At 35.4% G+C, this 60948-nt stretch overlaps 1 protein-coding gene across 1 annotated transcript; it reads left to right on the top strand.

Annotated features, from left to right (window-relative positions):
• Nucleotides 1–49512: 49512 nt before the first annotated feature.
• LOC117341457 (sorbitol dehydrogenase-like) lies at nucleotides 49513–60587 on the top strand. Its single transcript, XM_033903308.1, has 9 exons — nucleotides 49513–49626; nucleotides 51550–51583; nucleotides 52107–52271; nucleotides 52491–52650; nucleotides 56100–56218; nucleotides 57268–57333; nucleotides 59134–59309; nucleotides 59984–60105; nucleotides 60418–60587. Exons 1-9 carry the CDS (start codon nucleotides 49555–49557, stop codon nucleotides 60572–60574), a joined length of 1071 nt encoding a protein of 356 aa, XP_033759199.1. The 5' UTR covers nucleotides 49513–49554; the 3' UTR covers nucleotides 60575–60587.
• The last annotated feature ends 361 nt before the right edge of the window (nucleotides 60588–60948 follow it).

The following is a 60948-nucleotide window of genomic DNA, read 5'->3' on the forward strand; positions in this document are numbered from 1 at the left end:
TGTTACATATTTTAATGATGGTTATTTTCTTTGTATCCACACGTATCTATCCAAATACAATATCGTCGATCAGGATCACACTTCTTACAGGGCGATACTTAATACTGTGTGTACCTGTGTATCTATGGTATGCTTGCTCTACAGCATGATACAGTATCGTGTTGTTCCGTTCATGAGGAATGGCAAATCAGGCCTGATATTTGTATTGATTCTCTTCATATTACTTTCTCAGACATGCTTCATGACAGTGCCTCATATTAGTTTTATAAACCAGTTTTGTGAATGGTTCGCTGTGATACATCACTTTGCATGGGTTGGTTCCTTTGTTTTCATGTTTCTTTGCTCATTTCGCTTCTACAGGCAACTCAAAAATGTAAAAACTGATAGTAAGCTGGAGAACATATTGGGTACAGTTAAATATACTGGTGTAGGTTTAGGTATCATTGTCTTAACTGTTTTATTCACAAAGATAATTAATTTGTACATATCACCGAGCGACAAATGGTATGGTGGAAGGATGTGTCTCATTTCGAATGCTTTCGCGTTATTATTTGCTTTCATTATACCGATATCGCTGGTTTTGTGTGGAAATGTCGTTGTATTTCTCTGTATAATACATTATATATCTACTACTTCAATACAAAGCGCATCAAATACAGGTAAACCAAAATTGATTGTCTTCGTGAAAATCTCAACACTCATGGGATTTACTTGGATTGTAGGAATTGTTGCTATGTTAATTGAATCTGAAGTGCTTCTAGTTTTATTTGAAAATATAGCAAGTCTCCAAGGAATGTTTATAACATTAAGTTTCACTTGTAATCATCGAGTTCTGACATATTACTGGAATTTAGTATCATGTAAATATTCAAACGCGTAACACTGATTGATACTAACTTGAATACAGATGTACATTCAGAATTAACCAGCGTGAAATATGATGAGCAACACAGTTAAAGTTATATATTATGTCCATGATACACTGTAAATACTGATTGACCACGGTAGTTTTACAATATTTGATCATACATATACTGTCACAGTCTCAACCATATTTTGTTATATCTAATTTATTTCCAGGAAGTGGTTATTTTCTATGTGGCTTGTGCATTATATTACAATAGACTTACGATATATTTTGATGTGTATTTAATATTTCAATTTTGGCATGCATTTATTATTTGCCATAAATATGGCTGCCCTGCAGGTAGGGCGTAAGAATTGTACCTGCTGCCATCATTGTATGATCGCAAGAGGCGACTAAACTTTGGATCTTATATTTTCTCTTATTTCTTAACAACTTTCTTCTTCCTAATGTCTCCTTGACAATGTCTCACTTTTGGCCTTTAGTTGAGCGTTCGCCGCTGTGAGAAAGGTTTTGGGTTCTGTCCCCTAGCCGACACATACAAGAGTCTTTAAAAATGGTAGTTGTTACTCCTGCTTAGCGCTCTGCATATTTGGAGTGGGACGACTGGTTCGCCCGTTGTCAGTATAATGTGACCGGTTGCGGTGTGCTGCTGAGCGGCAGTATACTTCAGTGAGATAGCACTATAAATCGGCAAAAGTTCCGCCTATCACAAGGAGACTTAACACGAACATACCGCAGCCTCCCAAAACACACATACGCACTCACCACACGCATACATGTCGCACGCACGGGAGGCCGTCCTTAAATGACCTTAGCTGTTAATAGGACGTTAAACAAAATAAACCCAATCAAAGTTTCAAATTGGATGGCGGTAACAAGTGGAATCCCCTATGGAAGCGTCATAGGGCCATGTGTTTTTGTCAGTCGTTCCACTCAAAATATGCTGAGCGCTAAGCAGGAGTAGCAACTACCATTTTTAGCCCACCATCATCAGATGGTGGGCTATTCAAATCGCCCTGCGTCCGTGGTCCGTGGTCCGTGGTCCGTCCCTCCGTCCGTCCCTCCGTCCGTAAACAATTCTTGTTATCGCTAATCCTCAGAAAGTACTGAAGGGATCTTTCTCAAATTTCATATGTAGGTTCCCCTTGGTGCCTAGTTATGCATATTGCATTTTGAGACCAATCGGAAAACAAGATGGCCGACAGGCAGCCATCTTGGATTTTGACAATTGAAGTTTGTTATCGCTATTTCTCAGAAAGTACTGAAGGGATCTTTCTCAAATTTCATATGTAGGTTCCTCTTGGTGCCTAGTTATGCATATTGCATTTTGAGACCGATCGGAAAACAAGATGGCCGACAGACAGCCATCTTGGATTTTGACAATTGAAGTTTGTTATCGCTATTTCTCAGAAAGCAATGAAGGGATCTTTCTCAAATTTCATATGCAGGTTCCCCTCGGTGCTTAGTTATGCATATTACATTTTGAGACTAAACAGAAAGCAACATGGCCGACAGGCAGCCATCTTGGATTTTGACAATTGAAGTTTGTTATCGCTATTTCTCAGAAAGCACTGAAGGGATCTTTCTGAAATTTCATTTGCAGGTTCCCCTCGGTGCCTAGTTATGCATATTGCATTTTGTGACTAATCAGAAAACAACATGGCCGACAGGCAGCCATCTGGGATTTTGACAATTGAAGTTTGTTATCGCTATTTCTCAGAAAGCACTAAAGGGATCTTTCTGAAATTTCATTTGCAGGTTCCCCTCGGTGCCTAGTTATGCATATTGCATTTTGTGACTAATCAGAAAACAACATGGCCGACAGGCAGCCATCTTGGATTTTGACAATTGAAGTTTGTTATCGCTATTTCTGAGAAAGTACTGAAGGGATCTTTCTCAAATTTCATATGTAGGTTCCCCTCAGTGCCTAGTTTTTCATATTGGGACCAATCCGAAAACAACATGGCCGACAGACAGCCATTATCGCTAAATCTGAAATTTTATATATATAGGTTCCCCTTGTTTGAAAAGTACTAGAGGGCTGTTTCTGAATTTACACAGATTAGTAAGACTTAGAGGAAGGGAAAAGTAGAGAAAAGATCAATCTGACATAGAACCTATAAAGATCATTCAATGGTGGGCGCCAAGATCCCTCTGGGATCTCTTGTTAAAAACTCTGGTATGTCTCGGCTAGGGGACAGAACACAAAGCCTTCCTCACAGGGGCGAACGCTCTACTAAAGAAACTTTGAATCCATGTGATTATTTTATAGACTGTATGCCTTTAATTTGCTTATAAGTTGTACATGTGGGATAGTGTCGAATGCTTTCATGAAGTATAGGTAAACTTTTTGGATTGATCATCTCTTATCGATAACCTCTGCCCAATCATCTGTAAAATAATTGACCTTCCGCTAACGAATCCATATTGCTTTTTACTTGTGAGATTATTATTTTCGAGATTGGTCATTATTTTTCCCTAACAATTTTCTCTTAAAGTTTTCCATACTACACTTGTCAAACTAACAGGCCTATAATGCTTTGGCGTTTTCTTGTCCCTATTTTATGTTTTGATGTTGGTTACAGACCACCTGATTCCGAGCTGATCGTGTATGAATGTTCTTGTAAGTAGTGAGAAAGTTGTATATTGGAAATTTGCATCATTATATACGACTCTGAAATATGTGCATTAGTGTAATAAACGTTATAGTGTATATCGGGTGTTTGTTCCATTTTTTTTTACATCAGCGCTGCAAGGCGTACTCGTCAAATTGTTTTACCGTGAACCCACTTCTTGGATTAATGGCAAGGGGAGCTATAAAAGACCATGAGACATCTTGTATGTCACGACCAGGAGAAAGAAAACAAAGCTGACAGGGCGAACGCTCATCTACAGACTAGAAATGAGGCAGTGTCAAGCGAGGCATCCGAAAGAAAAAAGGTGTTGAGAAAAGAAAGACATGATTCCAAATTTAGTCAATTCATACCATCTTGTAACGGGGGCAGAAGGTACAGTTCTATCACCCTGTCAGCTAAGCGCTTAATGCCATGAATAACTGTTCTAAAGTGTGAATGTCGGCAAGCGTTAGGAGGAATGTGAAATAAATATATATATTTATTGCATTTTTGCCAGTGGAAAAAATTATCAAACTAATAAATCGTATATGATCATTGTAGCGATGAGCAGTGAAAATATTGGGAATTGCGAACATTTTAATCATCTCATTGAAACTTTGCTGATTTTTTCAATCGAAGTGAAGATAGGTAAAGTGGTTATTTTGCTGTATTTCTGAAATATTCAGACTAGTTTTTGACAAGTTACTCACTTGACGTTAGCTATTCATGCACAAAGTATCCGATAGCATCACATAATTTTTCCATGTTTTTAAATTTATAAAATGCAATAAAAAGAAATTTGAATGGTTTCCCGTTTAATGTAACATATTTCACTCGTATGACAGAATATTTCGATATTTTTCACTATCGTGAAAATATCGATATTCTGTCATACTCGTTAAATATATGTTATATTAAACTGGGAAGGATTCAATATCCTATATATATATATGTTTGAAAGGTTAATACAAATAAAACAAAAGATATTGTGGTCCAGTATTGAAGCAAAATGAGTTTCAAATGGTCCCAAAATAACAGTGACTACATTGATTTGTTTTTGTAATTTGGAGTATCCATGAAGCCCGAATAATAGCGAGATTAAAGTCACTACTGACAAAACGTTATTATGATTACTCCCCTTCGACAGTTGATGAAAATTTGGTTTGGTTTTATTTGTTTAACGTCCTATTAACAGCTAGGGTCAAATTGATGAAAAAAGTCAATATTTCTCAACTGTTGCTATGGTACCTGATACAACAAGGAGTTATAATTGAAAAAAAATGTCAAACATGACAAAGTTAAGATAGTCCTTATTTATTTCTCTAAGCTTGCACATCGCTGTTAATGTTGTCCTACATTATATAATCACCTTAAATACGACTTGTTTTTTAATTTAGATCATGTCACAGGTAAATGCAAAAAAACTCAACACCGTTAGAGATCGTCGCAAAATGCAACCTCTTAATCAACGAGGTATATGAATTCAATGGAAAGAGCATGTCAAGTTTCACCTGCAAATGCTTTGCATCTGATAGATTTTAACGATTCCCTTCACAGACGTTGATTTATTGTCTGGGAAAGGCCCAACCACGGCGTTTTTGGCGTTAAAATCGAACTTTTCTCCAATTTGTCGCGGGCATCATTCACAACACAGCAAAATCTACATTTATTAGTTAATTTCCTATCCAAAAAATTATCATTTCATATTTTTTTTAGTTGGATACAAGGTTGTATTTGTGTAGCGCTATAAATCGGCAAAAGTTCCGACCTATCACAAGGAGACATAACACAAACATACCGCAGCCTCCAAAAACACGCATACGCACTCAACACACGCATGCGTATCGCACACAAGGGAGGCCGTCCTTAAATGACCTTAGCTGTTAAAAGGACGTTAAAAAATAAAACCAAACCATACCAAATTGGAAAAAAATCTTATGTTAATGTTCGTGTCTCGATATTTGATCACTACACAAATGCAACGAATCCTTATTAATTACATATTTTGTTAATAATGTCCAAAGACATGATGTTTTCAGTTATACGTGCATGTTGATATATGTAATACTGTGTTATAACCACGGCCGCCATCGTTGTCATAATGGACGATCCCGGCTTCGATCAGGAATGCGGTGACAAAGTGAAAGTATAATTCTTTGGCGTAACTTACCATTTTTCGTACAACTCTATTCATATCTGGTTTTATTTGATGTTGCTGTACTATATCATATTTGTTCAATTATCGAAAAGTAACAAATGACGTCGACGAAATGTTGAAGTTACAACAAAGTATATGTTTCTTGAATACACAAAAGAGCAACAGAGCGAAGGACAACATTAACAGTGATGCGTTAGTTAGTTAAAAACAAAATGGCCTTAGAACAAAGACGCAATTAACAATGCATATTTACATAAATGAATCTGTTAATACACATTTTAAATGTTTTCCTTAAAAGGAAATAATAATTTGACAACTTATTGATACATTGATGAAATTTAAACTATATCGTATTCATTTACATTTTGTTTGCCAGAACAATTTATTAGGCTAAAATACCCTGCCACCGACAAATATCTGATTAGCCAGTGTGTTATGAAGCTACAAAATAGATATGTAGCCTGGTAGGTAACTATCCATAAGAAATGTTTATATTAATTTCGTAAGTCCAATTGATATTGTTTTCAAAAGTTCAGGTCATAATAATTTACAGGTAAACATTTCAGATTTTTGAGAATTTTTACTGCCAAATTCACCCATTTTCAAAATGGTTACCCGGGAAAAATTTGAGCTGAAGGACCCAACTTTTTTAGTAAGTGTTATATGACACCCTAAACTTTGTTATAAACCGTAATTGCCATATTGAATTCAAGAATTATGATGACATACTCCAAAACGTTAATAATAAAAGTCTATGGACAAATCAATTGGTTGGTTTGGTCCCTATAGCGAGCTTCCTAATATGACTTTTTGTGCCATCCAGCGTTCCTGGACACCAGATGATGGGATCCACCTGTACATTTTCGGCTGGGATTTTCATCTTGGAGGCATTGCGGCAGAATTAAAAGAGGAATTTAGATTCAGGGGGGATTTATAATGAAAATAGGACCCATGTAAAGTTTTAAGGAGGACCATAGACCAAGGGAGATACGGACATATTTTGTATTTCAATGGTAGCGGTATATAACGTGGCTCGGTGCCCGGTGGTACATGTTTGTCTGGGTGTTCTGTTGTCACTACCCCGGTTCGGTATTCGGTGATGTGATTGGTTGTTCTGTTGTCACTACCCCGGTTTGGTATTCTGTGTTGTGTCTGTGATGTGTCTGTGTCGACTATTTTATTTAAATAGTTGCTGTAGTTCTAACCCCCACCCCCTATTTTTAAAAGTGTGGAAGTAGGGGTTGAAGTAGAAAACATTGAGTTGTCTCCCCCTTATCTTAAGTCGATATATTTTTTGTTTTTATTTCTTAGTAGCACGATATATATACTTGGTTATAACCAAAAGCCAACAGTTTAAGTTCAAAAATTAGGAACATATTTAAATTAACATTTGAAAATTGATTCAATTTCATTGTCTTTTTCTCTAAGGACTTCATCTCCGGTACCAATAGAAGAATTAACCTACCAACCTCAGACTTGCAGTCACGCACTGCATATTTTAATAGCATATCCTATGGTTTTATCCTGTTCCACATGTTCCAATGTGAAAGATGCTATACAGTAAATACTTCTTACACTCAATGAGAACGACTCTCACTGTTGAAAATTATCATTGAACACTATCTCAAATTACAAATTATCTTTAGAATAAATCAACCTTACATACAGTTGAGTGTAGACTAAAGGTTACACCCAAGTGCACTCCGAGTGCACTCCATTTGGACTTGGAGTGCACTCCGTTTGGATTCCAGGTAAACTTGGAGTGCACTCCAAGTGGACTCCGAGTCTACCTGGAGTCCTATAAGACAACATGCCTACCCCAGTTCTATAATCAGACTATATCATATATATATATTAAGACTTTGATGCTTTTAATATAATTTACATATAATTAAAAAGATATTTACAAATTACTTTTGTTCTGTTAGTATTACTATTAACATTTATTTAGTTTACTAGGAATATTTCTTTTATTTTTAATACATGGTAATAATGCCTACATGTTAAATTTATATTTATTAAGATCCATAAAAGACAGTTATACAATTTATGCTATAATCAGGTTTCTATGATGTTAATTGATTATTATTTCATATTTCATTAAGATGTAGGTAAATTGTATTTCATTTTATTAAGAAATTGAAAATTATTTCAACTAGAATATTTATTACTGTACATATATCATGACTGTAAAGGAAGTTCAGATAATATATCTATATTAAGTTATTGATTATTCAAAATATTGAAAGTTTACAGTATTTAATGAATTATGTGTTTTTTTTATATAAGACATTCTCTACATATATGTACTCAATTCAGGCAAGTAATTATAAAATAAACAATCGTTTTAGTTTATATAGGTTATATATTTAAATGTATCATTAGAAAAATATACATTTACAACTGTAAATATTTACGAGCATTACCTAGTTAAATTAATGTTCTGACATAACGTACACACAAGTATGTAGTTCTGGACTACCCATAATAAATGACAGTATCTGTTTAATTGCTATTATTATTGGTCATGCATGACTGACTCTGGCCTGACACCCCTGATACTGTGCCAGGTGAGTTTTAGGAGCCAGCTACAGGTACTGTCCTGAGTTCACAGAAATACCTGTGTCAATACTGTCACTGTATGGCTTCAAATGATGAAGCTGTGCAAAGCAGGGTCACAGTGTTATAACCTCAGGCCAATTAACAGAACAGTAAGATTATCTCCTGACTTGAAGGAAAGGATTGTAGCTCTCCATTTGAGAGGCCTTAATCAGACCAAAGTTACATGTATAAACGAAATACCAGTGTAATTAAGGTGGAAATGTCAAGATAAGTTGTAAAACCATTAAAATATTGGTTAACAGGTTTAAGAAGACAAACTCTATTGAAATGAAGTCATTCTTTACTGAAATTAGAAAGTAAAAATCAGCTGTTTCTTATTACATTGTAACCTGTCTAAACCGTAAGACATTGAGACCAAACGTATTGGCTGGTGTATGCAGGTGTCTGGTATGTAGAGGTACAATGTTGAATGATATAAGTTCAAAAAAAATTAATGCAAATCAAATTAAGAAATGATGTAGTTCTTATCTTGTTATATTCAAAAATATAAAGACATTGCTTTAACAAATTAATTGTAAAGAAAAAAAAATTTCAGTGTAATTCAAAATGGTATAATGAATGTAAATTCACCATTTCCCAAAACCAACCTATAGCCTTATACCCATAATTAGTACACATTGTTCTCATCCAGGAAATAAGATTATAGAGCCGGAGGTAAAATTTGCCTCAGGGCAGTGGGACACGGCAACCTATGTACCATTTACCTGTAAAACTGACCTGTTGGAACTACATCGTTTTCTATTCCCATTCAGTCAATATCTGTCATGATATGTGTCACTCATACATTGTTTGTAACAGATACAGGTCATGAATGTACAATGGTTGTTCAAGCCAATTATAAAATCATAATGTTAAATGTTCAAACTGTAAAAGAAATTGTATATCAAGGCCCGCTGCAATTGGTGTATGGAATGTTTGATAAGTATTTACTTAACTCAAACATGAAAATTATATTAATCTATGTTGATTTACATATTGACCTCTAATACTCTATACATACTTCCATTATAACATCAAAGACATAAAGTAATAGTACCAGTTTGAAATAAAAAAAAATTCAAATATTCTTTTTTATATTAATGACTTATAACTGTTTTAATATTATGATACTGTAATAGGAATGGACAATCATATAATTTCAAAAGTGTCCGATATCGACCGTCACAAGTCTGTACCTATATTCTATATGACCTTGGTATAGGTCAGCCTGAGTTTCCTCCAGCCTTGACACCATACCAGACATGGTGTCAATGCCAGAGGAAACTCGGGCTAGGTAAAGGTAAGGTGTGATGCCCAGTTTCCATCTAACAATTAAGGGAGTCTTTATCTAGTTAGATGACTGTGTGTACACCTGTCCAGATCTTCACACCTTATAAGGTAAACTTGGAGGAAGGGGTCATTATTGGGGTCAGTGTAAGTCTGTCTTTTCTCCACACACCAGTAATTACGCTTGATATACAGGTAAATATTGACATGGAAGTTGGGGGGGGGGGGGGGGGGGGGGGGGGGGGGGGGGGGAGGATGTATCTAATATAACTGTTAAAAGAACTCCATGTACAGTTTATGACCTGGATTTAATGAGGCAGGCATAACAACAAAAAAGTTGCTTTACCAAATAGAAATGTAAGTCTGATGTTAAACTGTAAATCAAAATTAGACATTAGATCCGGAATATGCTATCAGGGTGATAAAAAAAAACCTTTCTTTTTTGTTGTTTGTTAAGATATAAACTGCTGGAAGAAAAGTATTTGAAAAATAAAATATATTAAAAACAGTACTTAGTACTTCGAGTACAAGTTATGTCCAGTACACAATCAAACTCTACATTTTGAGAGACCACAAACAACTTGCCAAATACATTTTTGTTTATTGCCAATTTTCTACTGATTGACGTGGCTTGTTAAAACTCTTCAAATCAAAGGAATGCTATAATACATTTTTCAACGAAGTGCCAGATCTATTCATTTTATATAGGGTTAACTACAGTAATAGAAAAAAATCTATTATATTAGATGCTGTTAGTTAACCAACGAAAAATGAACCAACAAAATAATTTGATATATGCAAAGATAAAACAGTAACACATATCTTATTGTTACATGTTTAAGGAGTCAAAATGTATAAGAGTATACATCTATCTATAAACATTATATATATATGTACTTGGTTACAGGTACATGTGTACCCAGGTAGGATTGGGGCCTAATAGGACTCCAGGTAAACTTGGAGTGCACTCCGAGTGCACTCCGAGTGCACTCCAAGTTTACCTGGAGTCCAAATGGAGTGCACTCCGAGTCCAAACGGAGTGCACTCGGAGTGCACTTTGTGTAACCTTTAGTCTACACTCAACTGTATCTTAACAACAGAAAGGATGAAATGTTAATTTTATAATAATAATTTTAAACAATGATGCGACCAAGATTCTTTCCTTAGATATATGGATTCCATATACATTGATCATTTACACTATAAATTTACAATTGTCAACAGAAAGCACCGAGAACAAACTCGTCCTACATATTATGCAACGGTATATAATTACAGGTTCATAACGGACTTCCATCACCAACATTTTCACTAAATACTCCTAAAAGAACAAAACACAATATTTCTGAATACATGACATATATTGATTAAAACATCTGGCGACTCTGTTGATATACAGAAGTTACATTGAAATCTATTATCAATATGTAAATTCACATTGGAAAAATAACATTACTTGAACCTAGTCAGAATTATGTATTAATACAATGTGGTAATCTTATAGTAATGTATTATGTCTTATACTATAAAAACATTATTTAGTAAATTACACGTACTTACAATTACCAACAAATAAAAATATACTAACAAGAATATGAACATCTCCAAAAGACAGCGATGTCACCATCAGCCAACATTTCATTTGTTTTCAAAATAAATAATTGAGGTAATTTGATAGATTTATACCACAAAAGTCTGCATCCTAGATATTATTGAAAAGGAGAACGACATTGTCAAATGCTAATATTGTTTTTATTGATGTTACACAATATATATATATAGGGTAGGAAACAATCTTGAACTGACCCTTGTTTCTTCAATTCCATCCTGAAGTTAAAGGGCACCTATTAAGGTATACTATTTGGCTGAATTAATGATTCATTTCGTGCAAACAATTACGTTAAAGAGATGGAATTTAATTTTAATTTGTGTTTGATCCCATTATTCATCATTAAATCTTGCTGTGCATGTGCTTCTTAACCGACCTAATGAACGGAAATTAATTATGATGTCCATATCAAATTAAAACTTGTGCCTTGCACACAAAAAGTTATCATACAAAACACTAAACCCCATAAGTTGATCTTGTCCGTATCATCGCACACACTTTTCTCGGAACATTACATACACATGTTTTGTTTTTACACGTTTATGTACTCTTGTCCATATGCCTGTCTTACCACTAAGTAAGACTGATCAACAGGACCACAATATGTATGGATCAAATTATAAAAGGAATTTAAAGAATTTCGTATTTTCCCTGCATTGAATATCAAAGCCGTGGATGACTTTCATTTTTTGTTATGGATTGTATCGTTCACCATTAATTCATATACTTTATTTTTATATGATGTCGCCGTTCCTACCAAAAAGATTTATTTCATCAACCTATCAACCAATATAAATTTCAAGTATTATCACAACCTAATGGATAAGGAATTAAATGTAAATTGATATATTATGATAATGTCAAATGGCATAATATATCCACCTGTGATCACGTTTTCATGTCTTTTGTTTCCAGCCATCTTTAGAATATGATATTTCATAGCTGTCGAAAGTAGATTTTATTGACAGATCGATTCTTTGTTTCTTTTCCAATTTTATATTACTGTAATAGTTAATTTGGGTTTAATGGTAATGCGGAAAATGAAATGAGTATAAAAGTCTCCATACAGAAACATTCGTTTCAAACAAAATGATGATGATCAGTATGTTACGACATCAATTAAATTGACGTTTTGTCCAAATGATTGATTTATGGTTTACAAACAAAACATTTAGCCTTCTGATCGATACACTGGTTTATTAATATGATATATAACGAAATACAACGAAGAGGATGATATTTTTTAAGTTAATGTAACCACGTATTGACCGTAATCAAACTGTTAAAAAAATAAAGTTTTATTGTAAAATGGCTACTTTAATTTGAATGCAAATATCGAATGCAAACAACATATGTTTAAAGTAAATGCTTTGTTATGTATTTAGTCATACTGTACAGAACAAGCAGTAAACTTAAGCATTTCAATCAATTCAATAAAATCATGCATGAATTATTTAATAACTTTTAAACTGATCAATTGTCTATGTTTCAATAGCATGTAAAATATTTGACATAGATGGACATTCCTAAAGGAAATTAATTTTAGCACACCTAGAACGAAGGTCCGGTGCGCTCATGTCATGGTGCGGCGTCCGTCCGTTGTCCGTCAACATTTGCTTCAAATCGCTACTTGTCAAAAAGTTCTGATTGGATTTCAGAGACGTCATTGCCGGGATAAGATTTTACATAAATGGTGACTCTGATTCCCAAAGGGGCGGAGGGGTAGGACCCAATAGGGAAAATTGAGGCAATTCCTTTAAATCGCTACTAGTCATCAAGCTGGATTTGAACTGAATCTGGTCAGAGCCATTCTTCGGGAAGGGGAACAGATTTTGCATAAATAGTGACGCTGACCCCCAGGGGCCCGATGGGCGATGTTCAATAGGGGAAATTGAGGCAACTCCTTTAAATCGCTACTAGTCATGAACTTTTTATTGGATTTTGACCAAATTTGGTCAGAAACATTACTGGGGGAAGGGCAACAGACTTTGCATTAAACGGTGACGCTGATCACCCAGGGCAAGAGGGCGGGGCCCAATAGGGGAAATAGAGGTAATGCCTTTAAATCTCTACTTGTCATAAAGTTGTGAATGGATTTGAACCCAATTTGTTCAGAAGCATCCTTGGGGAAAGGGGAACAAATTTTGCATAAATGGTTGCTGTGACCCTCTATCCAATGAACATGTATAGCATCGCTGGACATGAAGGGATAAACAATTCTGATGTAAAAATAGGCCCAAGGGTCTTTCCAACACTAATTTGGTTTGGTTTTGTTTATTTTGTTTAACGTCCTATTAACAGCTAAGGTCATTTAAGGACGGCCTCCCGTGCGTGCGACATGCATGCGTGTGGCGAGTGCGTATGTGTGTTTTGGGAGGCTGCGGTATGTTCGTGTTAAGTCTCCTTGTGATAGGCCGGAACTTTTGCCGATTTATAGTGCTACCTCACTGAAGCATACTGCCGAAGACACCCAGCAGCACACCTCACCCGGTCACATTATACTGACAACGGGCGAACCAGTCGTCCCACTCCTAATTTGCTGAGCGCTAAGCAAGGAGCAGCAACTATCATTTTTAAAGACTCTGGTATGTCTCGGCTAGGGGACAGAACCCAAAACCTTCCTCACAGCGGGGAACGCTCAACTAATGGCCAAAAGTGAGGCATTGTCAAGGGAGACATTAGGAAGAAGAAAGTTGTTCAGAAAGAAGAGAAAAGATAAGATCCCAAATTTAGTCGCCTCTTACGATCATGCAATGGGGGCAGCAGGTACAATTCTTACGCCCTACCTGCAGGGCAGTCCAACACTAAGGGACTTAGTTTCCCTAAAATAATCATGTTGTAAAAATAATCTCCGAGTTCTTTTCACACCCTGAGAGAGTCTGGACTTTGTTATTTCTGTAAAGCAGTTGGGATCGCCAAACTAGAACAATATATAGCATTGTTCGAGATTAACAAAATTTATACAGCTTTGTATTAACGAATTGAACATAAACATTATTTTTAAGTTTGGTCAAATCCAACCTGGTGAGCGATACGGGCCCCATGCAGCTTCATTTATTTTGGCTCCAAAATATCAAAACCTATTTAAGTGTTGCTATATTACTAACACGCTGGACGCCGGTATCGATTTAAGTCTCAGCAGTATTCCGTATGGGTGTCAACTTACAATGGTAAAAAATATTCATACTTCTACATAAACTAGTAAGACGCAATTATTCTTCAATAATAATGATATCAATAGTTCGGACAATGAAATGAGACTGATTGCTTTCATGTTTATATAGTATACGATCGCCCATGAATATTTAGTTGATACAGTATACACGATAATATTGAGGACACTTTTATGCCAAGATTGTAAATTGATCATCCTTTGTTTACAAAGTAAGATGATCAAGGTATAGCTATCAACGATGAATTAAAAACGGCGAAACGCAATACATAGAAATACAATTATATACATGAAAATTATGAACATACTTAAGATTCAGCTTTATTGATGATACGAAGGACCGTATGTTAAAACGTCAAACAACTTAAACTGGAATATTTCACAACGCCGTACATAGTAGACGTGATACGTTGATTGGACACACTGGTTGTACTTTTAATGTTGTAGTTGAACATTCTTCATCAACATGGTATCTGTACAACATTCTATAATTTTGAGTTTACTTCTTATCTGTACGTTATCAAAGGTCAGTAGAAGACTCGCCATTTTTATTCCTGTTCTAATGGCCCGAAAAAATATATATTGCCGCTGTGACTCCTTGTGTGGATACTACTACGATTGTTGTTTTGATGCAGCAAAACAAAAAAATCCGAAGACAGATTTAGAGTATACCCATAGAAAGTGTCTTAATAAGACAACTTGCGAAATTGTCGATAATGGGAAAATGACAAGTATGATCTCCAGATGCCGAGATGTAATATTCAAATCAAAAGGTAGACTACTGGACCTTCTATTTGAAATTAACGCGGAATTTGGGGCCACCGGATCCTTTGAGAAGATCTTCAACAATGTTCTTGAAACCATGGCAGAGAAATTAAGTATCTGTAAGATTGATCTTATTCCGAACAAACTGGGAGCGAGAATATTTGCTAAAACTTCGATTACTGGTAAATATTGGACAACTGGTGTAATGTGTTCAATGATGATAATGCGATATGCAATTGATACGAGGATGGGAAGCAATTGCAGCTTAAAACAAGAAAGAGATTTGGTAATTAGTGTGATTTCCCAATACATTGAAACGTTTCCCAATAACATCACAATTCAACATGTTAATGACGTGTCCAATTCATCATGTCGGACCAACCTCTCTCTTAGTAACCCTTTGTATGTTATGGGACAGTATTGGAGTGGAAATCAGTTCCCCTGTCCTGCTGTAAAAGTCAATATCTCGGGAACAATTCGGCTTTGCATGGTATTGATAGAACTGTGCTAAATACGACGTATGAATGGGATGTGTACTTTGATTTAAACGGAACAGTTATTGATGCATCAGATGTTACATATTTTAATGATGGTTATTTCTTTGTATCCACACGAATCTATCCAAATACAAAATCGTCGATCAGGATCACACTTCTTACAGGGCGATACTTAATACTGTGTGTACCTGTGTATCTATGGTATGCTTGCTCTACAGCATGATACAGTATCTTGTTGTTCCGTTCATGAGGAATGGCAAATCAGGCCTGATATTTGTATTGATTCTCTTCATATTACTTTCTCAGACATGCTTCTTGATAGTGCCTCATATTAGTTTTATAAACCAGTTTTGTGAATGGTTCGCTATGATACATCACTTTGCATGGGTTGGTTCCTTTGTTTTCATGTTTCTTTGCTCATTTCGCTTCTACAGGCAACTCAAAAATGTAAAGACTGATAGTAAGCTGGAGAACATATTGGGTACAGTTAAATATACTGGTGTAGGTTTAGGTATCATTGCCTTAACTGTTTTATTCACAAAGATAAGTAATTTGTACATATCACCGAGCGACAAATGGTATGGTGGAAGGATGTGTTTCATTTTGAATGCTTTCGCGTTATTATTTGCTTTCATTATACCGATATCGCTGGTTTTGTGTGGAAATGTCGTATTTCTCTGTATAATACATTATATATCTACAACTTCAATACAAAGCGCATCAAATACAGGTAAACCAAAATTGATTGTCTTTGTGAAGATCTCAACACTCATGGGATTTACTTGGAGTGTAGGAATTGTTGCTATGTTGGTTGAATCTGAAGTGCTTCTAGTTTTATTAGCTCACCTGCCCGAAGGGCAAGTGAGCTTAGGCCGTGGCGCGGCGTCCGTCGTCCGTCCGTCGTTCGTCCGGCCGTCCGTCCGGCGTCAACTTTTCCATTCAAGCAACTTCTTCTCAATAACCAAAAGGTCCAGGGACCTAATATTGGGCCTGTAGCATGCTGGGGTGAAGGGCTACCAAGTTTGTTCAAATGAATAACGTTGACCTTCATTCAAGGTCACAGGGGTCAAAAAGGCTAAAATCTTTAAACGACTTCTTCTCAATAACCAAGAGTCCCAGGGAGTTGATATTAGGTCTGTAGCATGCTGGGGTGAAGGGCTACCAAGTTTGTTCAAATGTATGACCTTGACTTTCATTCAAGGTCACAGGCGTCAAATATGCTAAAAAAAAAAATAAACGACTTCTTCTAAATAGCCAAAAGACCCAGGGACTTGATATTGGGTCTGAAGCATGCTGGGGTGAAGGGCTACCAAGTTTGTTCAAATGAATGACCTTGACCTTCATTCAAGGTCACAGGAGCCAAAAAGGCTAAAATCTTTAAACGACTTGTTCTCAATAACCAACAGATCCAGGGAGTTGGTATTGGGTCTGTAGCATGCTGTAGTAAAGGGCTACCAAGTTTGTTGAAATGAATGACCTTGACCTTCATTCAAGGTCACAGGAGTCAAAAAGGCTAAAATCTTTAAACAACTTCTTCTCAATAACCAAGAATCCCAGAGACCTACTATTTGGCCTGTGGCATGCTGGGGTAAGGGCTCCCAAGTTTGTTCAAATGAATGACCTTGATCTTCATTCAAGTTCACAGGAGTCAAAAAGGCTGAAATCTTTAAACGACTTCTTCTCAATAACCAAGAGGCCCAGGGAGTTGATATTGGGTCTGTAGCATGCTGGGGTAAAGGGCTACCAAGTTTGTTCAAATGAATTACCTTGACCTTCATTCAAGGTCACAGGAGCCAAAAAGGCTAAAATCTTTAAACGACTTGTTCTCAATAACCAACAGATCCAGGGAGTTGATATTGGGTCTGTAGCATGCTGTAGTAAAGAGCTACCAAGTTTGTTGAAATGAATGACCTTGACCTTCATTCAAGGTCACAGGAGTCAAAAAGGCTAAAATCTTTAAACAACTTCTTCTCAATAACCAAGAGTCCCAGAGACCTACTATTTGGCCTGTGGCATGCTGGGGTAAGGGCTCCCAAGTTTGTTCAAATGAATGACCTTGATCTTCATTCAAGTTCACAGGAGTCAAAAAGGCTGAAATCTTTAAACGACTTCTTCTCAATAACCAAGAGGCCCAGGGAGTTGATATTGGGTCTGTAGCATGCTGGGGTAAAGGGCTACCAAGTTTGTTCAAATGAATTACCTTGATCTTTATTCAAGGTCACAGGAGTCAAAAAGGCTAAAATCTTTAAACGACTTCTTCTCAATAACCAACAGTCCCAGGGAGTTGATATTGGGTCTGTAGCATGCTGGGGTGAAGGGCTACCTAGTTTGTTCAAATGAATGACCTTGACCTTCATTCAATGTCACAGGGACCAAACAGGCTAAAATCTTTAAACGACTTCTTCTCAATAACCAAGAGTCCCAGGGAGTTGATATTGGGTTTGTAGCATGCTGTAGTAAAGGGCTACCAAGTTTGTTGAAATGAATGACCTTGACCTTCATTCAAGGTCACAGGAGTCAAAAAGGCTAAAATCTTTAAACAACTTCTTCTCAATAACCAAGAGTCCCAGAGACCTACTATTTGGCCTGTGGCATGCTGGGGTGAAGGGCTCCCAAGTTTGTTCAAATGAATGACCTTGATCTTCATTCAAGGTCACAGGAGTCAAAAAGGCTGAAATCTTTAAACGACTTCTTCTCAATAACCAAGAGTCCCAGGGAGTTGATATTGGGTTTGTAGCATGCTGTAGTAAAGGGCTACCAAGTTTGTTGAAATGAATGACCTTGACCTTCATTCAAGGTCACAGGAGTCAAAAAGGCTAAAATCTTTAAACAACTTCTTCTCAATAACCAAGAGTCCCAGATACCTACTATTTGGCCTGTGGCATGCTGGGGTAAAGGGCTCCCAAGTTTGTTCAAATGAATGACCTTGATCTTCATTCAAGGTCACAGGAGTCAAAAAGGCTGAAATCTTTAAACGACTTCTTCTCAATAACCAAGAGGCCCAGGGAGTTGATATTGGGTCTGTAGCATGCTGGGGTAAAGGGCTACCAAGTTTGTTCAAATGAATTACCTTGATCTTTATTCAAGGTCACAGGAGTCAAAAAGGCTAAAATCTTTAAACGACTTCTTCTCAATAACCAACAGTCCCAGGGAGTTGATATTGGGTCTGTAGCATGCTGGGGTGAAGGGCTACCTAGTTTCTTCAAATGAATGACCTTGACCTTCATTCAATGTCACAGGGACCAAACAGGCTAAAATCTTTAAACGACTTCTTCTCAATAACCAAGAGTCCCAGGGAGTTGATATTGGGTTTGTAGCATGCTGCGGTAAAGGGCTACCAAATTTGTTCAAATGAATGACCTTGACCTTCATTCAAGGTCACAGGGGTCAAAAAGGCTAAAATATTTAAACGACTTCTCAATAACCAACAGTCCCAGAGACCTAATATTTGGCCTGTAGCATGCTGGGGTAAAGGGCTACCAAGTTTGTTCAAATGAATGACCTTGACCTTCATTCAAGGTCACTGGAGTCAAAAAGGCTAACATTTTAAACGACTTCTTCTCAATAACCAAGAGTCCCAGGGAGTTTATATTGGGTCTGTAGCATGCTGCGGTAAAGGGCTACCAAGTTTGTTCAAATGAATGACCTTGACCTTCATTCAAGGTCACTGGAGTCAAAAAGGCTAACATTTTAAAACGACTTCTTCTCAATTACCAACATTCCCAGAGACCTAATATTTGGCCTGTAGCATGCTGGGGTGAAGGGCTCGCAAGTTTGTTCAAATGAATGACCTTGATCTTCATTCAAGGTCACAGGAGTCAAAAAGGCTAAAATCTTTAAACGACTTCTTCTCAATAACCAAGAGTCCCATGGAGTTAATATTGGGTCTGTAGCATGCTGGGGTAAAGGGCTACCACGTTTGTTCAAATGAATGACCCTGACTCGCATTCAAGGTCACGTCGATCAAGTATGCTTAAATCTTGAAACGACTTCTTCTCAATAACCAAGAGTCCCATGGAGTTAATATTGGGTCTGTAGCATGCTGGGGTAAAGGGCTACCACGTTTGTTCAAATGAATGACCCTGACTCGCATTCAAGGTCACGTCGATCAAGTATGCTTAAATCTTTGAATGACTTTTAGTGAAAAGCCAAAGTGCAGAGAGACATTATTATATTGGTCCTGTAGCATGCTTTCAAATAACTGCAGGATCCATATATGAAAAGATCACTGCATTGCAGGTGAGCGATTTGGGCCCATTGGGCCCTTGTTTGAAAATATAGCAAGTCTCCAAGGAATGTTTATAACATTAAGTTTCACTTGTAATCATCGAGTTCTGACATATTACTGGAATTTAGTATCATGTAAAGATTCAAACGCGTAACACTGATTGACACTAACTTGGATACAGATGTACATTCAGAATTAACCAGCGTAGAATATGATGAGCAACACAGTTAAAGTTATATATTATGTCCATGATACACTGTAGATACTGATTGACCACGGTAGTTTTACAATATTTGATCATAAATATACTGTCACAGTCTCAACCATATTTTGTTATATCTAATTTATTTCCAGGAAGTGGTTATTTTCTATGTGGCTTGTGCATTATAATACAATAGACTTGCGATATATTTTTTGATGTGTATTTAATATTTCAAGTTTGGCATGCATTTATTATTTGCCATAAATATGGCTGCCCTGCAGGTAGGGCGTAAGAATTGTACCTTCTGCCCCCATTGTATGATCGTAAGAGGCGACTAAACTTTGGATCTTATATTTTCTCTTCTTTCTTAACAACTTTCTTCTTCCTAATGTCTCCTTGACAATGCCTCACTTTTGACCTTTAGTTGAGCGTTCGCCGCTCTGAGGAAGGTTTTGGGTTCTGTCCCCTAGCCGACACATACCAGAGTCTTTAAAAATGGTAGTTGCTACTTCTGCTTAGCGCTCAGCATATTTGGAGTGGGACGACTGGTTCGCCCGTTGTCAGTATAATGTGACCGGGTGGGATGTGCTGCTGAGTGTCTTCGGCAGTATACTTCAGTGAGATAGCACTATAAATCGGCAAAAGTTCCGCCTATCACAAGGAGACTTAACACAAACATACCGCAGCCTCCCAAAACACACATACGCACTCACCACACGCATACATGTCGCACGCACGGGAGGCCGTCCTTAAATGACCTTAGCTGTTAATAGGACGTTAAACAAAATAAATCAAACCAAACCATAAATATGGATACTCTAGATTATGATGCAAAATAAGTCAAATAGTAGTGGGAGAAGAGAGATATTCGCATGGGTAAACGAGCGGACCGTTTGTTACCTTGAATGTGTAAATAGGTAGTCAGTAACATAATGTGTCCTATACCCAAATACGTTGGTTAATAAACCCGTCATTCCGAGCGTTAATATGTGACAGTAACTGAACTATGATGCTTTATTGATGCTTACAATTGTTGTATTTTGTATATGTAGAATTAACAAGTCTGATTGATATCGTATTAGGTCCTAAATAATATGTCTAATGATATATATATATATATATATATAGCTTAAATATACTACTTTACTTTCTTGATTGTGAGCAGCGATATGCAGAAGTCCTTGGTAGGCAGCTTTTGATGAGACATCCCTTGTTGGCATCCCTATTCCCACATGTTCTGTGTGGCAGCTTTATCTGTATGTAGACCTGTGTGAACAGTTATGTTACCAAGAGGATCGCACTCGTGAAAATACTTGTGAAATATATGTTATATTAAACGGAAAACAATTCAATATCCTCTATATACTCTGCTCTATCTGTTAATAATAATAATAACTACACCTGACGTAGGCATTATTAGCCTATATATCCAGATCGAAGTTTCAATGAGTTTTTTTTCCGAAATATGGACCAGTTCGTTATTGTCTATCTCGTGATTATAAAATCATTCAGTTTTCCCCCAACGCTTATCCAATCGGGATTAAAACGTTTTGATCGTTGGTAACGTAACGAAAGTTTGGTTTGGTTTGGATTACGTAACGTCAGCATTAGGAAGAAAGTTAAAATGGTTAACAATCCGCTCACTGGAAGAATATTTTCTCAAATTTAATCTTCTTTTTAGTAGTGGCAGATTATGTCTTCTTTTTATCTTATTATTATTTGGATTTAACAACCCCTCGGTGACAGCTTCATCGAATCCTCCATTTGTTAGTTTGTCAACCTGGATCATATCTCCTCTCAGTCTTCTATGCCCTAGTGTTGGTAGATTAAGAATCCTCAATCTGTTTTCATAACTTAGATCTTTCATTCCCGGTATCTGCTTCGTTGATCTCCTTGCACGTTTTCCATCTGATTTATATCTTTTTCGAGATAGGAATTCCATACACAAGCCCCGTATTCAAGATGTGGTCGTACAAGCGCTATAAAAGACCGAATGTGGCGTTATCTAAGTACGTGTACGTTCTTCGGATTGTTCCAATTATTATATTAGCTTTATTGACCGCATCGTAATATGATCATTGAAATTGGGATTGTTGTCTGCTATCATTTCCAGGTCTTTTTCTTTTGTCGCGTGGTCTAATGTGACCTCGACGCTTCCATTTTCCTCATCTTAATATCAATGTTACGCCGCATTATTAGTTTTCTTCCCCACGTGTATAACTTTGCATTTGTCAGGATGAACATTAAGGAGCCATGTATCTGACCATTTTTGGAGCTTGTCTAGATCTGCTTGTAAATAGAGTTATCATTATTATAGTAAATATTTATGTCATCCGCGAATATGTGTGTTTGTGCGTTAAGAGTTGCCGGAAGGTCGTTGATGTAAAGAACAAAAACACATGGCCCTATGACGCTTCCATAGGGGATTCCACTTGTTACCGCCATCCAATTTGACATTCCCCGTTAATTCTTACACGCTGTTTTTCAGTTGGTTAAGAAACTTTGAATCCATGTGATTATTTCCGTGATAGACTGTATGCCTTTAATTTGCTGATAAGCTGTACATGTGGGATAGTGTTAAATGCTTTCATGAAGTATAGGGAAACTTTTTGGATTGATCATCTCTTATCGATAACCTCTGCCCAATCATCTGTAAAATAATTGACCTTCCGCTAACGAATCCATATTGCTTTTTACTTGTGAGATTATTATTTTCGAGATTGGTCAGTATTCTTTCCCTAACAATTTTCTCTTAAAGTTTTGCATACTACACTTGTCAAACTAACAGGCCTATAATTCATTGGCGTTTTCTTGTCCCTTTTTTGTGTTTTGATGTTGGTCACAGACCACCTGATTCAGAGCTGATCGTGTATGAATGTTCTTGTAAGTAGTGAGAAAGTTGTATATTGGAAATTTGCATTATTGTATACGACTCTGAAATATGTGCATTAGTGTAATAAACTTTATAGTGTATATCGGGTGTTTGTTCCATTGTTTTTTACATCAGCGCTGCAAGGCGTACTCGTCAAATTGTTTTACCGTGAACCAACTTCTTGGATTAATGGCAAGGGGATCTATAAAAGACCATGAGAAATCTTGTATGTCACCACCAGGAGAAAGAAAACAAAGCTGACAGGGCGAACGCTCATCTACAGGCTAGAAATGAGGCAGTGTCAAGCGAGGCATCCGGAAGAAAAAAGGTGTTGAGAAAAGAAAGACATGATTCCAAATTTAGTCACTTCATACCATCTTGTAACGGGGGCAGAAGGTGCAGTTCTATCACCCTGTCAGCTAAGCGCTTAATGCCATGAATGACTGTTCTAAAGAGTGAATGTCGGCAAGCGTTAGGAGGAATGTGAAATAAAAAACGCTTAAATTGCGTTGATCAGTCATATTTTAATGATCTTGGCTGTTAATAGAACGTTAAACAAAATAAACCAAACCAAACCTTTCAAAATGGCGCCGTCAAGTTGAGTAACGTCACAAAGAGATGACGTCATGAAATGTGTTACTGATTCCCGCACTTTGTGACACATAATTTTTCCATGTTTTTGAATTGATAAAATGCAATAAAAAGAAATTTGAATGGTTTCCCGTTTAATGTAACATATTTCACTCGTATGACAGAATATTTCGATATTTTTCACTATCGTGAAAATATCGATATTCTGTCATACTCGTGAAATATATGTTATATTAAACTGGAAAGGATTCAATATCCTCTATATATATATGTTTGAAAGGTTAATACAAATAAAACAAAAGATAATGTGGTCCAGTATTGAAGCAAAATGAGTTTCTTAGATGATACCGTCCCAAAATAACACTGACTACATTGATTTGTTTTTGTAATTTGGAGTATCCATGAAGCCCGAATAATAGCGAGATTAAAGTCATTACTGACAAAACGTTATTATGATTACTCCCCTTCGACAGTTGATGAAAATTTGGTTTGGTTTTATTTGTTTAACGTCCTATTAACAGCTAGGGTCAAATTGATGAAAAAAGTCAATATTTCTCAACTGTTGCTATGGTACCTGATACAACAAGGAGTTATAATTGAAAAAATGTCAAACATGACAAAGTTAAGATAGTCCTTATTTATTTCTCTAAGCTTGCACATCGCTGTTAATGTTGTCCTACATTATATAATCACCTTAAATACGACTTGTTTTTTAATTTAGATCATGTCACCTGTAAATGCAAAAAAAATCAACACCGTTAGAGATCTTCGCAAAATGCAACCTCTTAATCAACGAGGTATCTGAATTCAATGGAAAGAGCATGTCAAGTTTCACCTGCAAATGCTTTGCATCTGATTGATTTTAACGATTTCCTTCACAGACGTTGATTTATTGTCTGGGAAAGGCCCAACCACGGCGTTTTTGGCGTTAAAATCGAACTTTTCTCCAATTTGTCGCGGGCATTAATTAGTTAATTTCCTATCCAAAAAATTATCATTTCATATTTTTTTTTAGTTGGATACAAGATTGTATTTGTGTAGCACTATAAATCGGCAAAAGTTCCGACCTATCACAAGGATACATAACACAAACATACCGCAGCCTCCCAAAACACGCATACGCACTCACCACACGCATGCGTTTCGCACACAAGGGAGGCCGTCCTTAAATGACCTTAGCTGTTAAAAGGACGTTAAAAGAATCAAACCAAACCATACCAAATTAGAAAAAAATCTTATGTTAATGTTCGTGTCTCGATATTTGATCACTACACAAATGTAACGAATCCTTATTAATTACATCTTTTGTTAATAATGTTCGAAGACATGATGTTTTCAGTTATACGTACATGTTGATATATGTAATACTGTGTTATAACCACGGCCGCCATCGTTGTCATAATGGACGATCCCGGCTTCGATCAGGAATGCGGTGACAAAGTGAAAGTATAATTCTTTGGCGTAACTTGCCATTTTTCGTACAACACTATTCATAGCTGGTTTTATTTGATGTTGCTGTACTATATCATAGTATATAACATATAACAAAGTATATGTTTCTTGAATACACAAAAGAGCAACAGAGCGTAGAACAACATTAACAGTGATGCGTTAGGTTAGTTGAAAACAAAATGGCCTTAGAACAAAGACGCAATTAACAATGCATATTTACATAAATGAATCTGTTAATACACATTTTAAATGATTTCCTTAAAAGGAAATAATAATTTGACAACTTATTGATACATTGATTATGAAATTTAAACTATATCTTATTCATTTACATTTTGTTTGCCAGAACAATTTATTAGGCTAAAAATACCCTGCCACCGACAAATATCTGATTAGCCAGTGTGTTATTAAGTTACAAAATAGATATGTAGCCTGGTAGGTAACTATCCATAAGAAATGCTTATACTAATTTCGTAAGTCCAATTGATTTTGTTTTCAAAAGTTCAGGTCATAATAATTTACAAGTAAACATTTCAGATTTTTGAGAATTTTTACTGCCAAATTCACCCATTTTCAAAACGGTTACCCGGGAAAAAATTTGAGCTGAAGGACCCAACTTTTTTAGTAAGTGTTATATGACACCCTAAACTTTTGTTATAAACCATAATTGCCATATTGAATTCAAGAATTATGATGACATACTCCAAAACGTTAATAATAAAAGTCTATGGACAAATCAATTGGTTGGTTTGGTCCCTATAGCGAGCTTCCTAATATGACTTTTTGTGCCATCCAGCGTTCCTGGACACCAGATGATGGGATCCACCTGTACATTTTCGGCTGGGATTTTCACCTTGGATTCATTGCGGCAGAATTAAGAGAGGAATTTAGATTCAGGGGGGATTTATAATGAAAATAGGACCCATGTAAAGTTTTAACACTCTTAAAAATATTTTACTTGTTATTTCTTAAAATAAGTAATGCATTACTTAAAACAAGTATAATTTCAAGTAGAAAAAGTTGTCAGAAACACAAGTAATCATAATAATTTTCAGTATTACTTAGTAATGGTTTACTTAGTAATTGCTTACTTAGTAATGCTTACTTAAAGTAAATTAATTACTTGAAATTTTCACTAATTTAATTTATAGAAACAAGTAATAAAGTTTATTACTATTTAAGTAAGACAATTACTTAAAGGAATATTTTTTTCTTAATTCAAGTAACAATTTCACTTAATTGAAGTATGAAATTTACTAAATTTAAGTAACAGTTTTACTTGTTATAAGTAAAAAACATACTTAAACTTAAGTAATAATTTTACCAATCCAAAGTAAGAAAATTACTTAAATTTAAGAAATAATTATACCACTTACAAGTAAAAAATATACTTAAATTTAAGAAATAATTTAACCAATTACAAGTAAAAACATTACTTAAATTCAAGTAATAATTTTACCAGTTCAAAGTAAAAACACTTCTTAATTTTAAGTAACAATTTTACTGGTCCAAAGTAAAAAAAACTACTTACATTTAAGTAATTATTTTACCAGTTCAAAGTAAGAAACAACAAAGCAGGAAAATATATTTTACATTTATTGCCAAGTTTATCTATCAACATATAAATTCTGACACAATAACAATGTATATTAAGAATGGGCAATATTACTTTCTCAATATGATTCCATATACCTCAATAATTTTCATTTCGTTTCATTATGCTTGAACCCCTAAAAAACAATAAAAAAAAACTAGCTACAAAGTACCTACAATCAAACTCTTCTATAACAATCAAAACTAGCTACAAACGCTTCTAACAACCAAAAACTAGCTACAAACTGCTTACAATCAAACTCTTCTATAACAATCAAAACTAGCTACAAACGCTTCTAACAACCAAAAACTAGTTACAAACTACTTACAATCAAATTTTTCTAACAATCAAAAACTATAGCTACAAATGATAACAAAAAAAACCCCAGTAAAACTCCTACATTGGCAAATGGCTACTGTTACCAAAACTGCAATTGATAACTAAAAAGATTGTCAGTAGTAAAATGAAAAAAAATTACTTCTGCATAGAAAAATATATAAACTTCACCAACAACAAAATAATAGCTGCAAAACGTTTGTCCAAGTTAAACTAACAAACTCTGAACAATTAAAACAAGTTATTGCCAAAAACAAAATAATAAAAAACATAATCTTTTCCAACTAAACAATGGAATAGTAAAACAATAGTAAAACAGAGTTTGAGATCTTAAAAGTAACAAATTTGTTTAACAACAAAAAATTACCTACAACAAAATTGTTTTACAACCATAAAATAATTAAGAAATCGCTAATACTCATAAAATGTACAAGCTCTTTCAAATAACAACTGAAAAAATAACCACAACAAAAATAATTTAAGTAACAAATTTGTTACCACAAACATATATACTATCTACAAAATGTTTGTCCATGTAATTTAGATAGGTTTGTAATATTAAAACATAAGTTTTTACTTTACAGGTTATATACCGGGAATTCCTTAACTTTACTAGTCCTTTGTTGAAAATATATATATATATATATAAACGCTTTAGGGTAGGCACAAAGTCAATAAAAACTGCAATCTAAAACAAATATGATTTAAATTACTAGTCTACATTTTCAACCTAAAATAATCTGTGATGAGGACAGTATTAACAACAAAAAAAGCACAGACAACACAGGATGTCTTACTTTGGTTGGACAATTACATTCAACCCACATATTTTCATGTCATTCCTATACTATCTAGAAACTCCCATATCAATAATATTGCAAACATTTTTTGAAGGTTTTCAATATCAAACATTTAATATAAACAGATTAGATTTTCATCAACATATTCAGAAAAAACAATCTCTGTCTTATGGTATCAAAATGGAGTATTGTCATGGAATAACCTTCCACAAGATCTTAAAATTTTTACATCTTTTACAACTTTTTAAACAACAAATACACAATCATTTTCTCTCAAACTTAGTCATAAATTTCAGTTATTCCGATTCAAATGAAACTTCATTATGAAGAAAGCATGTGTATTGTGATCTATTGATTTTAAATGTTTCCCTATAATGTATATTCTTTCGAATGATACATGTAACTGTATACGATTATTCCACGAGAACTAGCATATTCATTACTATTACTTGTATCTAATTATAGCACATGCTAAATAATTATTATTATCATTATTAAACTAAATTAAAGTGTTGAAAATTCATGCCTAAACTGTATCAGCTATCAAAATACACAAAACCTAAGATGAACATAAATCAAAACCTGTGCATGGATGGTGGTGTCAAAACTGAACCTTTAAAGAAAATTTGAGATTTCATTGATAAATAATATATAACTTGTTATGTTTGCCTAAAAGTCCAAATTTGCCGAAGATAGCTATTCCGTTTGATACTTATCAAAGACTTTTCTCGCCTTTTTAAGGGTATTCTTATCCCCTTCGTGGATTTCGTCCTGAAGAACCTGGTCTTGCAAAAATAGAAGAGCTCCATTTGTACTAGTCGGGTAGGGCATAACGGCTGTATAGTAAGCTGCCATAACAGAAAGTACCGCCTCTGAAGCTGACGAGCATTTCATTATTACTGAGTCGCTGCTCATCAATAGGAGGGCCCGTTCATCCCCTACCCGGTGACACATGACCCAGTAATGCGCAGAGCCAGTCTTGTGGCGCTGGCTAGCGTCCTTCCAGGTCTCGTCTTTCTGTAATGGCAAAAGAATTAATAGTTTAATAGCTGATAATTTTACTAAAATTACATTTGAATTAATGAATTGACATCTGAAAGAAAAGAAACAAAATGTAATCAAAACTCAAAATTCATTTAACACGATGTAGATTTGTATGAAGTCCTGATAGAAAAAGTCAAGAATAGAACCTGGTGAGAAAGATAAGCATTCTCTGCTTAAGGCATTATGTATATATATACAGTATATATAATTAATCAAAACACAGATTAATTGAATACCTTACCTTGACGATATGGACAAGTAGATTATTAAGTTTCAATCTACCGGTGCAGGTTTTTGTCTGGGCACCCGTTATCTGGGGCAGGTGACACATAGCCACAAGAATCTTGTCATCTGTAACAAGAATTTCTCAAAATTGTAAGTCCCATTAATGATTGTTTGATAAGAAATTGATCATATTTATTCAACAATTCATATCAAGTTATTAAACTTAAATTTCTCTTGTCTGTACAAAAGGAAGATTTTTTTTAACATTTTAATGAATATTTTAATGCATGAATATTGATGGTGGTAAATGATAACATTATGATACAATTGCCAATATTTTTGTCATGTCTTTTCTCTCTCCTTTTTTTTACCTATACCTACCATCTGATTTTAAAGCAGATCTGGGCAGTCCCAGCAGTCCTTTGTCTGTGATATAGTCGATGATGTTATTGGCAAACTCTAGGACATTTTCATGCAGTTTGTCGACCCTTTTCTCTTTCAACTGCAGACTCATGTTGTTAATAAGCTGAAAGACAAAACAAGTATGGAATTGTTTTGCGCACGGCTTAGAGCACATGTGTAATTTTTTTTAAAACAATTTTATAAGTAGATGCAAAGCTATAAAATTGTATTATGACATATGCAGTCTTTAAGCACTACTGTTAAGAACTTAAGAGTAAGGGCAGAGTTAATAAAACATGAATATCATACACTTACATTCGTGGGTTTTTTCAAACAGGGATATCTTTTTAGAATGTTCTCCATTCTGCTTGAACATGGCATTGCCTCAATGATGTTTTGCCGAAAATCATGAGTAATTCTCAGCATTTGCTCTACTGATATGACATTAGAGCCTACATGGCATTTTTGCAATGCAAGGTCTATGGCCTCACTGCCTCTATCCGTAATACTCGTAACTGAAAATAGATTTTTAACACAAACTTTTAAGACTTTCCAAGCTGATACAAAAAACAATTTACACCATGTGCCCTCATCAGCGGCTGTGTGGTTCCGGCGGCTTTAACAGGCGGCTGTGTGGTAACTGCTTTCAACTGCGGCTGGATCTGCTGTGTTGACTTTGCTGCTTTCACTGGAAGCTGTTTCACCTCATTTTCAACTGCCAGGGACCTAATTGAATAAAAAAAAATTATTCCATTTGGTGATCTCATAAAAAAGGAATTTTCTTCTTAATTGATATTAAAAAGCATCCCAAAATCTTAGTCTGTGTGACGTCAAATCCAAACGGCAAGTGATCAAAGTTGAATGAATATATATTACTGTTATTTCAATACTAAGGAAAGATGTAATATTTGAATTTCAAAACTATAAATAATTTCAGGGTTCATATTACCTTTTTGCTTTCTTCTTCCTGATTGAAGGAGTGACATTATACATCCTTCTTCTTAAAAAACCTATGAGTGAGCTCTGAGAAAATAAAAGTGGAAATGATGGAGCAAATGACATTTCTAAATAATGTGACGTGCGGTTAAATAAAAACATGACCAGGTATGTTAAACATGTTTTTTTTTTTTATCAAAATCATGCCAGAAAGATTTAAGCATACATTGAATGTAATATCAAATATGAATAAAGCTCATAAAATTCCTAACTACAGGATCTGGACTATCCAAGCCTAAATGTGTCAATCCATGGTATTGAGATACCTGGAAATTTTTGGAAGGAAAAGAAGTAATTTGTTTTTTGTAAATCTATAGCTTATTGTTTGAACAGTTTTAAACAAACTAGTAGATGACTTTTTTGTTTCTTAACTTGATTTTATATTTTTTTTTTTTGACTTGATTTTATAAATTAAGCACCACTTTCAGTCATTCATCACATGAATTATAATTACTAACCTTTATTTATTTGAGGCATTTGTCGATAATGATCTTTATGCTCCATAATAAGTGGTATACACATGCAATTCCTTGTTTAAATTCACATGCAATAATACAGGAAGAATTGTTACGTAATTATCCCGCAGTCCTAAGGTAGAAACATCCCTGAGGATTGGAAACAGGGTTGCCATCTGTTTTGCCAGCATGATAATTTCCGATTCTGAGGGCCGGCCCTGACATTTTCCTATCAAGGTGTCCATGCATAGCCTGACCATCCTTTTCCTCTCCCCATCAACAACAGATGCTGAATGTGACGACGAGTCACTAATGATCTGTTTTTGATGATGGAACACAAATTGCGACCTCCTCCTTTTAGGCAATTGTAACCTCCTCAGTTGGATATATCATAGGCTTAATTGTGAAGTTACCCTTTTTGCAAGGGGTAGATTGTTCCTCATCACAGTTGTTCTGTAAATATATTAAATTTTTTCCGTGTATTCATTTCAAAATACCACTTTAGTTTAATATATCATATTGATATAATTTAATAATCACATAGAAGTTGTCATTATATATATATATGATTGTTATTCATTTTATTGTGAATGATGTACAAAAATACTCAACATTCATTACTTTCATTCAAAATATAGAAAACATTATTTATCAATTTCTCGGATCTTGAAATAGTAAACTAAATGCACAGACTTGCAAAGATATATGTACCATGTATATGTATACATTTATGTTAAATATATATTGTATGTATACTCACAAGCTCTTTCAAAATATCTCTAACCACTTTCCTGGCCATAAATCTTGGAAATAAATCCTGAATGTCCTCAGTACTTAGGTCAAGGAAAGTCCGACCCGTTATTCCTTCATCTGAAATACGAAAATAAATGTAAAGATTGATTGATATGACGGCCGATTTTACGGTTATAACTTTATTGCAATGGCCTTAGGTCGTTTTCGTTTTTGCGGTCCAAACGGTTGGACCGATGTTGTTTGTTGATGAAATAAGACGGACCTGGTGCATTTATATTGTTTTCAGACGAGCCCTGACAAAGACTTCCACGGCATGTATTGACATTAGCAGGTCCGTCAAGATATGTGTTTGAAATGTTACATTTAAAAACTGACGAACCGGTTTGTCCGCTTATAATTAACGAACATGCAGGCAGGCGCATGGTCTAACAGCGGACCCGTCTAACAGTTCCAATATTTATTCTATGTCAGTAACGTGGCATGATCAATGGATTACCTAATATTGGTTGGATTACATCTTCGTTGAATCCTTTGTGGCTCCTCGGCCAATCCCCCAGTTCTGTTGGAGTGAAATCTTCAAATTCGAGTGGTGCGTCCATCACAGATATTTCTCAGGTTATAGTAACCGCCGATATTTAAGCGCCAACCGGAAGTATATTAAAAACAAAAGAGTTCTCAAACGCTTAGGTGATTATGATTCTGTACTTTCATTTTGTGCACGTTGTGATAATGGCCTGGAAATGTATGTTGTGCGGGATATTTTTCGCTTGACTCTTCGGCTGCTGATGCGACATTTATATCAGGAACATGCTAGCGATCCAGGATTTTCTATTCGATGCAATTTAAGTGATTGTCCGCAAACATATACTAAATTCAACTCGTACTACAGACACGTTTTCCGGAATCATTCTTCGATGATGACACAATCTGGTCCACATATGCCTAGGGAAATAACTGAACAGCTGTCATCAGACATAGAAGAGACTCAGGAAGAGAATGAAACTACTCACGAAGAAATGGAAACTGAGGAAGTACCAATGGAAGAAGTAAGTACGGGTACAAGGTATTATAGCCTAGCTACTGATCTGGGAGGATCTTAATTATTCTTTATCTATGTGTAAATGAAGATATAGATAAAAGTTAATTAGAACATATAAAGTAACTGGCATAAAGGTACTCCAATAATATTAGAGGTTAACGTGACAGGAAACTTTTGACAGGCTGTCACTTCATATATGTAGGAGTAGCATAAAGCTGATATAAAATATATGTTGAAGAGAACTGGTGAAATAAATTCCATTGCACAGTATTTTGACAGGTGATGAATTAATGTCTTTACAGCAAAGCGATGATTTAGACAGTGCTGAAGAGAATTTGGATACTGACTCGAACAAAAAGCCTGCAGTCTCATATATCATGAATTTAAAGGAGATGCATAAAATAAGAGAGGTACAAATGTTGTTTTGTTACATGGATGTATCAGCAATTCAATTAATGACGGACATTTTTCATTGTATTAGACTATCCACGTGATAAAATATCCTTATGATATGAATTAAAGCGATCATTTCCAAATTTCAATTCATTATCTATGTTCTGTTGGTTTCACTCCTTGACTATTTGCAAGGATAAGATGAATAGTTCAGTAGCATAATCGAACATTTGTAACTTAAATATTTTAAAAATTAGAAATCAAGATACTAAATAATAATATTATGCAAGAAGTTACACATTATATATATATATATATATTGATGTTATAACTTATATTAAACAGACTACAGCAGAAGCAGTTGCTGTTGACACAAATGCAATGGTCCAGCGGTATGTAGACATTTTACAAAGAAAAGTCTACAGAACACTTCGTGCTGCTGAAATAGACCCTGCTGATATACCTGACTTTGAACAACAATTTGAAGTAGAATTGCCCTTTGATTGTATTACTTCAGCTTATGAAAGAAACAAACACATAAAAGACAACTATTTTTATGTGGTAAGTACAAAATTCTGTTGTAAGTGTTATAAATAATTTGAAACCTTCAACTGTTATTTATATATTAGAATAATATTTTTTTAAATATATATATGTAAAATTTGTATAAAAAATAAGGTGAACATTGAAGAATGCTATACACTCTTGGTTTTGGAGGAGTGTTAATTAAATTATGGTAATAACAGGTAAACTTAATTAAATTCTTGTCTAAAGATCTCAAAAATATCCTTTATTAATTGCAAAATATTTAGTAACATTAGCCCAGGGTTGAAATTAATTAAGGTACTGAAAATGCTTATTTTCATTTGAAGGAACCAGAAAGTGTAATCCTAGGGTCAAGTTTAGAAGACAAACGTCAACAAGGTGCCAGGCAGTTGGAAGTCCTTGATGATACTTTCATGTACTTTCCTATGAACAGAAGCATTGAACAATTTCTGCAAAATAGAGAAATCTTTGATTTGGTAATGGAGGATCCAATTACATTACCAGCTGGTTTTTACAGTGACATTTCAAGTGGGAATATTTTCAGCAACCATCCTATTTTCAGATATAACCGTAAGGCACTCCAAATAATACTGTATTTTGATGATTTGGAAATTTGTAACCCAATGAGCAAAGAGGCAGGAACTCACAAAATTGGTCTTTTTTACTACACAATAGGAAATCTTCCACCTATTTAAAGGTCAAAACCTCCAGCCATTCGTTTACTGGCTATAATTAAAAGGAAGTTCATCAATAAATATACCATGGATGTTGTTCTGAAAAGAATAAATTATGATTTAAACTTACTATCTAATGGTATTTCCATCACATTATTTGGGCAATGCTATCAAATATATGGATCATGTATTTGTTTCGTTGGTGATACTCTAGCTGCACATGAGTTTGGAGGATTTAAAATGGGTGTTGGTTTTTCTTTTCAAAAATGTAGAGAATGTGAATGTACTTTTGAAGATATGCAAAACAAATTTTATGAGAGAGATTTTTTACAACGATCACTTCAACGCTATGATGATCAATGTTCTGATATATCTGCAGCGACAACACAGATCATGAGAGATCTTTTGGCAACTTCATATGGTATTGTGAGATGCAGTGAAGCGCGAAACTTTCTTCATTTTGATTTAACAAAAATGATTCCTCAAGATATCATGCATGTAATATTTGAAGGTGTTGCTGTTTATGAAGTAAAAGCAGTACTTAAACATATGATAGAAAAAAAGGTTTTTACTCTTACACAGTTGAATAACTTGATTGAAACATTCCATTATGGTTATAGGGATAGGGCAAGTAGACCCGTTCCAATTCCTGTAAAGGTGTTCAACAGCGACGAGAATGCATTACGTCAGTCAGCATCAAGTATGATAGTTTTACTGAGGTTGTTACCTTTTTTCCTGATAGAGAAGCTGAACTGTGACCCTAATGACAGATACATATGCTTTTTAAATGAGTTATGTACAATAACATTAATTGCACTCTCCCCTATTGTATCTTCGGAAACAATTGATTTATTAAGGTTCATGATAGTAGACCATATGAAAAAATTCAAGGAATTATTTCCAGGAAAGAATATTTTTCCAAAGCAGCATTATCTTCAATATCTGCCATCAACAATAAAACGGTTTGGTTCATTAACAAATGTATGGAGTATGCGATTTGAAGGCAAACATCAATTTATTAAGCAACGTATGTATGGGTGCCAAAACTACAGAAATATTGTCAAGTCTATTGCTGACTGATGTGCAATGTATGAGTGTACACTCAATACTTGTTTAAAACATCCTCTACTTAAAGATGAATTAAAGTTTGGCAAGTTGACAAAATTAACAGATATTGATAGTTGTAAACAATCAATATACAATTTCTTTGGAACCCCGGTTGATGCAATAAATAATCTTTGTGAAGTCTCATGGATTCTCTACAATGGCAACAAATTTGTAAAAAATCAATGTGAAGTAGCATTTGGAGAACAAGATGGTTTACCAGAATTTGGTAGAGTTGTATCAATATGGGTTTCAGTTTTAGAGGAGGTTGAAGTACATCAAACTGAAGTTCAAACTGTATATTTTCAAGTTAAAATGTATGAAACCATTCAATTTGATGATAGCACTCAAGCTTCCGAGGTGTCTGATCTTAACATTGCTCAAGGATTAGAGCTCATTTATGTGGAAAGTTTATTCATTCCCCATCCTCTCCACATATATGAAGGTAGAAACTCCAGAATGTGCATTCCTATTCCACATGACATGACAGATGTTGTACGCTTTAAACAAAATGCAAGGTGCTCCCTTTAATTTTCATTTATTACAGGCCCATTTTGACATGATGTACATATTGTGGTATTGCATCCATCTGTTCATATATATATATACCTCCGTCCATCATAAACTTTTGTTTGTCCAGATCTCTATAGTTTTCAACTAATTTCTTTCAAACTTGTATATGCTTAGTCACCATAATAAGAAGTTGTTTTCTTGATCGGTCATTTGATCTGACAATATATATTTAACAGAGTTATGGCCCTTTTAGTGATGTTTTGGGACTTGCCATGGGACTTTTGGGACTTCGAAAAATGGACTTATTTTTAACATAACATTTATGTTAAATATACAGTTTCATCTGCAGTTCGTTGTACTTGAACATATAGCTTTGGTTTTGTTGTCATTGTTCAAATTTTTTTTTCGTAACAGTATTGCATATTTGCCAATATGATAGGTCATAGTGCACCCAAATGTATTTGGTTTGTCCAGAGATCTTCTACAGCATTCTACAAAATAATTTCAAACTTTGTAGGCTTAATAACCATAATGACATATATATATATATGTTGTGTTTTCCTGAACGACAGTTTAATTCGACAGTATTTACCAGAGTTATGGCCCTTTGTTGGACTTGGTTTGATTAATATATTAAAATCAACATGAGCATTAATGTATGATCAAATTTATGTGGTTTGTCTGAGATATAGATTATAATCAATTGTTTTTTTCAATTTACTAGAATTAATCTAGTTTTTTAGAATGGTCTGTAGAATATAATATAATGGACATGGCTGTAAACATAGGACAAATGAATTGTTATACAAGTGATATATCTGCTTTATATCTATATGGTACTTTTTTATTTTCTTAATTCACATGCATGCAAAGTGAATATTTTTGTATCTTAATTTGTGTTTGATGTCATATTTGGTCAATAAATCAAATATACATACATTTTTGTTTGCTGTTTTTTCCCCCTACGATCTACGTTCTAAATGTACATGTATTGTCTGACTTTTAAATGAAGTAGTGTTGTTGTTTTTTGTTATAATGATTCTTGTATACCATTTAAGGACTGCTTAGTAATTGATACTGAATTTTATTAGTAATTACTTTGTTTAAATCAAGTATTTCAAAAATAAGTAAGTACTGATATTATAAACTAGAATTTTATAAGTAATTATTTTGTTTAAATCAAGTATATCAGAAACAAGTAAGCACTGTTTACTTATTTTTAAGTAAAAGAAATACTTAAAATAAGTAGATGATGTTTACATTGTGACCAATCTAAAATTTAAGTAATTATAATATTTTTAAGTAACTCTTAGTAATTTGCTAGTAGAAAAAATTCTTATTTTAAGTAAGAAACTATTACTAAGTAATAGATTTTTAAGAGTGAAGGAGGACCATAGACCAAGGAAGATACGGACATATTTTGTATTTCAATGGTAGCGGTATATAACATGGCTCGGTGCCCGGTGGTACATGTTTGTCTGGGTGTTCTGTTGTCACTATCCCGGTTCGGTATTCGGTGATGTGGTTGGTTGTTCTGTTGTCACTACCCCGGTTAGGTATTCGGTGATGTGTCTGTGATGTGTCTGTGTCGACTATTTTATTTAAATAGTTGCTGTAGTTCTAACCCCCACCCCCTATTTTTAAAAGTGTGGAGGTAGGGGTTGAAGTAGAAAACATTGAGTTGTCTCCCCCTTATCTGAAGTATATTCATATATATTTATTGTTTTTATTTCTTAGTAGCACGATATATATACTTGGTTATAACCAAAAGCCAACAGTTTAAGTTCAAAACTTAGGAACATATTTAAATTAACATTTGAAAATTGATTCAATTTCAATGTCTTTTTCTCTTAGGATTTCATCTCCGGTACCAATAGAAGAATTAACCTACCAACCTCAGACTTGCAGTCCCGCACTGCATATTTAAATAGCATATCCTATGGTTTTATCCTGTTCCAGATGTTCCAATGTGTAAGATGCTATACAGTAAAGACTTCTTACACTCAATGAGAACGACTCTCACTGTTGAAAATTAATCATTGAACACTATCTCAAATTACAAATTATCTTTAGAATAAATCAACCTTACATATCCTAACAATAGAAAGGATGAACTGTTAATTTTATAATAATAAGTATAAACATAATGATGCGTCCAAGATTCTTTCCTTAGATATATGGAGTCCATATACATTGATCATTTACACTATAAATTCACAATTGTCAACAGAAAGCATCGAGAACAAACTCGTCCTACATATCATGCAACGGTATATAATTACAGGTTAATAACGGACTTCCATCGCCAACATTTTCACTAAATACTCCTAAAAGAACAAAACACAATATTTCTGAATACATGACATATATTGATTAAAACATCTGGCGACTCTGTTGATATACAGAAGTTACACTGAAGTCTATTATCAATATGTAAATTCACATTGGAAAATAACATTACTTGAACCTAGTCAGAATTATGTATTAATACAATGTGGTAATCTTATAGTAATGTATTATGTCTTATACTATAAAAACATTATTTAGTAAATTACACGTACTTACAATTACCAACAAATAAAAATATACTTACAAGAATAAGAACATCTCCAAAAGACAGCGATGTCACCATCAGGCAACATTTCATTTGTTTTCAAAATAAATAATTATAATTGAGGTAATTTGATAGATTTATACCACAAAAGTCTGCATTCATAGATATTATTGAAAAGGAGAACGACATTGTCAAATGCTAATATTGTTTTTATTGATGTTACACAATATATATATATATAGGGTAGGAAACAATCTTGAACAGCCCCTTGTTTCTTAAATTCCATCCTGAAGTTAAAGGGCACTTATTCAGGTATAATGTTTGGCTGAATTAACGATTCATTCCGTGCAAAAACAATACGTTAAAGAGATGAAATTTAATGTAAATTTGTGTTTGATCCCATAATTCATCATTAAATCTTGCTGTGCATGTGCTTTTTAACCGACCTAATGAACGGAAATTAATTATGATGTCCATATCAAATTAAAAATTGTGCCTTGCACACAAAAAGTTCTCATACAAAACACTAAACCCCATAAGTCGATCTTGTCCGTATCACCGCACACACTTTTCTCGGAACATTACATACACATGTTTTGTTTTTACACGTTTCTGTACTCTTGTCCATATGCCTGTTTTACCACTAAGTAAGACTGATCAACAGGACTACAATATGAATGGATCAAATTATAAAAGGAATTTAAAGAATTTCGTATTTTCCCTGCATTGAATATCAAAGCCGTGGATGACTTTCATTTTTAGCTCACCTGGACCGAAGGTCCGGGTGAGCTTATGCCATGGTGCAGCGTCCGTCGTCCGTCGTCCGTCCGTCAACATTTGCTTCAAATCGCTACTAGTCATCAAGTTCTTATTGGATTTTGACCAAATTCGGTCAGAAACATCCTTGGCAGAAGGGGATCAGATTTTGCATAAATGGTGACTCTGACCCCCAAGGGGCCTGAGGGGCGGGGCCCAATAGGGGAAATTGAGGCAATTCCTTTAAATCGCTACTAGTCATAAAGTTATGAATGGATTTGAACCCAATTTGGTCAGAAACATCCTTTGGGGAAGGGGAACAGATTTTGCATAAATGGTGACTCTGACCCCCAAGGGGCCAAAGGGGCGGGGCCTAATGGGGAAATAGAGGTAATTCCTTCAAATCCCTACTAGTCATAAAGTTATGAATGGATTTGAACCCGATTTGGTCAGAAACATTCTTTGGGGAAGGGGAACAGATTTTGCATAAATGGTTACTCTGACCCCCAAGGGGCCAAAGGGGCGGGGCCTAATGGGGAAATAGAGGTAATTCCTTCAAATCGCTACTAGTCCTAAAGTTATGAATGGATTTGAACCCAATTTGGTCAGAAACATCCTTCGGGGAAGGGGATCAGATTTTGCATAAATGGTGACTCTGACCCCCAAGGGGCCTGAGGGGCAGGGCCCAATAGGGGAAATAGAGGCAATTCCTTTAAATCGCTACTAGTCATAAAGTTATGAATGGATTTGAACCCAATTTGGTCAGAAACATCCTTTGGGGAAGGGGAACAGATTTTGCATAAATGGTGACTCTGACCCCCAAGGGGCCAAAGGGGCGGGGCCTAATGGGGAAATAGAGGTAATTCCTTCAAATCGCTACTAGTCATAAAGTTATGAATGGATTTGAACCCAATTTGGTCAGAAACATCCTTTGGGGAAGGGGAACAGATTTTGCATAAATGGTGACTCTGACCCCCAAGGGGCCAAAGGGGCGGGGCCTAATGGGGAAATAGAGGTAATTCCTTCAAATCGCTACTAGTCATAAAGTTATGAATGGATTTGAATCCAATTTGGTCAGAAACATCCTTTGGGGAAGGGGAACAGATTTTGCATAAATGGTGACTCTGACCCCCAAGGGGCCAAAGGGGCGGGCCTAATGGGGAAATAGAGGTAATTCCTTCAAATCGCTACTTGTCATAAAGTTATGAATGGATTTGAACCCAATTTGGTCAGAAACATCCTTTGGGGAAGGGGAACAGATTTTGCATAAATGGTGACTCTGACCCCCAAGGGGCCTGAGGGGCAGGGCCCAATAGGGGAAATTAAGGCAATTCCTTCAAATCGCTACTAGTCCTAAAGTTATGAATGGATTTGAACCCAATTTGGTCAGAAACATCCTTCAGGGAAGGGGAACAGATTTTGCATAAATGGTGACTCTGACCCCCAAGGGGCGGGGCCTAATGGGGAAATAGAGGTAATTCCTTCAAATCGCTACTAGTCATAAAGTTATGAATGGATTTGAACCCAATTTGGTCAGAAACATCCTTTGGGGAAGGGGAACAGATTTTGCATAAATGGTGACTCTGACCCCCAAGGGGCCAAAGGGGCGGGGCCTAATGGGGAAATAGAGGTAATTCCTTCAAATCGCTACTAGTCATAAAGTTATGAATGGATTTGAACCCAATTTGGTCAGAAACATCCTTTGGGGAAGGGGAACAGATTTTGCATAAATGGTGACTCTGACCCCCAAGGGGCCAAAGGGGCGGGGCCTAATGGGGAAATAGAGGTAATTCCTTCAAATCGCTACTAGTCATAAAGTTATGAATGGATTTGAACCCAATTTGGTCAGAAACATCCTTTGGGGATGGGGAATAGATTTTGCATAAATGGTGACTCTGACCCCCAAGGGGCCAAAGGGGCGGGGCCTAATGGGGAAATAGAGGTAATTCCTTCAAATCGCTACTTGTCATTAAGTTATGAATGGATTTGAACCCAATTTAGTCAGAAGCATTCTTGGGGGAAGGGGAACAGATTTTGCATAAATGGTGACTTTGACCCCCAAGGGGCCAAAGGGGCGGGGCCCCATATGGGAAATAGAGGTAATTCCTTTAAATCACTACTAGTCATCAAGTTATAAATGCATGTTGTAAACTCAGAGAGTCTGGACTTCATTATTTCTTTAAAGCAGTTGGGATCCCCACGCTATAACCATAAATAGCATTGTTTGAGGTTAACAAACAAAAGGAATTGAACATGAACATTATTTTGACATTTGGTCAAATCCAACCAGGTGAGCGATACAGGCCCCATGGGCCTCTTGTTTGTTATGGATTGTATCGTTCACCATTAATTCATATACTTTATTTTTATATGATGTCGCCGTTCTTGCCATAAAGATCAAGTCATTTCTTATTTCATCAACCTATCAACCAATATAAATTTCAAGTATCATCACAACCTAATGGATAAGGAATTAAATGTAAATTGATATATTATGATAATGTCAAATGGCATAATATATCCACCTATGATCACGTTTTCATGTCTTTTGTTTCCAGCCATCTTTAGAATATGATATTTCATAGCTGTCGAAAGTAGATTTTATTGACAGATCGATTCTTTGTTTCTTTTCCAATTTTATATTATTATAATAGTTAAGTTGGGTTTAATGGTAATGCGGAACATGAAATGAGTACAAAAGTCTCCATACAGAAACATTCGTTTCAAACAAAATGATGATGATCAGTATGTTACGACATCAATTAGATTGACGTTTTGTCCAAATGATTGATCTATGGTTTACAAACAAAACATTTAGCCTTCTGATCGATACACTGGTTTATTAATATGATATATACCGAAATACAACGAAGAGGATGATATTTTTTAAGTTAATGTAACCACGTATTGACCGTAATCAAACCGTTAAAAAAATAAAGTTTTATTGTAAAATGGCTACTTTAATTTGAATGCAAATATCGAATGCAAACAACATATGTTAAAAGTAAATACTTTGTTATGTATTTAGTCATACTGTACAGAACAAGCAGTAAACTTAAGCATTTCAATCAATTCAATAAAATCATGCATGAATTATTTAATAACTTTTAAATTGACCAATTGTCTATGTTTCAACAGCATGTAAAATATTTGACATAGATGGACATTCCTAAATGAAATTAATTTTAGCACACCTAGAACGAAGGTCCGGTGCGCTCATGTCATGGTGCGGCGTCCGTCCGTTGTCCGTCAACATTTGCTTCAAATCGCTACTTGTAAAAAAGTTCTGATTGGATTTCAGAGACGTCATTGCTGGGATAAGATTTTACATATATGGTGACTCTGATCCCCAAAGGGGCGGAGGGGTAGGACCCAATAGGGAAAATTGAGGCAATTCCTTTAAATCGGTACTAGTCATCAAGCTGGATTTAAACTGAATCTGGTCAGAGCCATTCTTCGGGAAGGGGAACAGATTTTGCATAAATAGTGACGCTGACCCCCAGGGGCCCGATGGGCGATGTTCAATAGGGGAAATTGAGGCAACTCCTTTAAATCGCTACTAGTCATCAACTTTTTATTGGATTTTGACCAAATTTGGTCAGAAACATTACTGGGGGAAGGGCAACAGACTTGGCATTAAACGGTGACGCTGACCACCCAGGGCAAGAGGGCGGCGCCCAATAGGGGAAATAGAGGTAATGCCTTTAAATCTCTACTTGTCATAAAGTTGTGAATGGATTTGAACCGAATTTGTTCAGAAGCATCCTTGGGGAAAGGGGAACAAATTTTGCATGAATGGTTGATGTGACCCCCCATCCAATGAACATGTATAGCATCGCTGGACATGAAGGGATAAACAATTCTGATGTAAAAATAGGCCCAAGGGTCTTTCCAACACTAAGGGACTTAGTTTCTCTAAAATAATCATGTTGTAAAAATAATCTCCGAGTTCTTTTCACACCCTGAGAGAGTCTGGACTTTGTTATTTCTGTAAAGCAGTTGGGATCGCCAAACTATAACAATATATAGCATTGTTCGAGATTAACAAATACAGCTTTGTATTAACGAATTGAACATAAACATTATTTTGACGTTTGGTCAAATCTAACCTGGTGAGCGATACGGGCCCCATGCAGCTTCATTTATTTGGCTCCAAAATATCAAAACCTATTTAAGTGTTGCTATATTACTAACACGCTGGACGCCGGTATCGATTTAAGTCTCAGCAGTATTCCGTGTGGTTGGCAATTTACAATGGTAAAAAATATTCATACTTCTACATAAACTAGTAAGACGCAATTATTCTTCAATAATAATGATATCAATAGTTCGGACAATGAAATGAGACTCTGATTGCTTTCATGTTTATATAGTATACGATCGCCCATGAATATTTAGTTTATACAGTATACACGATAATATTGAGGACACTTTTATGCCAAGATTGTAAATTGATCATCCTTTGTTTACAAAGTAAGATGATCAAGGTATAGCTATCAACGATGAATTAAAAACGGCGAAACGCAATACATAGAAATACAATTATATACATGAAAATTATGTACATACTTAAGATTCAGCTTTATTGATGATACGAAGGACCGTATGTTAAAACGTCAAACAACTTAAACTGGAATATTTCACAACGCCGTACATAGTGGACGTGATACGTTGTTTGGACACACTGGTTGTACTTTTAATGTTGTAGTTGAACATTCTTCATCAACATGGTATCTGTACAACATTCTATAATTTTGAGTTTACTTCTTATCTGTACGTTATCAAAGGTCAGTAGAAGACTTGCCATTCTTGAGAGTTGTCATAATGAATTTTATTCCTGTTCTAATGGCCCGAAAAATATATATTGCCGCTGTGACTTCCTGTGTGGATACTACTACGATTGTTGTTTTGATGCAGCAAAACAAAAAAATCCGAAGACAAATTTAGAGTATGCCCATCGAAAGTTTCTTAATAAGACAACTTGCGAAATTATCGATAATGGGAAAATGACAAGTATGATCTCCAAGCGAGCTGGAGTTTTCATGGTATCGTCTTGTCCCGAATTAATCAGTGTTGAAGACGACATCATATTTAAATGTGAAACTAATCTGTCGAACAGTGATGTTCAAGATATTTTACCTGTAACAGACATCTACACCAACATTACATTCAAAAACAGGCACTGTGCAAAATGCAACGGTATCGAAGAATGGATTCCGTGGTTATTGGAAACAAGATGTCACGTTTTGTCCTTTTTGAAAGACGGGAAAACCTTGCCACTTGCAGAAGTAACTGAGCTCAGAATCAACGATGAGCATTGTGATTATCGCTTTATACCACCAGAATATACTAACGTCCGTTACTGTTTCCTCGACATTCAATATTACTTACATAGCCCCGTGTCATTATATACCAACAGCTCTTGTGAAGATCCTGTATTGAAACCAGTTATGACACAGGACAACAACATATATAGGACACTGCAATGCTTTCTAGAGGTCAGTCATCGTAATTTGTCCTCGCTGTCATCGGTGAAATTCGCGTGTGCTGTTGAATTTATCGATACACAAGGATATGATGACACGACACTGAGCCTTCTAATAAATATGCCCTTCTTGATGAGCACTGCATCCGGCAGGACAAGATGTGGAGAAAAGGAAATATATTTTCCTGACAAGGTAAGTTTACATTTAGCAACAAGATATGGGATATTAAAACTAACATTAATGAGATGTCTCAAACAATACATAGTCCAGTATATGTCTTTGCATATGTTTAATTTCACAATGTTCAATATATTACAGCTTTAGTAGTACAATGCATATTTATACTTAAATCAGTTGACACGTTTAACAACTTTTTTATGTTCCTAATCAGGGTATATGCAAGCGCTTATATTGCCCATTCAGCATGGAACCATATGATGGCAGATGCCGAGATGTAATATTCAAATCAAAAGGTAGACTACTGGACCTTCTATTTGAAATTAACGCGGAATTTGGGGCCACCGGATCCTTTGTGAATATCTTCAACAATGTTCTTGAAACCATTGCAGAGAAATTAAGTATCTGTAAGATTGGTCTTATTCCGAACAAGCTGGGAGCGAGAATATTTGCTAAAACTTCGATTACTGGTAAATATTGGACAACTGGTGAAATGTGTTCCATGATGATAATGCGATATGCAATTGATACGAGGATGGGAAGCAATTGCAGCTTAAAACAAGAAAGAGATTTGGTAATCAGTGTGATTTCCCAATACATTGAAACGTTTCCCAATAACATAACTATTCAACATGTTAATGACGTGTCCAATTCATCATGTCGGACCAACCTCTCTCTTAGTAACCCTTTGTATGTTATGGAACAGTATTGGAGTGGAAATCAGTTACCCTGTCCTGCTGTAAAAGTCAATATTCTCGGGAACAATTCGGCTTCGCATGGTATTGATATAACTGTGTTAAATACGACGTATGAATGGGGTGTGTACTTTGATTTAAACGGAACAGTTATTGATGCATCAGATGTTACATATTTTAATGATGGTTATTTTCTTTGTATCCACACGTATCTATCCAAATACAAAATCGTCGATCAGGATCACACTTCTTACAGGGCGATACTTAATACTGTGTGTACCTGTGTATCTATGGTATGCTTGCTCTACAGCATGATACAGTATCGTGTTGTTCCGTTCATGAGGAATGGTAAATCAGGCCTGATATTTGTATTGATTCTCTTCATATTGCTTGCTCAGACATGCTTCTTGATAGTGCCTCATATTAGTTTTATGAACCAGTTTTGTGAATGGTTCGGTATGATACATCACTTTGCATGGGTTGGTTCTTTTGTTTTCATGTTTCTTTGCTCATTTCGCTTACACAGACAACTCAAAAACGTAAAGTCTTACAGTAACCTGGAGAACATATTAAGTACAATGAAGTATACTGTTATAGGTTTGGTTGTCATTGTCTTAATAGTTTTATCCACAAAGATAACTAATTTATGCATATCACCGAGCGACAAATGGTATGGTGGAAGAGTGTGTTTCATTTCGAATGCTTTCGCCTTATTATTTGCTTTCATTATACCGATATCACTGGTTTTGTGTGGAAATATTGTTGTATTTCTCTGTATTATACACTACATATCTACAACTTCGATACAAAGCGGATCAAATGCAGGCAAACCAAAATTAGTTCTCTTCGTGAAAATCTCAACACTCATGGGATTTACTTGGATTGTAGGAATTGTTGCTATGTTAATTGAATCTGAAGTGCTTCTAGTTATATTCGAAAATATGGCAAGTCTCCAAGGAATGTTTATAACATTAAGTTTTACGTGTAATAATCGAGTCCTCGCATATTACAGGAATTTAGTATCAGGAAATCGTTCAAATTCGTAACATCGATTTACATTATTTTGGATACATCCAAAATAACTGTGATTGAAATAGCACGAGTAACACATTTTAATTCGATACATTACAACATGATGATAATCTGCATATTCTGATTGACCACTGTAGCTTTACAATATTTGGTCATAGATATGTTTCGACAGTCTCAACCATATTTTGCTATATCTATTATAGTATGTTTTATGAGCAATATGTTTATTCCAACAAAAATCATTTACATGAAAAGGATGAAACCAACAATAAACACTTGTAAAAATAGGGAATCGCCCAGACTGACTAATGCAGAAACTTATCTTAGTTGCGAGGGTAAACATTAAAAAAAAAGATAAAACATTTCAGCAGAAATTGCTTTTTTTACGATTTTATGATTTTTTATGAATCTATCCTCTTATTAAAACAACGATACGGTACGACTACATACCGGTGATTGAGAAACAGTCGCTGGCAACATGCTGCTAGAGGCTCCGACCTAACTACACATAGCTTCACCTTTTTATCATAATGATCTAAATATACAATACGAATGCTTTTAACAATGACCAATTTCATCTAATTTTAAAGTCATTAAACAAAATGATAGTAAACTGCTTGGCCTTAAATGATCCTTGTTGTCGATGGGCCGTAAAACACAAAGAAACTATAGGGATTTGGAATGCACATCTATGTTAATATAGTAACCATATGGGCAGCAGGAGAGGTCGGTTTACGAGGTATTATACGTAAATACGTATAGAGTAACGGGAATGCATACCAATGATGAGTTAGATTTTTGGTGTGCTAACCCTGTCTGGTAATCAGCCTCTGTTGTGAATAAAGATTTGTTAAACTCCACCTATATCGGACTTGAGGTTTTCGGAGGCTGACTGGAAAAATCAGGAATGACCAGATGGCAAAGTTGTCGGGGGTTTGCATTTCATTGGTTTGGAAAATAACCTAAAACTATACGATCACTTATTTGTTTTTCGATACTGCAGGCCTTCTCTTTTAAAGTTTTGATCAGAGTTTTGTAATTTACAACCAAAACGTTGAAAATATTAAAAATGTGACCACTGTCACTATAATCAAGATAAAGATGGATATGTGTGCGTGATACAATGATTTATGTTAACAGTTATTAGAAAAGATGAAAAAAAATAATGTATATATGATACCGAAAACAGACAAATGGCAATTTTGGAGTAAAATAACACATTTTATTGATGTTATATATATATCTATAGTATGGGCTTTATTAGATATAGCATGTTGTTCTATGCTTTGATATTACGTGCATTTTATTAATTAAAATATGTTACAGAAAGGGATGATTTTGTTGTTTGATGCAGCTTTATATGTTAATCTGTCTTTATTGTTCACGAGTATCCCACCGCTGTCACCAATTATAGCGTAAGCGGTTACTGCTTCACAATTACTACAGATGAGGAACTTCAAGAAGCCACCAATTGTCACGTTGACGATATAAACTGCCGAGAGATTTAAAGACTCAATGCAGTATAAGTAGTCCCACAGGAAGCTGCTACAATACCCTGGCTATTTTAAAATGTAGTTGTAGGCCGTATGCATCCTAAATCAAACCACTTAATTAGTTTGATACCTCCCTGGATGCGATTTGTTGATGCTATTTATAATGTTCACCCGCCATTTGTATATCTAGGTCTGAAAAGAACCAGGGTTGATACATATGTAAAGTAACTTCCGGTTTTGACTCAACTACCAGAAAATTCTAGGTTTCTGTTATCTGGTCGAGACATACCAGAGTGGATAAAACTGGTAGTTGCCTCTCCTGCTTAGCGCTCAGAATATTTGTGAATGTGGCGGTTGGTTCACCAGTTGCTAGTATAATGTCACCGGGTGAGGTGATCTACTGGGTTTCTTCGGCAGGATGCTTCAGTGAGGTAGCACTATAAAGTCGACGTCAGTTCCGCGCTGATACAATGAAACTAACACTACATTCCGCAGCCTCCAAAAATATCAATGCATACCTTACGCATGCATCTTGCACGTATGAAATGCCGTCATTAAACAAACATAGTTGTTGATAGGACGTTAAACACTGAAGCAAACCTTTCCAAAATCCATGCTTACGCTGGTCACTTAAAAGGGTAAACAAAGAAACGGTACTGGTCAAATACCCTGTCAGTATAACGGTCCTTAGGCACTGGCTTGGAATGACATTGTGATATTCAGAGAAGCAATGACTTATCTAAAGCATTCATCATCAGAGAAGTGGACAGACGACACGCGTAAAGAACATTTGAATGCGAGTTATGTAAAAGAGGAACCAACGAAATAAGTTGTTTTTGTGCGACCCAGTTTGCATCTATTGTCACCTGTTAGGCCTGAATTTGCATTCATGTATAGACAATCGATAATATAAATGTTACGGAGTGCAAAATGTTGTTTCGTAAATGAACTACTACCCTGGATGTTTGTCAATTTCACCGAACAATGTCATTTATTCGCAATACATAATAGACATTTATCAATGAATGACATCAGCAACAATTTTTTCTGATAATGATCTTTAAAAAACAGAGACCTTGTCATTTCTTTTATATTTTAGAGTGATGCTCTCTGTTAACGTCAAGCTTCAAGGTTGGAGGTAAGGTCTAGTTCGCCCAGAGTATAGTGTGTCCAGATCGGTGTCTTAGAACATCGATGTGTATGGTTTTGGTTTGGTAGCACTATAGGATCGTTCATAATTGATTTCACCTTGTAAGGACATTGTTATTGTGTTTTTAGGACGTATTACAATACCAACCCAATGTATAATGCCCATTCCCCTTTCCTACACGTGTAATGATAAAACGTTCTTAAGATGGAATTAGCGACAACTTGTAATACCACATACACGCATATTTGTGTTTGATTCCTATTTCTGAATGCGTTTGGAATAGTTCGTTCAAAACCCTTAATTAGATATAATAGGGCGATATGTTATGTATGTACACGTAGACAGGTAGATAAGGCGCGGAGAACCTACTATAGTAAAAGTGTCGTTGTCGTGGTCGTTGTGGCATAGTGAAAAACTGTCATGGCGTCTACTTGTGATAACGCGATGGATAACCTTGCCGCTGTCCTTCACGGAAAACTCGACATTCGCCTGGTAAAGCTCTTCATTTGCCCTATGGTCACGTTCACAAAAGATTACTGTACATCGTTGTTGTATTGACACTTTATTTCTATTTTCTTACATGCACATACTATCCAGTAAAGCCCGGACACGAGAGTTAGTTACCTGTAAATTGTAATGCGAATGTGTGTAAATCATGTAGTTAGTCCGAGTGCATTAGACATTATCAGTCGTTATATATTTGCCAAAAAAAGCGGTTGATATGTACTGTTTTGTGTTTTAACTAATATATCGATGAAAATCACTTTTCAACCGGTACCAGCAATACATTTTTCATATAAGACTAGAAGTATGTGCACCGCATAACAATTTCTGCATTTGAATACAAACCTATGTCCCCTGTTTATTATGCACGATCATAAATACAACAGTGTACATACAACGCTCTCCTGTTACAATCAGTATAACAGTGACAGCACGACGGCGTGTGAGAGATATATTCATTTTTCTGTCATTCACTGATCTAACAGTGCGTTTATACGAGGCCGTTACTCAAGTGAATAACTGCATCTGTGTCCTACTTAGTAGAGCGGTGGAATGCCGGAGATCCGGGTTCGATTCCTTTTTAAGCAAGCGGCAGGGATGAGATGACTTCCCTGGTGTTTTACACATTTCTTTTTTTATGTTTGTACAACATGATTTAGCGATTTCAGTCTTCGCTATAAATGGCGCCATTATCGTATTCATCACACTATCGCCGTGTTAGGATAAGTACATATATGTACAGTAGATAGCAATGCGTCCAGAATTATAAGGTGACCTACATTTACATACCTTGAATAACACGACACACAGATAAATCTAAAATAGGAGCTATAAATACTGTGTAAATATAGAAGTGTTCGTGTTATATAAGCGGAAACAAAGTGCACGTGGTAAGTCAGATAAAGCTTCAATATGTAATGGTTCCTATTCTGAACTATGCTTTTTTGCGGTTGTTTAAATGTACAACATCGTATAATACCAATATAAATTATCGTACAATATCAATATCCCACATCGTACAAATAAATACCCAACGTCATACAATATAAATACCCAACGTCGTACAATATCAATAATAAACGCCGTAAAATATCAATAATAAACGTCGTACAATATCAATATTCAACGTCATACAATATTAATACCCAACGTCGTACAATATCAATACCCAACGTCGTACAATATTGATACCCAGCTTTGTACAATATCAATAATAAACGTCGTACAATATCAATATTCAACGTTGTACAATATCAATACCCGACGTTTACACAAACAACGTTTTTTTCCTGGCTTGTACAGTTTTTTTTACTTAAACAAACCCATACTCTCATTACCAACAGAGTGACTGTTAAACGGTGCACCCATGATAGACATCGGTCGTTCACGTGACTACACACAAAACATGATGCCATAATGGATATGTGATCAATAGTATTAAACAAGAGAAATAAATCGCCCTTCCTTTATAGTGCATACCGTGACAGGATTGGGCAAACGTACACATTTGTACCGTAACATCACCTGTCAGATTTAAATAATGATGCGTCATTGAGTAGTGTATATTGGAGTATTAATGAATGCAAAGTTCATGAATTAAAACACACCTATATAAGAATATCGCCCGTTGTCAGTATGATGTGACCGGTGGTGTGTCATGTTAGGTGGCATTGACAGTATGCTTCGATGAAATAGCACTATAAAATTGGCATCAGTTCCGTGCTATAAAAAAACACGGTCATATCACAACCTCCCAAAACACAAACATATTTTCGCACACATACAAAAGCAAACCTTTATGACAAAAAAACCCTTTATTCAAGGCTGCCCTGTTATTACACTAAGTATTCCGTAAGAATGTTACGGAATGTGTTATATTTATAGCAATTAATATTGTAATATCTTTTTCAGGAAAACATTGATGTACCGAAACTACAGGAGAATGGTTGGTATCGATGACACTGCGAAGGAATGTGCAACAATATAAAACACTATTACACACGAACATACAAAGTTTAGAGGATAGAATTTTGAAATATTCCGTATTGGATACAGTAAAAAATCATATGTAATTACATTAGCATTCACACACATCAACATTAAAAATGCATAGAACTTCGAAGATAGATATGGAAGTATAAAGCCATGTGGCCACGGACCCTTTTTTGTTATTTAACATTTTAATGTATCGTTTTGTTGCTACAATAAAAAACTAGTGTTTATGATAGAAGTAATGTAGCCTTGGGATCACTTATACTGAACGTTAAGATGTGTTTACGGATTGCCATTATAGTATAACCATTGTCTCCCGTCTTTACCGATGACGTAATACAACATGTTACATCATTGTGTTTGTCTCTTGTCTTTATCAATGACGTAATACAACATATTACATCATTGTTTGTTTCTTGTCTTTACCAATGACGTAATACAACATGTTGCATCATTGTTGAATCCTGCCGTTACAGAGGTATTACTCGCCATGGGGTCAGTCGGAATATGTGGGTCAGATCTCAAGTACTGGACAGAGGGCAAGTGCGGAATCTTCACCCTCGGACAGCCGCTGGTGATGGGACACGAGGGCAGTGGTACCGTCACAAAGGTCGGACCAGGTGTAAAGTCACTAAAAATAGGTAGTAACCCACTCTGGATGTACATTTCCGGCTATTGAATCGTTCAAAACGAATAGGAATGTGTGTATGTAATGCCGATTTATATTACAAAGTTGCGATAAATATTCGGAACTAACTATTTACAAATTGAATAAATATGAACTTTCTGATACTATTATATATCATAATAAGTGTGCAATATTTCAAATGTAACGTAATTATTTGCTTTCTGTTGCCAAGGTGACCGTGTAGCGGTTGAGCCGGGAGTGCCCTGTCGTAAGTGTGGCCTCTGTAAGACTGGTCGATATAATTTATGTAAGGATATATTTTTCTGTGCCACACCACCCGACCACGGCAACCTGTGTATGTTTTATAAACACCCAGCCGACTTCTGTTTCCGGTGAGTGACAACTATTGATTTTTTCCCTTGCTGAATATGATTGTTTGTAATGATATTGGTATCATGTATTTATTAGTGGAATTTATTCCGTTTTTAGCTCTCTGGACGGAGTCCAGGAGAGCTTACGCAGTCATTCTCATGTTTTTGCCGGAAGTAGAATTATTAAAATGTTGTGGACAGAGGATATCAGAAACAGTGGGACTGTCAGAATGGATTTCAAGACACATGATTGGGGTCGACACGAACTAGATTTGACAAGAAATTTGAGTTGTTAAATGTTTTCATTTTCGAGTAATCGTCAATTTACGGTGTCATTTTGGACATACTCGGTGTCACAGGGACATGCCGAACGTTATTCTGAGGAGTTATGAGGCAAAGTTCCTGTATCAACTCACTGTAATGTGTATATAGTAATGTGCTGCAACACACGTATCCCTGTGCCGCTGCAAAAATTTGCTGCTATGCGTGTTACTTTATACACATTATGTCGTCTGCTACAGTGTATACGTCCCTGGCAAACATTGCTATGTATTCTTAGTAGTATCCTTGAAAGCATGGGAATGGAGCCCTATCTCCAGAGCTATTACTTAGTGATGAAATCTGTCCCGTTACCTAGTGTACAGCATTAAATCACTGATAACTGTTGATAAATGTGTTTTGGGTATAAAGTGTACCTTGTGTAAATATGGTAAATATCAGAAAACTTGTGATAATTTAAATCAAATTTGGAGAGAGTATAGGTTTCTAATTGATTATAGTCATATGCATATATTTTGATGATTTGTATTATGTATTGATAATGTGCCAGCTGAAAGCATGTCGCATTGATACTATATATATTGATGACCAATTTGACCTGTGACCTTTGGTGACTTATAACTGTATATGATTTCTCTAGTCACATACATCGGAAAACAGTGAAAATATTATGAGATGAAACAGGAAACAATTCTCTATAAGAGAACAAAATTTCATTTAAAACGATCAATAACCAAAGTCAAGAAAATTCATTGAAAAAGTTGAAAATACAAAGAATATATAGCAAAATTTTAAAAAATTGAAAGACTAAAATTGGCACGTAACTGTAAATACAAACAAGCTGGATTTCAAATCAACGTCCAGAGAGCTACGAGGCCCTTGGCCTCTTGTTTATATTACTGTTGGCGCATCGCGATTGGGAAAGACTGAGGCTGTTCCCATGGATGTCCCTGGTGTATACGTATACCTTTGATTAGTCGGTCGATAACGTTCTGTAGTTCATGGTAACCGACTCAGGGCTCCTCTCCCGATTTGTTATTGGCTAACGAACACAGGCTCCAGCTGTCAGATATACATGTATTCAAGTCGATGGACGAGGCACAGAGGTTCGTGCTCGTTTCTGATTGGCTGCTGAATCGATGCTCCAGGTGACTTTTATACGCTGTACATCTGATTGGTGACGTACACGAAGTAAATATAAAGGAACAAGCATAGTATAACGTTGTTTGCATTTTCCGAATCAATATGAAACCGAAGAAGCTGTTTGCCAATTGGCAAAATGTTCTTCCGTTGATAATCGAGGACGAACATGTTTTTCCAGCGTTTGTAACAATCACTTCACAGAGGTGTTTTTTTTGCATTGATCATACGAATTAGACCTGTTGTACACATGTACTCGTTGAATTGGTTATTGTTTTTTTTGTTATGCTGTGCGACCATGGAATTGTGTAGCTTAGTTTTATCAATTACCTTGGGTTTAATTAAAATATCGCACATTAAACTCCCGTTAATTCAGAACCTGTATGTTCAATGAATTTTCCATTTGATAATTTATGTATATGTCACCATATTGACAGATTTTAGCGATATTCGCATACCGATAACAATTTACCGAGTGCTTTATATGTGGTTAACCTACACAAGTGTATGAGTAACATATCATACACCAAGTATAACGTAAAACAATAGTCTATACACACGTGATCATGAATGACGCATATCATACACAAATGAAGTTCCTGATTTTCATATTTACTTTTGGATTTGACCAAAATTATCATGCACTTGTCATGCTTGTATAACATGGTCAAATAGCAACGTTTGATCTGTGACGCCTCATTTAACGTTATAGGACATCTTCTAAAGACGTCTTTATACTGTAGTCAGTTTTACTTCATTTATTCCCCAGACCTTTTAGCCAATAGGTGAAAATAACAGCATGTGATTATTATCAGAACACCATACGAATACATGTAACAAGGAGAGTGATCAACGTGACAGTGTAATATTAAATACAATATTACTAACGTATCATAAATTCAGTTACATGTTGTGGTAATTTGATCAATTTCAATTGCTACATTACTGTGACTATATTACTATATCTGAGCATCGATATACATCTATGTAATTGATATAAACATGAAGACAAGCACAAAACATAATAATTTGCTTTAACGATGGTATTTAGAAATAAATAATATGAATCAAAGAATGGCAAGTAACGAAGACAATTAACCTATCACAATGCACACACCCAATACATACAGCAGGTATTATTTGTTACATGTTTGATATGAACTGTACCGCATTATACATTAAGAAAGACGTTTTCAATCACGCGTTTTGCATGCTAGATATCAATATTTACATAAATTGGATAGTTCTTTTACATTATGAATAATTAGAAGCTGAATTAACTTAAAAACAGATGATCTTTTATGATAATACTTTTTGATAAATCTTAACCGTGAATCATTATAAAAAGGACACATCCGAATAATGCTAAACACTGACCCTAATGACTGACTAAAAACGGAATAAAATGGAATTCGTTTTCAACAAGTTACATTTTCTACGTAGAATGTTATTGCGTTATTTTTCTTGATAATATCAAGTCGATTATAGCTAAATCGTGCAGACTGTAAACCATTATGGAAAGGCTTACGCTCCGCATACATTTACTGAGGTAGACTGTATGCTCAAACTTCTTAGGAAGTTGTCAACCCAGAACATTTCCATGCGCGTTTCATAGGCAGCATTTTACCAAAATAACAGCATTTATCAACGCAACCATGATCAGCGACTCTTATAAATACATAAAAAGGATGATCAAACTATTAATGATGTATGTGTCCTCAATCGAATACCACATACCGTGTCTTAATGAGTAGAATACGCTCAGTATACATCATAGTTCGTCTATAAATAAAGAACCTTTGATTGTCGTATCCCGTCCCGTGATTGAGACGTGATGGTACCTCAGATATATTGTTATTTATATCAAATAAAACGTTCGTTGTGTATAAACTTCCGCTGTTTTCGTGGTTGTTATGAAACCATTAGAATTTAGTGTTTTGTTATTGTTGCATTGATACCAATGAAATCATTTGATAGCTCAAAACCAGGAAATTACACGCGAACATCTTATGTTATAAACATTTCGTGACATTTGATTTTACTGCTCGCAGGCTTCCCGACCACGTGAGTCTGGATGAAGGTGCGCTATTAGAACCCCTGGCTGTGGCCATATATAGCTGTCGCCGTGGTAACGTGGCACTTGGCACGAAAGTATTCGTATGTGGTTCAGGTAGGCATAGATATTTTTCCATGACATTTTCCATGACGAATATTCTTAAATATATCTTAGGAATGTCTGCAGAGTTAGTATGATATTAAATTCATTTACCTTTCCGGATTTCGAGTATCATTGTCGAGTCCTAAAACTAGATTAACTGTGTAGGATACAGTATAAATCTGGTTTACATTGTATACAGTCAATCTAATTAAAATCTAGATGGTCATTATCACTACGTTACATGGACGTAGTGAGAATGACCATCTAGATTTTAATTAGATTGTGTATACAGTAAACATATATTAATTCATATTCATAAGACTTTTTATGTAGATTATTTAATGTGATATAGATATATACACAATCTACGAATTGATGGATTTAAGTGTATACCAATAATGCTTTCAACAAGTATTCCGTGCCTTATCTATCTCCTCTTGTTGGGTATTACGAAAACAAAATGCCACAACGGGGAAACTGTATCAAACGTCCTATTCCGCAAAAAAAAAATTGTTTGTCAATATCACGTTCTGCATTCCTGATATAGAAACGACTTTAAGATTCAAATACATTGCAAATACGAATGTCTATCCCAAATCATTGTCATTAGTAAGAAAAACACCAAATGTAAAGCTAACAACAATAAGAATCGCCAAAACGTAACAACTACAACATTTGATACAGCAATTAGTGATAAATCAGGGTAATGTTATATAATACATATCAATAAATATACAAATGCTTGTTAGAATTTTCAATACATATTGAGAGTTAAATACTATATAGCGAAAAAACGTTTTTAAAACCCCAAAAATGCAGCATACATCTGTTTCGGTCTTCTCGGACTCATCAGTGATGATAAGAGCCTAAAGGGTCAGAAAGCGACATAGGAAAACCAGACGCTTGGTATCAGAATATGGATAGGGAGGTTCCTGTTTGGTGGCCCTAAATTTTAAAAAAAATATAATAATTTTCAACATTCTATTAAAAAGCCATGCATTAAGTTCTATATATGATATATGATTATGTATATTAAGTAAAACCATTGATATTTTCCTTAGGTCCTGTTGGAATCTTAACAATGTTGGTAGCCAAGCAAATGGGGGCATCAAAAGTCCTCATAACAGGTGAGGTATTCACGATACATTTATTGGAACTGTAAAGACGTAACAATGATATACACAAATATTTACCTAATTAACAGATTGACCGTAAAATCTTCAGTTATTTCTTCGTTATGTTATTGCGTTCTGTAAACACTCTTCAAAAGGATGCCCAGATTATAAAGTAGTTTGAAAGATCGAATTGAAAACATCTCGATTATTTAAAGACATTGCCCCTCCTTCAACAGGCTCTCCAAATACACACCTTCACCACACGCATGCAGCTCACATACAGTGGAGATCGCCCTTAACTGACCTCAACAAGGAGAAGTTAAATACAAAATGACGAAGGATATCGACCAATTAACAAACCAATAACTCCAACTCAAAATCGATAAACCGAGGAAAAACTAACTGAAAATAAATACATATCGCGTAGATAACTATGAGAACGTGCATTGATAAGATGATTAGACGAGGTGCTCTTCTACTTCACTGACGACCTTGGCAAAGTTTCTTAAAACATGAATTAGGGTGGTAAGGTGCAAGGTTTACTTTCACGAGCAGGATACGTGATTACTAAAGAGTTAGACGGAAACAGTCATAGAAAATGTGATCCCGGTACTTATCTGTCCAATCAGGTTCTTTGCAAAAAAGTCATGTCGTGCAACAGATAAGAATACAGTGTTTATCTTTACAATATAAAGTATTATCTTGTGCATTCAATAAATAGACGGAGTGGTTTTGTTGTATTTCTTTCAATGTGGATCATCATAATGGGTTATTTTCAGTGATACCGTTATATTTATTTAGTGACTAAATATTCTGACTATCCATTTTGCTTTCTATACGCCATAACTGACATTGTATGCGCCACACACCGATAAACAAAAGACGTTTATTTATCTGGTTGTATTTCACCTATTAATTTCCCAGTTTTATTTGAATTTTTTTTGGATATTATGCTATCGTGTTATCAATTCCGATTTTCCCTTTTAACTCAACTTTGGAATTATGCCGTGAGGCATGGACCATGAGCCACCTGATGTTGGTCCTGTGACATGCTGGGGTAAAGGGCTACAGTTTATTCCAGTCTATATTCAAGATCACAGGGGTCAAATAGGCTCTATTCTTAATTTGAACGACCTCTCAGTAAACCGACAGGCCCAAGGAATTGATAATGTGCCTGTAGCATGTTGGTTTAAATGCCTTCCGAGTTTGTTAAAAAAATGATATTGACTTACATTCAAGGTCACAGAGATAAAATATGCTAAAATCTTAAAAACGATTTCTCAATAACGAAGCGATCCAGGGACTTCATATTTGGCATGTTACACGCTGGGATGAAGGGCTACAAGAATGTCTTCGACCTATATTTAAGGTAGCAGGGGTAAAATAGGCTAAAATGTTTAAACAATGATTTTTCCCATACCCAAGAACCTCCAAGTCCAATTGGCCAATAGTATAGTGGAAGGTATGACTAATATAAACCTTGTCTACTCTTGATATTTGAATAAGCTGTCTTGCTGTCTAGTGTTTTTCAAGGTAAATTTATTATCAAATCGTGCTGACATAAACCGCTGGTATTATACAAAGTTATCGATTCTAAATCAAACATCTGTTGACTTGTTTTATATTAACTTCCTATCACAAGCCATAGTATCAGTTGAAGATCTGCCAACAATGCAAAGAGATGTGAACATTTTCATTATTATTATTCAGAAATGTAGTAAGCAATGTCTTAAATCCACTCTTATCTATCTGGATAAGTTCATTTGATTTGCTAAACAAATTGGGTAGTAAATTGTTATATTTAATCTATAGACATTGATGACGTCCGTTTGGAAATGGCCAGACAGATGGGGGCCGATCTGACACTGAAGGTGACATCACGTGACGCCAAAGATCTGGCAAATCAGGTGGAGGCAATGATGGAAGGTCAACCAGAGGTTTCCATAGAATGTAGTGGAGCTGACCTTAGTTATGCTACAGCCATACACGTAAGTTTTAGGGGTAGACATGTGAAGCAACATTTGATCTGGTTGGGAGAACCACAAAAACGTAGATTTATAACTGAACTGCTATCTCGATTAAAATGTTCACTTACCATAAATTTTGTAACGTTGTGATATTGTGAATAAGGGTTATGCTTACATGTACATGCAATAAGCATTGTATTTAGATACAGGATTTTTACTAATATCTTGCATATCCTTGATGGCGGAATAAGGCACTCATCATAGATTTACAAATTATGAAATCGAATAAAATCATTACGTTATCGTATATCATTTTCTTTTATCTATTAATCGTATACTAGTTAAAGGCATGATGTTAGAGGTTAACTGCCATTAACCTCCAAGTTTGAAGGCGAGAGGATTTTCTTTTCTTTTCTGTCTAACACCAAATGTGTTTTATCGCCTACTGTGTATCGCATCCTAAAACGACGAAACAGCTGTTATTTGAAATTCGGCATTAATTAATTTCTATATTCATATTTGGTCTTTTTATGTCGTCATTCAACGTGTATTCATAAACAAAATAGAAAATTAATACAATACTAGATTTAACCCAGCCGATTGATAGCGATATGTTAATGGCTAAACACAACATATCTTCTAATGTACTTTTACGGTTATTTTAGATAGAAAACGAATGTTACGTCTTTTTTCAGGCAACCTATCCTGGGGGATGTGTGGTGACAGTGGCGCGCCACAGAAACAGTGGTGACATCCCTCTTAACCACGCGGCCACCAAAGAAGTCGATATCAAAGGCATCTTCAGATACGCCAACTGGTACGTGATCCATTGTTGGTTTAGGACGTAAAGTCTGTGGTTATATTTAACACTGTGGCTACTGTGACGTATTGTCACCATACTAATCTTGTTGAGAGATATTCCCTGTGCGCCATATAGGCAACCATGTTAATTGATATGCCCATTTTTTTCAATAAATGTTTCTTTTATCAAACATGAAATGAGCGAGAGGACATAAGAATAATTCATAAACAAACTACCCTATTATTGTATTGCAGTTTTCAATTTTCAGTGTTCAATTTGGTCGGAACAAGCTGCTCCGTTGCTTAAAATGCTCCTTGATTTCTATAGTTACCCAGCAGCTCTGGATTTCGTGACCAACAGTGGAGTTAATCTAAAGCCGTTGATATCCCATCACTTTCCTATACAAGATACCACCACTGCGTTTGAGACAGCCAGATCTGGGGATGCCCACGCTCTCAAGGTCATGATTCATTGCAATAAATAAAAATTCTGTTGAATGTATTTGGAATTTGTTATCCAATATAAATGTAGCGGATGGTCGACTGTTATTACTGTATATTACTGGTATTACGGTTTTCAATTCTGATTCCCCTGATTTCCAATTTCGATGATATTATAAAAGACAACGCTAGGCCAATGTTTTTAGTTTCTCACTATAAAGCCGGTCTTGGATCGACTCAATTCAAATATATACACCACATTGAAAACATATACCAAATGCTGTTACAGTACAAATATAACCTGCGAATATAAATGTCAATGCACGGTGATTCCTGGTTGTAATATATCACGGATATGTTTGTGATAGAGCTGTATTTGTGGGTCCTGATACTGCGAGTATACCGTGGTGGACATCCG

Source organism: Pecten maximus, chromosome 13 (assembly GCF_902652985.1).
Source record: "Pecten maximus chromosome 13, xPecMax1.1, whole genome shotgun sequence".
NCBI classification, from domain to species: Eukaryota; Metazoa; Mollusca; class Bivalvia; order Pectinida; family Pectinidae; genus Pecten; species Pecten maximus.

Excerpts from the sequence above, each read along its gene's own strand:
- LOC117341457 (XM_033903308.1), top strand. The coding sequence starts at position 49,555 with ATGGCGTCTACTTGTGATAACGCGATGGATAACCTTGCCGCTGTCCTT. Across the intron at positions 57,334-59,133 it reads ATCAAAAGTCCTCATAACAG|ACATTGATGACGTCCGTTTG; the intron begins GTGAGGTATTCA and ends TTTAATCTATAG. Across the intron at positions 59,310-59,983 it reads GTTATGCTACAGCCATACAC|GCAACCTATCCTGGGGGATG; the intron begins GTAAGTTTTAGG and ends GTCTTTTTTCAG.